General features: G+C 48.0%; 2 protein-coding genes and 2 long non-coding RNA genes across 16 annotated transcripts in view; 3 read left to right on the top strand and 1 right to left on the bottom strand.

Annotated features, from left to right (window-relative positions):
• The window catches only part of LOC149860833 (homeobox protein Hox-C5-like), a 3818-nt gene extending 512 nt beyond the window's left edge, over positions 1-3306 (top strand). Inside the window, exons 1-2 of the mRNA XM_090056002.1 lie at positions 1-2235; positions 2997-3306. The exon at positions 1-2235 is cut by the window's left edge and continues 512 nt beyond it. Coding sequence (XP_089912128.1) covers positions 1785-2235; positions 2997-3211 — 666 coding nt within the window. The 5' untranslated portion in view covers positions 1-1784 and the 3' untranslated portion in view covers positions 3212-3306. The remainder of the gene's footprint in view (positions 2236-2996) is intronic.
• HOXC4 (homeobox C4) overlaps positions 1-26549 on the top strand; it is a 69975-nt gene extending 43426 nt beyond the window's left edge. For 2 of the 9 annotated variants that reach the window (XM_090055989.1, XM_090055987.1), the window contains exons 2-5: positions 13796-13827; positions 13976-14019; positions 23046-24839; positions 25345-26549. In XM_090055989.1, coding sequence (XP_089912115.1) covers positions 24296-24839; positions 25345-25694 — 894 coding nt within the window. In that variant the 5' untranslated portion in view covers positions 13796-13827; positions 13976-14019; positions 23046-24295 and the 3' untranslated portion in view covers positions 25695-26549. Of the gene's footprint in view, positions 1-6589; positions 7069-13795; positions 13828-13975; positions 14020-22401; positions 24840-25344 lie in introns of those variants that run through there. The other 7 variants (XM_090055986.1, XM_090055988.1, XM_090055992.1 and 4 more) reach the window with 7 other exon arrangements.
• Positions 26550-42416: 15867 nt separating this feature from the next.
• Positions 42417-47166, bottom strand: LOC149860831 (uncharacterized). 3 transcript variants are annotated; one of them, XR_016443005.1, is made up of 5 exons: positions 45221-47160; positions 44116-45068; positions 43810-43983; positions 42847-42932; positions 42417-42514 (listed from the first exon to the last, which is right to left on the bottom strand). It is a non-coding gene; the product is annotated as an uncharacterized LOC149860831 (long non-coding RNA). The 3 variants fall into 3 exon arrangements; XR_016443006.1 differs by lacking the exon at positions 42417-42514 and having other exon boundaries at positions 42521-43983; positions 44116-44308; positions 44903-45068; positions 45221-47154; XR_016443004.1 differs by lacking the exon at positions 42417-42514 and having other exon boundaries at positions 42521-43983; positions 45221-47166.
• A 636-nt stretch (positions 47167-47802) lies between these two features.
• LOC149860830 (uncharacterized) lies at positions 47803-69127 on the top strand. Of its 3 annotated transcripts, XR_016443340.1 has the most exons (4): positions 47803-47823; positions 64699-64820; positions 65537-65637; positions 66297-69127. It is a non-coding gene; the product is annotated as an uncharacterized LOC149860830 (long non-coding RNA). The 3 variants fall into 3 exon arrangements; XR_016443341.1 differs by lacking the exon at positions 47803-47823 and having other exon boundaries at positions 51478-65014; XR_016443339.1 differs by lacking the exon at positions 47803-47823 and having other exon boundaries at positions 52457-64820.
• Positions 69128-70600: the final 1473 nt, after the last annotated feature.

The raw sequence follows: 70600 nt of genomic DNA, 5'->3' as shown, positions 1-70600 counted from the left end.
AGCTTTCCTGGACCCCCCCTGCCAACGCTCCTCGACTGGAAACAAACCCCCCCAAACCTCCCCTCTCATTCCCCCAAATAATATTCATAAAAAAAAGAAAAAAAGCAAAAGAGAGAGAGAAGCCCAGGGAAGTCTTCCAGTCCCATCCTTGGCTTATTTCCCCCCTCTCTGTCTCTCGTGCTCGTCGGCGGAGGAAAAAGCGAGCAAAGAGACGGTTAAAAAAAAAAAAATCAACGCCCCAAAGCCGGGAATAATTGTGTCTCAGGGTGCAGATGTGTGCAAAAACCTGGAGGCTTGAGGAAAGCAGAGAGAAAGAAGCAAACTGCTGCTTTGAATTTCAGTAGGGGGGAAAATGGGTTATATATATATATATATATATATATATATGTATATAAGTATACAGGAATAGCCATATATCTGTGTGTATGTATAAGGCGCCTACATAGCCTGTAATCCATGGGTAGGATGGTACAGAGGGACGGAGCCTTTGCACTAGAAGATCCTCTCCGGAGCCCGCAGCAGCGCGCCCCGAAAGAGGTGCTGGGGTGACCACTGCTCTCTCTGCTCCCTCCAGGCTTGCAAAAGGGGGAAAGCGGGGGAGCAAACTCGGCTTCCCCTGCCGGGATTGCACCCAGCTCCCTTTGCAGGGGATCTTGCTCCTCCACCCCGAGGTAGGCATCCTTTTGCAAGCCATAAATTGCAGGCGGCAAAGGTAATAGAGACTGTAAACTGTGGCACATTACTGTAGCTACATGACAGAAACAGCCCGTGCTTAATACTTCAGAGCCCTTGTCGTCCCCGTCCCCCCCCCCCACCTACCCCGCTGATAAAAGCCATGCAATATTTATGGGGAGGTAACTTTATTTGTTTCCCCTCCAGTGATACACGCGCAGGGGAGCAGTGCAAACCAGCACACACGTACACACGCATGCACAGAAGCGGGTGGGTACAGCGTGGGTGTGCTCCACGTCTGCACCCCGGGAAGTTAGGTGATTCCCTAAAAAAAAAGAGGCGCGCCCAGCAAGATCCCACATCCACCCAGAGCCGCGCTCGGATCCGGTGCGTCGGCCAGGCAGGGCACGCATCACACCGCCGCAGCAGGGGATGGAGGCAGCGGGAAAAAACCCAGAAAGTTCCCCAAGTCGGGCATTAAACATTAAAAAACCCCACACGCACAAACCTCAACCCTCTCCCACGTGCAATGACCGGGGCGTGTGTGTGAGTGCACACCCGTGCGCGCACACACACGCGCGGGGGTTGCTGTGCACGCTCCAAGAGGAGAGACGGGCCGGGGGGGGGGTGCCCGGGGCTCCCGAGCCCCCCGTGCCACCCCAAGACGCCCGGGCCCGGCTGCGGGTCTCTGGCATGCCCGAGCCCCGCGGGGCCTGCCTGGGGAGAAGGGGACGGGCGCCTGGCTGTGGCAGGCGCTGCCCCCCCGCCCCCCCCCAGGCCCGGGAGCCGCTGTACCCCGGGCCTGGCACCAGGTGACGCTGCAGCCTCGCCGTCTCGGCGCGCGCTCCGGGGCCTGCCGCCCGCCGCTGCCAACAGATCAGATCCGTTTCGCAGGCTCCCATCAATAACTCCCGGGGTCATCAAGCCAAATTTATGACTGGCCAACCGAGTCACGTGACTCTATTTAAACATCCCATATTTGGGCAGCGCGCAGAGAATAAAGAAAGAAGAATCCCCACCTATAAATTCTGCACTTTCGAGAACAAAAACCCCCCTCAACTTCAAAGTGCCACAAATCAAGGGTAATCAAAAAAGGGTGCAAAGCACCCGCCATGAGTTCTTACGTAGCCAACTCCTTCTATAAGCAAAGCCAAAATGTTCCTGCCTATTCTATGCCAAGTTATGGGAATTATGGATCTGTGTCTGAGATGCAGTCATCCAGGTATTGCTACAGTGGGCTGGATCTAAGCATCACATTCCCATCCTCTGGCTCCTCCAACGGTTTGGACATGTCTTCAACCCCTAGATCTAACCCCGATCGACCTTCCTGCACAGTTATGGGTTCTTCAGGGCACTCTTTAGCCAGAGACGACCAGACTCCACTAAATCCAGGGATCTACAGTCAGAAGGCTGGTAACACGGCGCTGGAAGATAGATCTAAGAGCACTGGCGAAATCAAAATTGAGCCGGTGCAGGGAACACAACAAGAAGGACCACAACGACAGCAGCAACAGCCACCACCACAAATATACCCGTGGATGACCAAACTACACATGAGCCATGGTAAACTTTCACTTCTTGATTTTGTTTCACAGGATTTGCTTTGGTTTTATAGGCCATACGGGGCAAATAATAAAAAAAACCTGAGGTCGTAAATTTTACGACCAAGGCATCAATTGCTCGTAAAACTGTCCACTAAAAGGCTTAGAGGCTATATACGTCCAAATTTATGACAGCATAATTGGACCATAGAAACAAAACGTGTATAAAAGGCAATATTCCTTTTTTTTTTCTTTTTTTTTTTTTTTGGTGGGGGGTTAAAAATAACTCGAGATACACACGTTCTTGTAGGGCTATCTTTAAAAAAAACATGACACACACAGACCAAAAAAAAAAAAAAAAATAGGGAAAATTTCTCCCGCCCATACACAGAGGTATTATATTTCCACCTTCCCAGGAGAAGAAATTCAGCCCCCATAGACACAGATTGCCCTCTTTGGTGCACTTTCTTATTGTTTAACAAGGGACTAGGCTCAGTTCTCACTCATCTCCCTGCGTTTGATGTTTTTGGGGGAAGCCAAAAAAAAAGGGGGCTGGGGGGGGGGAAGCCCTTTAGTCTCAAGGTGTTCATAAACTGAGAATTTTTCCCGATGACCTCTGTCTCCCCTCTCGAGCTGGTTTACAACTACCAGTGCTCTGGGCACAACTTATTTCGAGTCTGTGGTTTTATTATAATTAAGAGAGAAGGAAGGGGGAGAGGGGGGGGAAAAAAAACCCAACGCAGGATTGTTTTGGCTTTTCATGTGGTGTCTTTTATTTTCCAGAAACAGATGGCAAACGGTCCAGGACCAGCTATACTCGCTACCAAACTCTGGAACTAGAGAAAGAATTTCATTTTAACAGATATCTCACACGCCGGAGGCGCATTGAGATTGCCAACAACTTATGCTTAAATGAAAGACAAATCAAAATCTGGTTTCAAAACAGGAGGATGAAGTGGAAGAAAGATTCCAAATTGAAAAGCAAAGAGTCTCTTTAAGTAGGAAGGCGACTCTCCAAATGAAGTGTCAAAAATATCTCCCCTAGTTTGGTTGCATCCTCCCTTAAGAAAACTTTCCTATCCTTTTATTTTGCTTTTTTGGGGGGTGGGTGGGGGTGGGGGGAGGGAGTTTGTTGCTGAATGGACTGTGTTACATACTCCCACAAATCCATCAGACAAAGGAGTTCTCTTATTAGTATGCAAAAAACCTGCTGTTAGCTTCCTGCAGAATTTAGTGTATAGCTCTTTAGATTGTCTCTTCAATGTCCGTTTTGGGGGAATAATAACAATAATAATAATAATAATATTGCTCAAAAAAAAAAAAGATCCGTAGCGTGAATGGGGTCCTATTTTATCCAGTCCGAAATAACCGTGCTCATAGGAATAACATCCATAAGATGTCTGGGATGGGAGAGGAAAAGTCCTCATCGCAAAGTAAGTTGTCTCAAGTCACAGGATCTTTCCATAGTATCGGCTTAACCGTCTGGGATCCGGGATCCGTGTCACTGTGTGTGAGTCCACGTCTGTCTACTTGAGCTCTAGCTACATAAAGGACCTTGTGACATCTTCACTTTTCCTTTCTGAAGTCCAAACAGGAAATGTTTACCTTTATCGTGGACTGACTCTGTCCATGGCTTCCCTCCTCCATGCACTTCTCCTCAGCCAGGGCAAATACTCTGAGAGGAGGTTTTATTTTTGGAAAAAAAAGGGGGGGGGGTTGTTTGTTTTTGCTTGGACTTAAGCTTCCCCCCGCCCAATTATGATTATTTACATATGTAAAGACCTGAATGGACTATGAAATAATCCACCCCGAAACCTCTACGCAGAAGCACGTGGAGGGGGAAGAATAATTCAGAGAAAGAGAATTCTCTGGACCTAATATTATCGTGTATTTATTTGTTGCCGTCATTCATGTCGATTAGCTAAATGCTAAACATATATATATATATATATATATATAAAAAGAAACAACACGTTTGTACATCTTTGTTTAAATGTAGTCCATTTTAGTAACCTTTCTTTTTATGTTGGGTTTTTTTTATTGTTTGGTTGGGTTTTTTTTTTTGCAAGACTGTACTCCGTATATTTATTGGTTGCGGTTTCATATGTGAAAGACCATGGAACTTATATTTTGTCATATTGAATAAACGCGAAATAATGCACAAGGTTGCCGTGCCGAGAGAGAGGCGTCCTTTCCCCCACACCAGTCTGTCCCCCTTGGCCACCCGGAGAGAGGTGGGCAGGCATGGAGGGTGCTCTGGCTGGCTAAGTATCTGAGGAGTTAGGCCTATGAGTGCGGCCAATATACAAAGCATAAGTCATCTCTGTCTTCAGCTGAGCCCTCAGAGAGACTTCAGCTCCCTTGCCCTGAGCCGGCAGGTGACATGAACCAGGGCTGGAGCTCAGAAAAGCCTCCCCAAAGCAGCCACCTTGCAAAGTCCCCATGCTCTTGGACCAACGTGAAGCGCCCTAAGCAAAGCGCAGGTGATCTCCATGGGAGCCCGGGAGTCGGAGTCATTGCAGGGCTCCTGTCCCAGCGACCAAGCTGGTCCCGGCATGGGTAGGCACAAAGTGAAGCCCATATTTGCTGGAAGAGAGGTTCCCAAGGAAATCCTGGGGAAGTAGGACCCACTTCGAGAGGTCAGGATTTCACCCGCAGTGCTAGCGGGGGGAAGCTCTTTGTGGAAGGTGCCTTGAGCTTGCAGAAGGGCACCGCGGGGCTGGGGAGGAAGGGGAGCGTTTGCTGGGGTGGGGTTGGGAGGACGGACTGCCAAAACCCCGATACTTTGCTCCCTGCTCCCCCCCGCCCCACTTTGAGGACAGCCCCCTAAAACCCTCTTGCTTGGAGTGATGGGCCTCACATAGGACAGATGGTACTGCTGGGGGGCTGGTTTGTGTCTGTATGTGTGTGTGTGTCTGTGTGAGGGGGGTGTATATGCAGGTTTTTACATAGGTGTGTGGGGCTATATTTGTCTATGGCACATGCAAAGCGAGAGACACACGCATCCTGGCACACGCTCATTTGCAAACAGAGGCACGCACCCATGCCTACCTGCACCTAAAGGAGACACACACCCATGCCTACCTGCACCTAAAGGAGACACACACCCATGCCTACCTGCACCTAAATGCACGCGTGGCCGCATGTGCGCCTGCACGTCTACCTGCGCGTATAGCCGTCCACCCCCAAACACACACCCTCCGAAGGCCATTCCCTACACGTCTCGAGAGCTATTTACAGTAGAAACAAACGCTTGAAGAAGCCAATGGCTCAATAAAACTTTATAGTATTTCCTTTACACATTTCAAACAATGGATCCATTTCCTGAACCTGGAAACAAAAGTTTCTTTTACTGGCTGCCCTGCAAGTCTTTTAAGGGTACAATTAGCACCGCGTCTTCAAATTTGGTGGCTCTGTATTCAACGTGCTGGTCTGATGTTACCTCTGCTCGTACGCTTTTATTGTGGTGATTGGATTTTTTGGGGGGTGGTGGGGATTAGTTACAAGTATCAAATAATGCTGGCAGAGAGACTCTGGCATTTAATTTTACTGTCAAGACTTGAAAATCCCCCCCTTTTTTTCTGTCTGCACTGTCAGGTTTACATCCAGGGGAGTGAAATACTGCAAAGCAAAGCAAAGCTGGGTGTATACATTGCTGCCTGCCTGGATCAGTTTTTGCTTAACGTTGTGGTCGCGGACTATGTGGGCCTTGGGTAATTTCAAATAGGATAATAGAGACCTATAACCGCTCCAATCATTTCCTTTTTAGGTTTTTATTTTTAACCCATGCTGCGTAAATCCATTGTGTGATTGCTCAAGCACACCAAATAACTTGGCGTATCCTGGTAGCTCGGCTCGATTCCCTTCCACTTTCCCCTTCCGCACTGTATTTTTACTCCTTAGCAATCTCTTGGCTTTTTTTTCCCCCTCCCTTCCTTGAATCCGCAAGCTGTCAAGGCAAAATGAGAGTTGACAGCTAAGAGTTAACAGAATCAGACCCACTGTGCTTTTCTCTGCTGGGGGAGAAGGGAGTGCAAACCCTAATACAGAAAGCTTCAAACTTTTTTTTTTTTCATTACCATAATGCGAAGCAGCAGTGTAGTTACTTATGATTAATTATTCGTTTACTCTGTCTTTCCAGGAGAAAAAAAAAAAAGCCACATGGATCTCTTTCAAACCCCTCACCACTGTCTTTCTTAAAGAGTAATTTTTTTCAGGACCGATTGTCTCTCTCTTTCTCTCTGCCTCCCTCTCTCCTGGGTGATTATGGTTGCTGCCTGGAGAACTTTTTTTGCTACCTATTTCCCTGTTTGCTGTGTCCAGCCCTGCCCAAAGACGTTTGCAAACCCCAAGAAGGAAATAAGAAATTACTTACCTTTCCCTGTCATCCGTGTCAACACAGGGTGAACTTAAAATGGCCCAAAAAAACAAACACACTCAAGTTCCATATTATTTCTTTTAAAAAAAAAAAATCCAGCACATTTTTTGGGGGGGAGGGAGCAAAAGGCTTTTAGTTTCACTGAGAAACATGAGAACATTAGGAGAAATACTCATGGCTTCTATGTGAATTTAGTAGTTTAAAACTTTTGAAGGTTATTTATGTGGATAGCCTTAAGCAAAAGCCCTGAATGGCTCTCGGAGAGCACGTGATGTCATTAAACTAAGTTTTATGGTTTGGGGGAGCTGACAAACCCACAATATATTTACATCATATATAATCTTAACTGTCCACCATCGCAGCTGCTAGAGCTGTTTAATCCTGGGACAGTGGGACAAGGCATTTAGTGTGGATTACGACGTTTCAAGCTGCTGGGAGTGAAGGTACAGCTCCCCAAATGGATCCCAAGCGATCTCAGTAAGTTCGTTTTTTCCCCCACTTCTCGCTCGCTGAGTCTTGAAATCCGGGCCCTGGAGCGGACGGAAAGGGGTGCTTTGGGGCTGCCTTCCCTGGAGGGCTTCGGGTAGTGTTGGGAGGGAGGGGTCTGGTTTTTTTTTGGGGGGGGGGGTTGGGGTTTTTTTTGCTGTGTGGCAGGCAGGGCTGTGTGCAGGTTGGAAGGAGTCCAGAGGGCTAGCAGAGGAGCAGAAGCCTTATCAGGGAGGAATATCAGATCCACCCCCCAGCCCATCCTCAGGGCTTGTGAACGAGAGATAAGGCCGGTGAGGTCTGTACATCACAGCTGAAGCAGAGATCCCCCCCCCCCCAGCTCACTACAGAGACAATAAAGCCCTTAAAGGCAGCTTCCACCCCGAGCTGAAAACTGAGCAGGAAGTTTCGGCTTGGCTTTGAGTCCTTGGGTTGGGTTTTTTGAAGGTCTCCACGGGTAGAGTTTGCTTTTAAAAAAACAGAAAGAAGAGGTGGCCGGGGGGGTGGGGGGAGAGACATGCGCACTGGGGCTGGGGCTGGGGCTGCAGGTGCGTGATGGGGCGGTGTAGTCCGCAGGGTAGCGGGGGCTGGCTGTAGGCCGGCGCCAGGGAGGCAGCAGGAGCAGAGCTAGCGCTGGAGTGGGCCCACAGCCGTGACTCGGGGTCCCCCGGCCCCTTGGCACCCCGGGGGGAAAGCCCCTGCTGCCCCCCACGCGTGTCTGGAGCAAGGCCGCCTTGGGGGCTCCAGGATCAGGCGCTGCCTGGAGCTCTGCTGAGAAGGTGGAGACGTCCCCTGGAGCTGGGTGTGCAAACGTGGGGCAGGCGGGGCCTGTGCACAAATCACGCGTGTCGCCGCCACGGAGCGGGGGTTCAACTGAAAAAAAAGATCGGGGAGGGGGGAAACCATCTGGGAGAGAGGACCCCTCACCATGCTCACCCCAGACTCTGCTGGGGCTGGCTCAGGCTCCCTTCCTCTTGGCTTCCACATCACATCCCCTGTGCCGCCCCCCCCCGCATGCCCGCGCTGCTGCGTGGCTTCTGGTGCACTTGGGTCCCACGAGAGTCTTCCCGCGTCCCCTGCGTGACCCTGCGGAGGGGAAGGGGGGCTCTGATAGCTGGAAGGGGGGGGAGTAGTGGGAGGGGGGGTTTTCTTGGGGTCAGCTGGGAAATACATCGCTAAAGGTGAAACTGTAAGGCCAGATATTCCCTCCCCCCTGCCCCCACCCATCACAAGCAAAGCCCCCCTGCCCCCACCCCCAGTGAGAGCTCTAGGCTCTCAGCACCCAGCCGGTCCCAGCGAGAACAATGGAGACCCCCCCTCCCAGCGAGAACAATGGAGACCCCCTATTGTTCTCCCCGGGAGCCGGGTGGGCGCGCAGGTGCTGGCCCTGCAGATGCTGGGGGGCCCGATTCTGGCAGGGACGGGCCCGATCCGGGTCCCCAAAGGGAGTGCGGGGTGGGGGCGGTAAAGAAGACCCGGTGGGGAGGGGGGCCTTCGGGACGGCAGCCTGTAGGGAGGACGGCAGGGTTGCCCGGGACCCCCCACGCCCTGCCCTGGGCGGGCGGCTGCAGCATCGCTGCCCCCCCCCCGCAGGCCCCAGCCCGTGCAGAGATGTCGGGCGTCTCCACCGAGGTCTCGATGGTGTTGGGGACCCCGCTCGCGAAGCGACTGGTTATGGCTGGGGTCAGGACTGCCAGCGACCCCCCGGGGTCGAGGTCCCTGGAGGCGCTTTGCCCTCTGTTACCGCCTCACCCGGGCAGGGAGCAGGATCGGGCCCGTCCCTGCCCTGGCTGAGACCGACACCGCCCGCGGGCTCCCTCCGGAGTGACTCCGGATTGCCGGGGCGCCGCGGGACGCCTCCCCGCAGGTGAATCCCGGCCTCCCCCCCCCCCCGGGGTGGGCGCACCTTGCAGGTGTGTGCACTCCCATGACGTCACTTGGCCCGTGCTCAGGTGCTTACAGGGATGACGTGTGCGCGCGTGGCCCGGGCGGATTTCGCCGCACGCAGGGCCAGGTGTGAGGCCCCGACGTCACTTGGCTCCGCGTGCGTGCTCGCGTGCGGGAGTGCATGTGCGTGTGCGTGGACCCAGCTGACTTCAGGCAGCGTCCGTAAGTGTACCACGGTGCACGTGGGTGTGTGCGCGCGGGTGCCCACAGATCCTGGCGCTCCGGTTGCGGGTAGACGCGTGTCCCAAGACGATGTCTCGCGTGTGCGTATGTGTACAAGGATGATTTCACCCGGGTGTGTGTGTGTGTGTGTGCAAGGACTGTGCTCAGCATACGCGTGTGCCAAGCTCTCCTCCCACCGAAGTGTCCCCCTTCCCCGCCCTGTGTGCAGTGTTTGTGTAACTCCCCTCTCCTCCTTGAGCCTCTGTACGCCCATGTGCCCCCCCGCCCCCATTCCCTGCGCGTGTGCCCTGCCCACACTGCAGCTGGACATAGGGGCCGGTGGACACTTCCAGCAGCAGGGTGGGCCATCGTGTTCACCCCCTCTTAGGGTCAGTGCTGAGGGGTGGGAAGGGGGAGATAGAAACAGGTTCCTGCTTGCATCTCCTTGGGGGCTCGCGTCTTCCAGCCCTGGGCAGGCTTTGCCTTCATAGCCAGAGCTCCGGCTGGGACCCCCTCATCTCCCTGCACACCCCCCCTTCCCCAGGGCTCTGGGACACGGGGCCAGAGCTGCAGCTCCGCCCTGCTCCCACCCCTGGGCCAACATCCTGCCCCGTCTAGAGCTCCTTGGCGAGGGGGGGCTCCGGGGCTGAGAACAGAGGGCAGGGGCCGAGCGGGTCCCTAACTCCTTGCCATCCACCCCAGCCCCCGGACGGCCCTGGGAGCCTCCCTCCCCCTGGTGCCCAGCACGGGTGCCTGCTCCTCAGCTGCATGAAAGCGGGTTGATGCCCCATGACAGCAAAAGTCCCCCCCCCCCCCGCCGAGAACAAGCCCCAGGGGGGTGGTATGGGCTCCAGCCTGCCCAGAGGCGCTTCCACGCTGCCGGGCCGGTCGCACGGCAGATCCCAGCGCTAAATCTCGATTGCCCCGGGGCCCGTGAGCACGCGTGGGAAGCCCCCGGCACCTCGTGCTGCGCCCCGGGAAGGGAGGAGCACTCCAGGGGCCGGGCTGTTTCTTCCTAAGGGGAGGGTGTTATTGGGCAGAGGGTTGGGGGGGGGGGTTGTTGGGGGTGGGACGGGGATCAGGCTGGCAGGGAAAGAAGGGTTTCTTTGTGCTTCCCCTGTGCTGGAAGGTGCTGGATGGATAGTTGGGGAAACCCAAATAAATCCAGCGATGCGACTGGATGGCAGCAAGTCTGGGCTTTGTTTCTGTTTCCAAGATGGATCTGGGGAAGGTCCAACACTTCATCCCTGCGGGGCCCTTCCTGCCCTCATTTTTTAAACAGAGGTCCCTCCAGACCCAAGGATGCCGGCGGGGCGATGATGAACGCCCGGCTCCTGCTGCCAGCTCTTGGAGGCTTGCCCGGGCCATCCTTTCTCTCCACGCCTCCGTGGCTGGCGGACACTTCCCACCCGCGGAAGATGGAAAGTTTGCCCAGGAGATTTGTGGGCAGCAAGAGAAGTGTCAAAGCTGGCAGGGAGCATGCGTGGGGGAGGCCTCACGTGACCCCCCGTCCAGCCAGTCCGGAGCAAGGACTGCAGCTCTGGTGGCAGTAAAACAAAAGGGGATTAAAGACTTCGGGGGCAGCCGGAGCGCCTGTGGCGTTCACACGAGTTTGCGGCGACATGCGTCACCTTCCCCTCCCCCCACCCCTTCTCCAGGTAACCCAGACACCCTCCGTTAGCATGAGCCTGGTGTGTCACCCGAAGTAGCATTGCCAGAGCTTTTTTATTGAAGCATAAATGCAGCCCAGGCTCTGCCAGAGACAGGGGATACCTCGCGGGACTCGGCCGTGCCCACCCGCGGGCTGGCACCGGGCCGGTCCCGTGCCACGCTGCCTACTGTGGCGAGCGCCTGCGCCGCGGCGGGCACTCGGGCTGCGTGCTCGTCCACGTCGCCTCCGTGAGCTGGGCGACTAAGATGTTGGGAGTACAGCCCCTCCTGGCATTTTGGTTGTTGTCGTTGCTCCTGAAAATCGTGCTTGTCCTCCAGAGAGAGCAGAGGGAGAGCAGAGCAGCTCCAGGGTGGCGCCTGGAAGCACCTGAGGGGCAACCTTGAGTTGGTGGCCTCTCCCCATGTTTTACCCCGTGTGATAGCACACCCGCAGCAGCTGCGCTCGTCTTGGATAAGACCTGCTGTCTTCCCGTCATGTGTTTTAAGACGGACGCGTAACTTCCCCATGCATTTTCTGTCCCCTGCACACCAACAAGGATCGCGGGTCTTATCACACAGCCGAGAGCCGTATGATTCCTTGAAGCCACCATGTGCCATCTGCCTTGAAAGCCGGATGCAATCGGCCTTGCATGCAGAATACAATCCGCCTGGAAGGGATGCAATCCACCTGGAAAGCAGAATGCAATCCACCTTCAATGCAGGGTGCAATCCGGTTGAAAAGCAGGGTGCAATCCACCTTGGTCAGGATGCAATCCAGTTGAAAAGCAGGGTGCAATCCACCTTGAATGCAGGATGCAATCCAGTTGGAAAGCACGGTGCAATCCAGTTGAAAAGCAGGGTGCAATCCACCTTGGTCAGGGTGCAATCCAGTTGAAAAGCAGGGTGCAATCCACCTTGGTCAGGGTGCAATCCAGTTGAAAAGCAGGGTGCAATCCACCTTGAATGCAGGATGCAATCCAGTTTGAAAGCAGGATGCAATCCAGTTTGAAAGCAGGATGCAATCCAACTTGAATGCAGGATGCAATCCAGTTGGAAAGCAGGGTGCAATCCAACTTGAATGCAGAATGCAATCCACTTTGAAAGCAGGATGCAATCCACCTTGATCAGGGTGCAATCCAGTTGGAAAGCAGGGTGCAATCCACCTTGAACACAGGATGCGATCCAGTTGGAAAGCAGGGTGCAATCCAGTTGGAAAGCAGGGTGCAATCCACCTTGAATGCAAGCCAACAGATCGTTTGGGAGGTCTTATAACAGGGGCAGGATTTAAGTATTTCCAAATAACCTTTGGGAAGGCGAGAGTAAGGAAAGAATCTCTTCCAGATTCTCTGCAGTTCCACCCCCCCCCCTTAAAAAACCAGTATCCAGAGGGCAGTATGGCTTTGGGCTCCACTCCTACACCAGCATTAAAAAAAAAAATCCAAGCCATTTAAAGACGTATTTCAGAGCCTGGGTAGTGGATACCCAGGGTAGAGTAGGTAAGGGCACGGAGCAAAGCGCCGGGTGCCCGTTAGCAAGGTTTTGACTAGGAGTTTTTGCAAATCTTTGACAGAAGAAGGAAGTTTTGGTGGGACTTGGACACATGCTCCCAGTGTGAGCCCTCATTGCCTGCCTCCCCCTTCGATTATCGATCCGGAGCCTGCTCCCAGCGTGGGGCTGGCAAGTCGCTGCCATTTCTTGTGCTCCGGGTTCTTTAATTTTTTTTAAAAAAATCTTGAATATCTTGAATTACCTTGAATGTATTTTTCTCTAAAGCTGCTTGTTAGAAAAACTCTGTTCCCCCTTCTATCCGTCTCCTCGGCACCTTCCGAAGGGAGCACGGTTTTTTTCTAAGGGTTCATTTTTTAATAATTTCTCCTTTAAAAAAAAAAAAAAAAAGCCAAAACCCAACCCCAAAAACCCGTTGAAAATAGTTAGGAATCAAAGTCGTTTAAAAGACAACCCGTTCAGCTGGCGACTGAAGGCGAGGCAGGGGGATTGGGAGACGGCGGGAATGATAATATAGCTAAAATAGGTACCCTTCCATGGTCGACTTCACTTAATTTTAGTTTGATGATCTCAGTATTTTGGCTTCCCCCCCCCTTTTTTTTTTCTCCTTGTGGTGGAAAGACGAGTTTTTAAGCATCCCTTTTCCTCCCCTCTTTTATGTAGGAGGCAGACTGCGGGGTCCCTTGTCTATGCAGATTGTATGGGATGGATTGATTTTATTGATTTATGATCTAGTTCTGAAAGAGCATTTCTATCAAATGAGGTTTTGATCTGGGTTTTCCCGGCCACGAGTTGAATTCGGAGGTATCGATTTTTGGAGGTGGGGGGTGGCTGTGGGGGTGGGTGGGATTTACTCGCGATTTCTCTCTTTCGTGGCAGATATGAATGCTGTCACCCTTCCTACCCCGCCAGGGCTGGCAAACATTGATTCTTTCCAATGAGGTGGGGGGTGACACATCCCTTCATTGTTGCACTAATTCAGACCCTGTGTGTGTGTGTGGGGGGGGGTGTTTTAAACCCCATTTGTTTCCCCTGCCCAAAAGAAATGGGGAAGAGGCTGGAGGCAGCAGGGATTTCGATCTAAATGAAGAAATATCTCCCCCCCCCTTCAGAGTTCCTGCTCAATCTTCTCTTGCTTCCTTCCCCCTCCTGCGCCCGTGTGAGCCTGCACACACATGCACACGCACACCCGTGTCACGCGCTGCCCTCCTAGCACTGGGCAGATTTCTCTCCTTCCAGTCTCCACAAAATAATCACATGGGAAGGCAAAGCTGCTCCTGGTGACCTTTGCCTGTGTTTCTGTCCCCGGCAGGATTAGCGTTGGCTTGAGTTCAGGTACCACGAGCGTCCCGTCGCCCCCAGCACGTGCAGCCGGCACTTCGCAAAGCGCGTGGGGAGAGGCGCAGGGCGATCTGTGTCTCCCTTTAAAAAAACGAAACTTTCTTTCCTGTAGGTTTGGCCCTACCAAAATGGAGAGAGGCAGCAGTAAGTAATGCTCTTTTATTTGGATTTGATTTTTTTTAAAGCAAACAAAAGCCAAGCCTCTGCCCCCGTAGTCTCCCGAGAGGTGATTACCCAGATTTTTTGTTTCATCTCTCTACAAAAGGGATGGCTGACTAGACTTTTATTACAGGAGGTTTTTCCTGTCACAAGGAGGGAGGGGAGTCGTAAACGCAGGTAGGTGTCCGTTTTGATCTGTCTCTAATCACAGGAAGTGAAGGGGGGGGCTGCTTTAAGGTCGTAAATTCCACAGAGCTGCTAAATCCCTGCTTTTCCTTGCATCCCCCCAAATGTCTCCCCCCCCCCCCGCCCCCAGGAGACAGACCGCTGGGGCTACGGTCTGGAAATCGTCCAATATGCCCAACATGCCTCTGCCCTGCTGTTTTTATTTCTAAACAGATCACTTGCCCTGCCAGGCTGGGAATGCGTGTAGCTCAGATCTGCTTCCAGCCAGGACCCTGGATCTGCAGATCTCTGGGCTGGGAAGATGAATGCACCCAATCGCTCCCTTTATGAATGACACGCACAGACACAAAACCCAAGACACACACACACACACACACGGAGAGGGTCTAATCGTCCCATTCTTCACTGTATTGGACCTAATAAGGACCGGGCTATGTCGAAAGAGAGCCCAGGTAGAGGCAGAGGACGGGTGTGCTTCGGGGCGCAGGGGGTTTAGGAGCGCCCCTATTACCACCGCTCTGTGCAGAGCTCCGCGCTGGATGTAGGTGGGTGCGCTTCTGTAATTAAGAGCGAGCCAGAGATTATTTTTATTTCTCTTCTCCGCTGTCCTCCCCCCCCTGCGCTGGCTGTGATGCATAATGTGCAGCGGGAGAAAATCATACTTTACCAAAATGACCTAGATTTGTGATCTAACCAGGCTGCGCCGTAATAAAAATAGAAGCGGTGGCAGCACACGCACACGCAGCCCCACGCGCACACACAGTCACACCGGCTGTGCTCGGGAGGCTGAGGCGTTTACAAGCCGGTCGCTAGGCTCCTTCCACACTTTCTTTATTGCCCCAGCGGCTTAAATACATTTTAACTGGGGAACCAACAGATAATGAAAGGGACCCATGTGTGGGGGTTTTTTCACACCCACGTATAGAAACGACCTGAGCTGCTGTGTGTGCACATATACACGGAGCTGAAGAAGAATCCCTTTCAATAATGGAGCAGTCGGTCTCTTATCTATCTATCTATCTATCTATCTATCTATCTATCTATCTATCTATCTATCTATCTATCTATCTAGCTACCTATCTATCTATCTATCTATCTATCCATCCTTCCGTCTGGCAGAGGGCAATATCCTCCCAGAAAACAGGCTCACCCCTTTCAGTAAGATGCTTTTCAGTCCACGGACTTTGTGAAGACCTTGGTATCTAAGAGGCAGTCTCCAATTTGGCTAAATACCCCCCCCCCCAGTCTCTTCTGCTGCTTCTCTTTTTGCACAGCCATTTGAATGTGGAGTGGAGGGAAATATTTACCTGCAGACTCATGCTGACACTTTACATCTGTGTCTGCTCTTCTGGGGGCCCTGTCTCTTGTCGGAATTAATTCCCTATAATACTGCGGAGAAATATAAAGGTCTTTAAAAAAAAGAATAGACCAGGCTCAAAGTTGCTAGGTCATGTGTAAGCGAAGAAGTGGAGTATGAAGGAACCGATATTTTATGTGAGGTCCCCACGCTGCTGATGTGCAGCCCTGCGGCTCCCCCCGATCCTTCCTCCCTTCTTGCACGCGGGGCGATCCGCAGAGGGATGCTCTCGCCGAGGGGGCTCTTAGCGGGGGCCGCGATGCCTTCAGCCCACCTTGCCCTCCTCGCCCGGAGCCTTCCCCGGCTTTCCAACTCGTGCTCCCTTCGGCACTCATCTGGGGGCAGCTCCGGACCCTTCACCTCACCTTTCCGCCTTCCCCTTCCACCCCTGGTCTCCCTCTCCGCGTCCTCCCTCCCAGCTCACCGGGTTAGCAGTGCCTTCCCTTAGCCCGGGGAGAAGTCGAACAATGCCCAATTGAACAAGCCATCCTTTTTTTTTTCTCTTTCTTTCTTTCTTTCTTTCTTTTTTTTTTTGCAAGACTTCTTATCAAGTCGGAATTGATGCTAGAGGCCTGGTTCTGTATATCATGCCTGAGATTTCTCTTGTCCAACTCCGCTGCTCCTTTGGCTTCTGGGGGCTTGACGAATGGATGTGGCAATTGTCAATGCCTCCAGAATTTTAATCCGCACTGGGGGGGGGGAGTTATTTCCCCTTCCCCATTTCACCCTCCAAGTCTGGTGCCCAAGTTGAGGGAAGTTGTACAAGCGGTTGCATCTGCCTGGTGCGGTCCCCTGAATCGCTGAAACTAATAAACGTTTTATTAAAAGGTTTTGATGGATTCACCTCGGGGATTAACTAGGATAATAGTTTATTGCTCTGTGAAAGATTAAACTGAAAATACCCCAGTGGAAAAAAATAAATAAACATTATAGAGAAGAGAAAGCTCCTTTCCAGCCATTAGAGTCCGGGGTCTCAGCGTTATTCATAACCCTCTGAAAGGGATTCTCCCCCCACCCCCCATTCAAGTATGCATTTGATCGCTGCAGCTCTGATAGGGTTTCTGCAGCTTTGGCTGGGTTTTTTTTGGGGGGGGGCTTGGAAGAGCTTCTTGCCCCACAGAGGAGGGGGAGTGGGGCAAACAGTTTAGGGAGGGGTGGGGTGGAAAAGGGAGGAAAATATCTACTAAAATAAAAGTTGTGCTGCTAGTAGTCCCATCTCTCGCACGACTCCCCCTCGCCGCGTTTCCCGCCTGCCTCCACCCTGGCATGCCCCAGCGTATGTACGGATATGCATGGGGCTGAACCCACAGCCGCTTAAAATATCACCTCGACGCACACCACCGTGCCTGTGCATATATCTACATGATGTATAGCTATTAACACGGCCGGGGAGATGCGCACAGGTCTTTGCACATAGCTTTAGCCCTACTTCATACCCCGCTGAGCATAGACATGATCATAATTGCTACAGAATCCGTATCTGCCTTCGTGTGCACTGTATACATCTGTACAGTGCACACGCATGCACGCATACATACATCTCTGTCCAAATACATATATGCATACATGCATTCATACATTTCGTACCTATGTATGACCGTATATGCGTATCTTCACACATGTCTATGTATATATACATATGTGGGGGCGCGTGTATTTACAACACAACAACATACACGCACACCACACGTGTCCACCTATACAAAAGCCTTATAATGAACATATCCACAAGCCCACAGCCTGCAAGGTTGAAGTAGGCTTTCAGGCCATCCTGGAGGGAAAGGATTTAACACGGAAAGATTTAATATCAGTTAACTATTGATTGGAGCACTCACCTATACTGAGGGAGGCTGGCTGTATAAGCAGACCCAGATTGCTAAAAGCAGTTTGCTCCTATGAATGTCCAGGAGCAGAGGGAAATCCCCCCCCCGCCCTTTGCTTTAAAAAAAAAAAAGTGCTGTGATTAGGTTCCCTCCCCAGAGAGAGAAGAACCACAAAACTGATATTTAATTGCAAAGAGGATGAGCTAGCCTGCTTCATTTTGCTTTGGGAGGTTGCTGTACTGAATAATGTTCAGACAACAGGACAACCCGAGTGGCATTTTTGGGGGTACTCCTTACCTAGGAAGAAAAGGCCAGGCAGGAGAAGCTAGTGGGGGACGGAGTTAGCAGGAGATGTCTGCCTCCCTGGCAATGCAAGCACGGGGAAGCTGTCCGAGTTGCTCTGAAGTTACTTGCGGGTCAGGATACAGCTGCTCCCTGCTCTATGGGCCCTTCTCCATGCAATTCGCTGTCGGAGGAGTTCCTAATTCCTACCCCCCTGCCCCGTTTAATGGCACTGAGGTTGCCCTCCCAGCCCTCTTAGGGAATATCCTGCCTGGGAATATCCTGTGAAGCTGGTTCCAGCCCTTCTTAGGGGCTGGGATCAAATGCAATCCCCCCACCCCCGGACACCCAGTTTCCAAGCCCCTTTCCTGGAAAGAGCAAGGTGGTGCCCCAAGTAGAGTCAAGGCATCCCGTATAAACACAAGTGGTGTGTGTGTGTGTGGGGGGGGGTCATTCTTAATATTGTCATCTGGGGAGGCTTTCAAGGGGAGTCCATTCAGGTCCTAAGTACCTCTTAAGCCTCAGCTTTCTGGGACACTACAGAACAAGAGCAGCCTAAAGTTTGTATATGTTTCCATCCCCAGCCCTTTTAATGGGACCCACTGAATCCCTGAGGTCTCTGCAGCTCTTCTTTCCTTCTGGCCGCGTTAAGACCAATGTTTCCTTTGCAACTTGTAGGCTGAATCAATGCAGGTATTCTTTGTCTAAAACAAAGTCCAGGAGATAGTCTATATCTCTGTCACTCAGAAGCCTTCATCAATAAGTCCCCCCACCACCACTTTTTTTTGTCTCCATGCTGAAAAGCAAGAGACAGACTCTCGTCCTCAGCATGTCTTGATTATCGCCCCAAATGCCTGGTTTCTGACTTGCAAATAGAGTAGGAAAGCTAAACGAGGAAAAGGGGCCGAGGAGCAGAAATACTCAGCTTTGATGAAGCGAAGCAGGTAAAGAAACATCTCAAAGCCCAGGAACTAGCAAGGCTCTGCGGCTCGCAGCCTTATTTAGTTCAATTCAAGTTGTAAAACACGGAGCAGTTAGCTGGCTGCCTGGGTGCTAATCCGAATAAAAACACAGGGCAAGGTAGAGAGAAACCAGATAAAATCCGTGCCCTCGTTTGAGCTAGCGCTTGATTAAAAAAAAAAAAAAAGGAAGAAAAAAAGAAAAAGATTTCTTAAAAGTAAAAGTCAAAGTAGGTTTCCCACCCAGCACCAAGTTAATCTGGGGGGCTCCCGCGCTGTGAAGTCTCGAAGAGTGCATGAACTCCAGTGTCAATGCAAAATAAAAGATATTGGGAATACACATTCAAATCCTCTCAGCTAAAGGGGGTCCTTCGCCAAAACCAGCTTTTTCCCCCGCAAAAGGGGGGTGTACGTGGTGTTGGGGTAAGGGGGTGGGGGTTGAGAGAAAGAAAACCAACAATTTCTCCAGCGTAAAAATGAAACATCAAATTAGTTTGCCTCTGGGCTTCATTTTTCCCCTTCTACATTATAACTAGTTATTGAACTAGCTAGAAGATCTAAAGGCCATTTGAGAGGAGACAAATTTCAATGGAGTTCCCCCATCAATAACTCCTTGGCAGTGACCTATTGGATGAAGTCAAACAGTTGAGGTGAAATTCAGGTCACGCTGTCTAACCAATATTAAAATGCACCCACTTTTTAAAAAGCCACTTTCAACGAGATTTGAAGAAAATTGAATTCCTAGGTGGGGTGGGGAGGGGAGGGGGGGAAGTTAGCAAGATGGAGCAAACGCTTTGCATATATATATGTATTTTTTTTTTTTTTACAAACAAATAAGAAAGATTCATCTTTAATATTTTAAGAAGAAGGGATAAATATTTACACTATTCGTTTGCGGAGACTAAAGAGGTTCGAAAGAAAAATGCGAAGGCTAGTACTTCTGGTGACATGCTCGGGTTATTAAAATCGTTTTAGGCCGATTCATTACTTTTACTGACAACAGATTTAAGGAAAAATCAATTAGACATTTGCATATTTCTTTGCATAAATTAGACCTGTCTATTTGCATTATGGAGGAACAAAAAAGAAAAAGAAAAAAAAAAGAAAAAAAAAAGGGAAAAAAGGGTCTCTTTTGCACTTTCTGCTTTCAAGTTGTTAGAAAAATTAAGATTGAATTAATTGCATGCCATTGCCTATGTCGTAGGGAACGCAACTAAATGTATATCTCCCCCCCCCCTTGCAACAAACTGTCCTTGCAGCCTCCCACCCACCCACCTCCCAACCCCAGAACTAATGTAACTATAATAATCACCTTAAAACAAACTCCTCAATGCGTGGACTAAAAACTCCCATCCAAAATGAATTTCCTCCCTATGAATCTCAAGAAGAGGTGGTTCATAGAGCGTGAGGCTATGCTGTTGTTTTATTATTATTATTAAACATTGAGTAACAAAACCCCAGTGGATAGGTACTTCATTTTTCTAGGATGCACAGATTGCTAATGGCTTGAGGTACAGGTTACCAAGCGGTCAGTATGGTAATAGCTAACACAATGAATCCAGAGGGACAATGGACACTTATTTTTCTTCAGTACTGTCAGAAAGGCGCTTTGTACTTAAAAATGTTCCCGAACTGGTAACCAGATATATATTTTGCAACCTGAATCCTGGGTAGAGAAGGGAAATAAAGACCAGAAATTATTTTTTCGAGGTGCTATATTTCTCTTCGATGTTGTCAGTCCAAAACTGTTTGTCGACGTTGTTGTGCTGGTGGGGGGAATTGAAGCGATGGAGGGAGAGAGAAAGAGAGAGGGGGGGGGGTGGGAGGCAGGGTGGTGAGACAAAAGAGCCAGATTCTCGTCCAACTATTCTTCACACGTCCTTGCAGACTTATTTTATGGAGACAAAAAAAAAAAAATGTTCCGAACACCCGAGCAAAAATAAAACCAAAAAACCCCAATCCCCTCAAAACCCTGTGAAAAAGGGGAACAAGCAAAATAAAATGAAAAACCAACAGAGTGAGGGGAAAAATAATTTTAAAATATTAAATTTGGGGTTCTGTCCAGAAAAGACATCCAAGCAGCTAAAGGAATGGGAAGAAATGTCCTGAGATTGGCAAGAAAAGCAGTCATTTTAAAGAAGAAATTACACACATATATACACACAGACACATATATATGCATCTTTATGTGTGTGTGTGTGTATAGATAGATAGATATATGTTTGTGATGAAGCCAGGGAGCTGCAAGAATAGCAGGTCTTTGCATTTCTCCCTCTGCCATCTGGAACAGGGAACCAAAGAGGTTGAAGCCTTCAGCTTGTAGGTCTATAACTGATGGGCAGAAATATGTTTGGGTGACCTTCACGCCTGGATTTTTTGAATGCCTTATTTGTTGGTTTTTACCAGGAGCCACCTAGCATATTCTTAAGAGAACTACCTGTAGATATTTCTTTATTCTTCTTCTCTGAGGCTTGCTGAGATTCAGGCATTGAAAAAAGAAAACAGAGAGAGAGAGAGAGAGAGACGAATAGGTAAAATTACTTTATTAACTTCTCCATCTTTATTCAATATTGCCTCAGCCTTGGAATAAAGTTAGGGCATCAGAATGAACTATAAATGTCAGAGTCCTCTATGAGGCTAAAGTATTCGAGCAGAATGAGGTATAGGTGGTGAAAAGGAATTTATCGGATATATTGAAATCAATGTTTTGGCTACCAGCATACATTTCTATTAATGCCTTGTGCATACCCTTTGGTCCTCCTTGTTCGTTTTCTTTAGAGAGCTAAAATATACAGAGCGAGATCCTGCTTGCTTAAGGTAAAGAGATGCACTATATATGTGTGTGTGTATATATATATATATAGAGAGAGAGAGAGCGAGAGAGAGAGAGAGAGAGAGAGAGAGAAAGGGTGTCTTCTTTATTAAAGTTATATATATATATATATATTCACACACATACACATACATACGTGTATATATATATACACATATATACACATACATATGTATGTGTATGTTTGAATATCTATCTATCTATATAAATATAAAGGAGGGTGTCTTCTTTATTAAAGTTATATATATGTATATATATACACATACATATGTGTATATATATACACAACGTATGTGTGTGTATATATATATAAAGGAGGGTGTTTGCTTTATTAAAGTTATATATATGTATATATATATATACATACATATATACACATACATATGTATGTGTGTGTATATATGTATATAGGAGGGTGTCTTCTTTATTAAAATCATATATATACATACGTGTGTGTACATACATACATACACACACACACACACACGCGCGCATATATATATATCTTTAATAAAGAAGACACCCTCCTTTTATTTTATTTTTTCTTCCATGCCCGGGGTAAGCACTTAGTCAAGTCAGGGAAATGAGATGCCAATAAAAACAATAACTGCTAAGCGAGGATAAAAATAGCAAATGAATTGCACTATGTACCATTGCCAAAATATTGAGGTCTGGGGCTTTGTTGGTGCAGTGATCTCAGTCATACATATGCAACAGCAGACTGGATCTGTAAACACTTAAAGCCACAAGCTAAATTAGTCTCCAACTTTTTTCCTTCCCCCGCTTCCAGCCAGAGAACAGGAATTGCAGTTCATTTCCCTTTGCTCCCCTTCTTACTCAGCATCACAAGTGCCATAGTCCACAGTCGCCTATATGTACCCTGTAGAATCGAATTTGTGTGAACATTTCAGAGTCACAAATTCGTCTCTAGGGGAATATATGGACGATGCCAGAGCCTTGTAAAGTTCTGCTTGCCTTTGATTCCCTTAATTGCAGCGGTTCTAATTAAATTCTCAAATCCTGCTTATGTCATTGTAAAAGGTAGTTATTCAAGTCCAAACCAGGCTGAGTGCAAGGGCTGGAAGGAAAGGCGGGGGGGGGAGGGGAGGGAAGGGACTTGTTAAATGCAGAGCAAATAATAATAACGGTGATGGGGGGGGTGGGGAGATAATAATAAAAATAAAATCCCATTATTACTTTTGCTCTCGAGAAAAAACAGCAGCTACCGCAAACAGAAGTCCCAGCCAAGAGCGCAAGGAACTTCAACCATTTCATGTGACTGATTTATAGCGTTTTACAACCCCATAAAAGCTGTAACAACGAGCCAAAAGCCTCCGACACCGCTGGCACATTTAGTCTAATAAATAAAACATAAACAGTTAACTTTATGTGTCACTTTTATTGTTATCAAGTAAAATATGGCAATGCCCTGCAAGCTATGATTTTCAACTATAATTGTGATCTAGCAGTACAAGGGATTAGCCCGACTCCCTTGCCCCTCTGCTTAGCGCGAGCTAGAGATAAAGACTCCTAATTGCAGCCACTCCAAGAGCGTTTGCAAGGCTGGAGCCTGGTTTCCCCTGACACTTGGCAAGGGGACCCGCTTTTCTAGAGGTTACACAGGGTTCCCCCCAACCCCAAACCCGCCCCTTAGGACAGCAGGGGGGCTTTGAGATGAGCTTTGCCACTGGTAATGGAGCGAGGAACCACGTTGCTGTGTATGTGTAATAAAGCCTGACAAAGTTTGTCTGTCTGTCTCCCAGGATGCCTGTCCAGCTAGCTGGCTGCCTCTTCTCTGGCACGCATGCATGTGCATTTGCACGCAGCTTGGAAGGACTGGGAAGGACAGGATGTGGTATGACAGACACCTGCCAGCGCGATACAGTCCTGGGAGCCCAGGAAGGGATAAAACACACCCCGGAGTAGTTTGGAAAGTAAAGTAATGTTGACATTGGAGGTGGGGGGGGAATGGCAGGGGGGGGTGCTCCTTGTGAGTGGCTGGAAGGTCTGTCTGGCTCTCTTCCTTGCTACACAAAGATGTCCTATCAGATCCCAAGCCCTTAAGCCAAACTTGGCAGCATTTAGAAAACTTTAAATGACTCAGTCGTGATTTGCATATTGTCTTCCCCCCCCTCCCCCAGGTATATACCCCCCTCCCCCATATATGTTATGGATAGATATCTAAACTACAGAGGGGTTGGGGTGAGGGGAGAAATAGCCTGTGACACTAACCTGCTCTGTGTTCTTTCGGGGTGGTTGTGTGTGTGTGTGTGTGGCTGTGTGTGTATGTGTGTGTAAGGGGGTGTTGTCGGTAGCACAGCTTTTCTGGAAGGTGGCACATTCACCAGCTCTTGCTTCTCATTTTCGCTTAGGGTAAGCTGATGGCTGATCTTCTTGCATATATATCTATATAGCTACAATATATATAGATATATATGTGTGTGTGTGTGTGTATGCAGATCAAGAAGCGTATATGTATAGAAATATAAGCTTTTTGATCTGTGTGTGTGTGTGTATACACACACACACACACACACACACTCCCAAAAAGCTTAGATAGATAGATAGATAGATAGATAGATAGATAGATAGATAGATAGATAGATAGGAGCTTTTGGGGGCTGATCTCTGCAAGATCTATCGACGTGGTGGGGGGAAGTTTTAATCTGGGGTGATCTCTAAAATCTGGCAAGGGGGAGTTTTAATGTGGAGATATCTCTAAAATCTAGCGGGGCCGGGGGCGGGGGGGGGGGCGGGAATCATTACAAATAAATCAGTGGGGGTTTATTCTTTTATGTCTCCTTCCTCATTCCTGTCTTCTTTTTTTGGAGGGGGGTGGCAAGGGTTTCCAGCTGCTTCCCCAGCCTGACCCCGTTGCTCCCAGTCCGGAGGCTCACAAACAACAACACACGCACACACACGCACACACACACAAATTGGATACATTTTGAAAAAGCTTTTGGTTCCTTATCCGGGGACTAACCTGGCGGGTGTGATTGGCCCAGGCGGTCACATGGTAAAACTAACTTTACGGGGTCGCCAGCTAGTAGGAGGGCTTTATGGAGCAGAAAAACGACAAAGCGAGAAAAATTATTTTCCACTCCAGAAATTAATGATCATGAGCTCCTATTTGATGGACTCTAACTACATCGATCCGAAATTTCCTCCATGCGAGGAATATTCGCAAAATAATTACATCCCAGACCACAGTCCGGAATATTACAACCGGACCAGGGAGTCCAGCTTCCAGCATCACCATCAAGACTTGTACCCACCAGCACGACCCAGCTACCCCGAGCGCCAGTACAGTTGTGCCAGTATCCAAGCTCCGGGCAATCCTGCTGCTCACCAAAGGGGACATGGGCCAACTCCAGGAGGCCATCACCTCTCAGAGAAACCGCAGCAGCTCTGTGAGCAGGCTGCTCTTTCCACCTCCTCCACCTCTCCTTCCCCAGCCCCACCATCCTGCAACCAGGTAAACCCCGAGCATCCTAGCAGCACAGCTTCTAAGCAGCCCATAGTCTATCCATGGATGAAAAAAATCCACGTCAGTTCTGGTAGGCAACTTTTTTTTCTCTCTCTGTCTCTCCACTCCTGTCTTCCTCTTCTTTTCACACCATGCTCTCCCCCCCCCCACCCCCCTTCTCTCTCTCTCTCTCTCTCCCTCTCTCTTTTTTTATTTCCTTCCCTTCCATGAGAGTCTTTGGGTTAGCACAATTGAACTGGATTTACGACTCCGAATGGGTAATTACACCCACCATAAATTTTATAGCCCAAGCCAGTCTGGGCAGCCTCAACCATGTGCTTCATTCTGTTATGTATGTGTGAAACTCCTAAAGCTTTGTAACGGGTGCATAAATAATTCAGTCTTTTGAGCCAGGGAAACCCCTTCTTATTAGAATAGAAAGTCTTGAGCTGCCAAAAGTTCTTTATAAGCCATTTAGCTGATTACTTTTTCCTGAGCTCCTCAGGCTCCATCTCTCTCCCCCTCTCCCTCCGTCTCCTTCTTTCTCCCTCTCTCTCTCTCTCTCTCTCTATTCATGCTAATCTTTGCTTTTCTAGTGAATCCCAATTACAATGGAGGCGAGCCCAAGCGCTCCAGGACTGCGTATACAAGGCAGCAGGTCTTGGAACTGGAAAAGGAGTTTCACTATAACAGGTACCTGACCCGGCGAAGGCGCATCGAGATCGCCCACTCTTTGTGTCTCTCGGAAAGGCAGATCAAAATCTGGTTTCAGAACAGGCGGATGAAATGGAAAAAGGACCATCGGCTGCCCAATACCAAAGTCCGCTCCTCCGCGCCAGCGAACCCGGCTCCCAGCACCATCGCGGCTGCTAGCACGGCTCCCAGTGAGGACCTCTCCCCCCCCGCAGCCCCGGAGCAGCGAGCAGACGATATCACAAGGTTATAAACCAACCTCACACCCCCCCCTCCAGACTGACTCTTGATTATTTATAGAATCTAATATATATACATATATATATATATTTTGGTTCTCTTCCCCCCTTGTAGCTTCCCTGTGCGTATATATATATATATATATCTATATATCTATATATATATATTTAAAAAAAAAAAAGGAAAAAAAAATTACGATGAAGTCTACAAGACCAAGGCTTTAGATGCATGTGATATAGCATGGAGCCAGGTGGCAATTACCTGCAGGTTTTTTAACGCCGTTTCAGGGTTTTATTTATTTTTTAAGGGGTGGGGCGGGGTGGGGAGGGGGGGGGGAGGTGTCCGTGTTCTGTTCGATGAATTTAATGAGCAAATAATAATAATTACAAAAAAAAAAAAACACAAAAAAAAAAAGAGCAAGCGACAAGAATGTAGGTCTTTTGCCCTCTGCATTACAAATGCACAATGGTCTAAGGAGAATGGGGGAAAAAATGGAGCTTTGAAGTTCTTGGGGGGGGTTGGTTTTTCTGTTTTGCTCTGTGAAGGAGGAAAAGCTAAAATAATCATGATTAAAAATACAAAAGGAGAAGAAAGCAGCACAGAACCAGGGTGAGGGAAGAAGTGACTGGAAAAAAACTGAGAAGGGGGATAATGAAAGGAAGAGATAGTGGCATATTTAAAAGAGAGAGAAAGAGAAAGAGAGAGAGAGAGAGAGAAGGTTTAAAAAGTCAGTAGCTAGTTTTTTGTCGTGGTTATTTGTGTTTTTGGACTGATTTTCCATGATCATTGTAAACTTGCAATAAAGAGTTTTAGTGTGTATGTGAAAAGTCCAAGTGTTCAATAAATCAGTGAGTGTGAATTAGTTTTACTTTAATGTCTGGTGGTTTATTTAAGTCTCCAACATTTCCCTCCTCCCCTCCCCCCCAAAATAAAACCAATATGAAAAAAAAAATAAAATAAAAAGCAACCCAAACCAATCCTGGGATTCTTGGCTGTGAATTCCAGGAGCCCCGAGTAACTGCTTAAGTTCAGTCTAAGCAAACATATAAAGATAACTTTGTCCTCCAGATTTTGTGACATCACAACATGGTCAAAGGTTTCAGGTTCTCCCAAGAAAATTTATACCTAGGAGGAAACAAAATAATCCTCACATTTTAGGAAAGGGAAGTGCTGTGTGTTGGGTCTAGAATAGCAATCCTCTTGTCTTTGATTCCCTTCATTTCATATAGAGAGTGCCTGATTTTTTTTTTCTTACTATTTTTATTTTTATTACATGTCTTGTCTTTTTGTGGTCTTGTGTGTTAATGCATTTTAGCCATAAAAAGCCACGAGCTTTATTCTTTTTCTATTTTTTTTTTAAGACCAGGGAAAAAAAGGTTGGGGAAAAGGAGGAGTGGGGTGGGGGAAAGCTTCTTTGCTCTTCTTTGAATAAATGATGCAGGTTGTGGATAGTTTAGAGAGAAACATTACCCCCATGCTCCTCTCCATAGAAAAAAAACCCCAAGAACTATTTGTTTACTTTCCTGGAAGGCAGAAAGAGCTGCAGGACAAGTTGTACAAGGGGAAAACTTGGGTAGGCCCTGGTTTTGCAACTTCGCCTCTGGTCCCTTTTCAGAACTAGTATCCCAGTGTGAACTAACTTGGTGGGTGGGAGATTTGTAGTTAGGCCTGTTTAAAACATATTGAGTTGCTGCAGCACTTACCATTCTCCCAGTGTCTGCTCTGAGAGAGACAGGGGAAGCCAGCTTCTTTCCACCACTGATTTTGCATGGTTTTATTTTATTTTGTTTTATTTTATGACTGCAGTGAGGGAGCTAGTTCCTCTCTCAAAATCAAAGTGACCGGGGAAAGAAATCTTGGGACCCAAACACACAGTGAGAACTGGGGAAGAGAGAAAGAGATCCTGAGAGGGGAAGAGAGAGGTTCTGCTTATTGTTTGTAATAGAGAGTTGTTGTGCAGAGCTAATGAGCTCTTCACATTCCTGCTCGGTGCTTGGACTCCAAGGGTGGAGAAACACGAATCAGCATAGGGACAGGGGCATTTTCTACATTGCTTTTGAACCTTTCCGGCAAAAAGTGGACCAGGGTGTGAGAGTGGCTGGTCATGGTCCTTTCCCCACTCCGCTCCCTCCCTTGTCCTTTTAACCACCAGCTGGCACAAAAGGCCAAAAAAAATGGAGTTGAAGGTATATATACATACTAACATATGCATATATTTATATAGAGTATATATAATCTATATATACTTATACATATACGTTATATATATATATAGAGAGAGAGAGATACATACACACATACATATCTATCTATCTATGCATAGTGCATTTGAAGTGCCTTGACTATAAATCTATATCTATATCTATATGTAATCAAGGCACTTAGGCCAGATTCTCCTAACAAGGTGTCCTTCTGGGGAAGGCTTGTTGAAGGGGTGGTGGGGAAAGTAAGAGTTTCTTGGAGGTTGTAGTCGCTGTCCTCCCCTATAACACTGGGTATGGATCTAACAAGGAAATGGAGGGTTAAATCATTTTTCTGGGTGGTAGCAACTTCAAGACTAAATGCTGTGGAAATGCTACACAGCTGAATTTACAACCATGGTGGTGCGCACACACATGCACACATTTAATTCCCCCCACTTCTTTAGTGAGCTAAGTGTACCAGCTCTGCAAACTCACAGTGAGCTGGGCAGCATATGGTGTTGCTTAAAGTTGGTTTTCAAGTTGCATCCTCTCTTTCATTTATTTGGGGAAAGGGGGAGGTGAATTCTTAAAGGCCTGTTGAAGAAGGGCTCTGAATATGACCAGACCTTTTTTTTTTGTGTGGTGGTGGTAGTGAATCTGTGTGCTCGGTGGGTGTGAGGAGGAAGGTAGAGAGGAGCATCAATCACATTTTCCACTGTATAGTCTGCATATTCAATTAAAAAAAAAATCATTGCATTTAGGTATAGGGCTGGGTATTCTTCGGGCTATTTTTGCTGTCTCTTTTCTTGCTTCTGAGCTCAACTTTACTCCCCTCCTCCTCCCCCTATATTCTGAAGATGATTATGGAGCATCTTATTTAGCTTTTAGACTTGGCCATGACACAATTCAGGGCATAGAGGGAGATTATGAATGCATGATACAGGCAAGGCAGCAGGGGGAAGGAAAAAAAATGACCCTCTGGAGCTCCAAACAGCCTGCATCAGGGTCTCTTTTTAGCCCCTTGACGCCTCCATGTTGAGAGGCTGAAAGAAACTTTATTGAAGTTCGGGTAAACGGCAAAAATGGGTTCACTGAGAGGACAACTTTTCTATTGCATCAGTTTTATCCTGGCCAGGCCGGCTGACCTTTGACCCGGGTGCTTCTCCCAACGTGTACCTTCTGTGTCTCTCTACACAGATTTAGAGGCACCACAACTGTTGAGGGTCTTTGTAGATTTTCCTATAGGGAGAGATGGGGCACTTTCAATGCGTGTTCTCGCATTGTGCTGTCATCCCAGGAGAAAAGGGAAGCAGGGTGAAGTCGGGGCCAAACTTCTCTTCTCCTGTCCCGCCTTCCCAAGCATTATTTCCCTCCTGGCTGCCCCATGACCAGATCAAAGTGTCCCCCTTCCCTCCCCCCCTTGCAGTTTAAACAAAAAAATAATAATAAAATGAGGCAGATGATTAAAACCAGGGCGTGAATCAAGAAGAGAGAAAGAGCCACATTGCATGTGAGGTAGCGGTGCAAAAAAGGGTCCAGATTCACCCCCCGCCTCCCCCCCTTGTCCAGACAGAGCTGGGAGAAACCCCAGTGAGGAATCAGTGGTTTTCTTTTTGCGGTGCTCACTCCTCCAGCTTCACCTTGGCACAGCTGGTCTGGCATCTGGGGGGCACCTTCTTCCCCCAGGCCTTTCATTGTGTGCTGCTTGGATGTTCCCTCTCCTTCCAATATGGGGCTGTCAAAAAAAATCATCACAACAGCCAAGTGTTTCTTGAAGATCAGATTAACATCTCAGGTCAGTTCCTTTCCTTTTTCTTCTTCTTCTGGTCCAGTTTGTTGGGGGGGTGACCTCCAGCTGATTGCTTTCCCATCGTGGTTCAGATGTGAGTTTGTTATTATGTGTGTGTGGGTTGTTGTTTTTTTTTTTTTTTAAATAGCGGGGCTGAAAACTCCAGTCCTTGAAGGGCTGGGGAGACAGCAGTTTATGAGGGGGGTTAACTTGCTTTTAAGTTAAGCGGTGAAAAGCTCTGGTAGTGCCAAGGAGAGCCTGTGTGCCCTGAAGTTGCAGGGGGCTGTGAAAGTTAGTGTCCTCCTGGATTGCTTGCTTGAAAAGAGCAGTTGGAGAGATGCTGTGGGGCGAGAACACAAGCCAGCAATTAAAACTAAGTTTCTTCTGCTTTAGGAGAACAACCCCCCCACCAGTATGTATCCTCAGTCCTTTCCACCCCCCCCCCCAAACCCCTTATTTTTTTGTCCTAGGCAATAGCAAGAATAAGCTCCCAAGCTCTTCAGTCACAGATCAGCCCAGGGACTTGCTTTCTCCCCCCCCCCCCCAACCTAGTTGGAAAATATTCCTCTCCGGCCTTAATTGTAATTAAAAGACAAACAGGCAGGCAGGGTTAAGTGAGTGAGTTACGGGTTCGCAACCGGCACTGACAACACCTCCGACGTGTAACTTATATTTATTGTGGTCTCGTATATCATTATCCAGAGATATAGTTTTATGTACTTCCTAATCTGTCGCTATGATTTATTTTGATAGGCAAGGAACCAAGCCAAACATTTGGGGACTTTATTGAAAGACTAGTGTTTCCTTGCGAACAGCTAGCAGCCCGAGCTGTTCATGATGGTAATAATTTCTGGCAGATAATAGCTTTTTCGGTGTGTTTGGGGGCACTGGATGCAGACCCTAGTCCAACGTGGGGGGTGGGGAGTATTTTTTCGAGCACCCTCCTGCTTGCAAAGGAAATCCTTTGCTGCTCTGGGCTCTCTTCTTTCGACCTAGGGGAGGAAATATTTTGTCCCTTCTTCACTTCGGCCTCCTTCCTAAATTCAGGTGTCCCTGGTTAACTACCCCAGCCCAGGCGCGGTATAATCTACAGCAGACCCAAGGAGGGATCGAGCTCTTCCGAGCCGTTAAACCCGAGGACGAAAACCTGGTTTTTATTCTTGTTCAAGATGCTTTCTTGAGCAACTTTTCTCCAACACCCGAGTTTGTGGCAGGGAGATATGGAGCCACTTCCTGGCACGTCTTTCCCGAAGGCTTGCCCTCTTTTTCTGCTGCCAAATCCTATCCCCTCTTACCCTTTTCTCCAACTCTTTCTTAGGGTAAACTGCAACCTGATTCATTTAGGGGGATGGAGGGAGGGGGATAAGTGGGGTTTTGCCAGAAGGCAGCAGGGAATGTGAAGCATCCATAGGCTTCAGGGTATGCAAGTGGTTATTTCCAAGTTGAGGGGATTTTTTATGAGCTCTTGCTGACAGCTGTCGCTCAATCAACCCGGTTTGCCTCTGTTTATTCACTCATCTGTATGTGCGTTATAACGGGCTCGGTTAACCAGTTTCATTTCGCTGGGGCATAGATGCTAATGTCTGCCTATCCCCTCCAGTCCTCTCCGAGTGGTTATTTATGCTTCATAGCTATTGCTTCTCAGGAAGAGTGAAATTATGGAGGACAAATAAAAATTAACCTCTGTCACAAAGACCTCCAACTTTCCTGGGAAGCGGGGCAGGCTGCAACAAAAGCGGAGGAGAGGAAGGGAGCTGGAATTCAGAAATACGGTCCTCAAGCGCCCGTTGTGAGGCTGAGCCAAAGGGTCAGGAGAACTGAGTTTATTGCGGGCTATCACAAATATTGTCGAGGTAAATCTGTCCCGACCCTGTCCCTTAAGGAGTGCGTTGTTCTCCTCACCGCCTCTGCTTAATGCCCACCCCCGCCCCCCGCTTTTTTTTTTTTTTTTTTTTTGTTAAATCTCCTTGCAGAAGGCATTTGCTTTCAATTACCAGGATTATTATGAAAGCAGAAACTTAAACAAGTTTCAAGTGCTTTGCACATTTAGCACACGAGTTTCCCCCGAAGCAATGGGCTCGCAAATAGCAAGTGCACACGCATCCGGAATTCAATGTACAAGGGGTGCAGGGGCATTGCGGGCACGTGGAGATCTTCCTGCGTGTGTCCAGATCCTTCCTCGTGCCGCGGGTGTAGGGGGGTGTTGTGCACGTTGACTTTTTATAGGTCAGCTTTTGAATTTACCTACGCATGCTGTAGCTCTGTACTATGTCTTTATTTGTGTACGTGTGTGCTTTCCTTTCTCCTTATGTCTGAGTTTATTCGTGTGTACAAACACACACAAATATACACATGTACACACATATAGACACATATACATACGTGCACACCAATATGTATGCACACACACACATATATACATACATATATACGTATACACACACACAGATACATATTAGAAGTATCCAAATATATTACACGCATAAATCATATGTATGTAACTCAGCGTACACCCGTGTGTATCTCCAAAGACACACGCACCTACCTGAATGTGAGCACATCCAAAGAGACCCATATAAACTTGAAAATGCATACCCACTCTCCTACACACACATAGGGAGAATTAAAAGATGCATGCACGTAAATACGCAAGCAGTCCCTTTTATAAAGTGTATAGCTTAAACGGGCAGATTATATATATATGTGTGTGTGTGTGTGTGTGATTATATATATATATGATTATATATAGAGATATATATGATTATATATAGAGATATATAAAATTAAAAGTAGATTCTCACACGCACACCCTAGTATAAGCGCATTGCATTTTCGATAAGCAAAGGCAGAATGAAAAAGCCTATCGCTCTACCCCGCACTTCTAACTTCCAAGTTAGCTAACCTCCCGAAGACCCACATCCAGGCTGCTGTTCCCAAAGTGTGCAATTCGTCCCCTCTCTGTGGTTGTCCGTGCTGATTAAAGGCAATTTTATTTCCAATGACTAGATCCTTCGCTGGGTTGCTCTGAAACTCTTCCACCCCTCCAAAAAAACCAAAAAACCGAAAACCAAACCCCCCACCCAAAGAAAACCAGTTTTCCTGCAGCCGCTATCAATATTTAAAGACGACCCCATAAAGTGTTTACTTGCAGGTTTGCTTTGCTTTTGGCCAGGTCACGACCCCAACTTTGGACAGGAGGACAAAGGAGGTTTGACTGGGGGACCTGAATTCCGTGTTAGGGAACGACAGCATCTCAGGGCAATTGTTTGCTTCACCAGGTTAATTTACTTGGTTGGCAACAGCCCTAAGGTCTGGATGTATAACTTCATCTAGCCCAGGTCTTCTAGCCTAAGCCAGAGCTGCTGACAGTGCTGAGCCTTCTTTCCTACGGAGGTCTCCAGATGCGAGCAGGTTTTGCTTAAAAGCAGGGTCAAAAGATCCCCCCATCAAATAAATATGAGTTTTGACTGCACTGTAATAAATGCACCCTCAAAAAATCTATGCACAGGGACACAGTGTATAAGTCCTGGCAGATTAAATATAAATAAGGTAGATAGATAGATAGATAGATCATCTCTCTGTATCTATAAATATACATACACACACACAAGCACACACTCGCTCCCTTGCGTAGTTCCGTGCCTACGTCTGGTTTGGTGGAGGATTTGCAGACAAGGAGTGCAAAAGGCAAGTCAGTGGCTGGCAAACTCTCCCTGGCGCCAGTGATTCAAACTCAGATCCTCGAGGTCTTGGTAGGACAGTGGAGGTAGGAGTAAATCATTAGAAATGAGCATTTGAAAGGAGCGGGGGGGGGGGAAGGATCTGGCCAGGGTGATTCTTCAAACCCTTCTCCCAAACTCCCGGCACACAAACCCTTGCTCTGGGGAGCTCTCGGGAGAGCTGAGCTGCAGCCAGGGACGGATTTGCTGAGCTCTCTCTTGGAAAAAGGTTCGCCTTCTTTTTTTGTAAGCCCTGTCCTGTCCCTTCCACACCCTCCCTTGGGCATCTTGAGACTTATCTGGCAGAGGGACAGGTGATGAATCGGTGCTGAGAGTTGTATACACTTTGGCTAGTCCCCCCCCGCAAAACCCCAGCGCCTTTTGCCTTGGCCTCTCTTGCTCCTGAACCTGCAAAGTTTGCTCTTGATAACAATATTTAGATGTTGGGTTACAGAGCTGCCTCTGCGGGTGTGTAGAGGGAGACAGCTTTCTAAGGGTCCCTGGGGCCGAGAGGGACTAAGCCGGCTAGGAGCTGAGTGTGAAAGAGCCCTGACCGCCCCATGGACCTGTTTAATGACGGGAAATGATTCCTGCCTACGTTACCTATCGATAGGTGTCAAACGGCAGTGTGCGCGCATGTAGTATGCGTGTTATATTTAAATAATCGCGCACACACGCGGGGATTATAGTTATATAATCAGTGTGTGTATGTATGTACACACACACACACACATAAAGGATATATATATGTGTCTCTCTGTGTGTATAAACACACCCACACACCAGCATATGTGTGTATATTTATATGACCAGCATATATTTGTGTGTGTATATGTATATGTGTGGATACACAGACACACATATACGTCCTCAAATTTATATACACATAAATATAAGATGGTCATGTAAATATACACACATCTGCTGGCGTGTGTCTGTTTATACACACACACACACATACATATATATGTATCTATATACATGCACACATATATATGAATGCACGCACACACACTATATATACACACAAACGCGTATGTATGTGTGTGCACAGTCTGTGCACACTATATATAACATGTGTGTATATATACACATATATGTATATATGTATCCCTATGTGTGTATATATATATACACATATATGTATATATGTATGCTTATGTGTGTATATATATGTATGCACATGCATATTTTATTTATGCACATACATACACACGTGTCAGTATATAAACACATACAGTCTGCGTTTATATACACACAGATATCTATGGCACCTATGGATCAATTGATATGCACAGATATAAAGGTCTGTATCTTAGTACTGATGGCTGGAAGCGGGCGGCGGGGAGGGTGGGGGAGACAGATTTAACAGGACAATCTTGTCAAGGTTTTTATTCTTTCTTTGTTTGTTTGTTGGGGGGGGGGTTGCTCTCACTTTCTGTGCCCGGAACCGAAGAGGATTTTCAGACAGGGGTGAAAAAAGGCCAACCCTCACAAGGACAAGAAAACAGAAATGAAAATGACTGTTAGAAATAAAAGGGGGAGGACATTTCTCAGCGGTGTGTGAATGCTTGATCTGAGGCTCCCGAGCCTTGGCTTCCCTCGACTTGCTCTGTCCCCCTCCCTTTCCACACTGGAAGGTTTAGTCGTGTCTCCAGGGGTGAGCTCCGTGGGTTCACGCGAGGGTGAGGCCACGGGGACCCCTGTCCGCAGCTCCCGGCTGAGCGGCTGCGATCCGCGTCCCGCGGAAAGCAGTGCGGTCTCGGGAAGTGTTTATGTTCCCAGGCACAAAACACCGAGGCCTTTTCCCTTCAAGTATAAACACTTCCCTCTATCTGGAAACCATCTTTCTGGGTACGAAGAAACTTTTTTCCCCCCCTAATATGGGTAGAAAAGTTTGGGAACCCGCAGCATAAAGATGAAGGCTGGCCATTATCTGTTTGTGTGTTCCTCTGTGTGTGTGGGTGTGTGTGTGCTTGTGTGTGTAGGGGTGCGTGCGCTGAGTGGACGCGTTTCTGTGCTCCTTGGGCGTGCTTGTGTTTGTGCTGGTGGCTGTTGTGTATTGGTGGGTATTTGTATTCTCTAAGAGTCCGTGTGTGGGGGGTCGAGTATTGCGTGTGTGTGTGTGTGTGTTGGTGATTCTGGCTGTGCTGGCATCTTGCGGGTGTGAGCGTGTTTAGGTCTGTGCCCGTGTTTTCATGGGCTTGCTGGAGGGTCTGTCGGTGTCTGGGTGAGTGTTTCTGAGGGTGCTCGTGTGTCTGGTTCCCTAGGGATGTGCACATCTGTGTGTGACTACCTGCAGGTGTGCACTGGTGTTGGTATGTGTGTCAGTCTGTGTCTAGGACGGGGAGCCGGGTCTGTGTGTATTCGTGCATATGCTTGTGTGCGTTTGTAAGGACCTGTTTGGGATTCTCTTAGTGTGTCTGTGTGTGTCGGGGCGTGCGCGCGGCTGTCCCGGGGTTCATCTGTAAGTGTGTATACGTGTGTGTCTACTTGTGTGAGTCTGGAGCGGTGCGCTTGGGCTTCTTTGTGCTTGGGTTTCGTCATATGGGTCCGCCTGCTTGTGTGGGCGCCTGTATTTGCACGCCCGTGTGTGTGTGTCTGTCATCCAGCACACGCAGCGCAGCCCAGACTCGGCCTGGCCTTTGTGAAGGAGCCAGAGGTGGATGCCTTCGTGGTTTCCAACCCTGGCGGCAGCTATTTTAAAGCCCCCCCCCCCCCCCCAAATGCTTCAGATTCCAGCTCGACCTGCGACCCGGCCACCCTCCAGCCTCTGTCCCCCCCCCCCCCCCGCCCCCTTCCGCGGGACCGGGCACCAGGGCCGGCGCGGGGGCTCCAGGCGACCCCAGCTGACGGGGGCATGGGTGGGGGGGAGCCAAGGGTAGAGGTACCTAAACTCCCGTTAGTCTCCATCGGGCGAGCCCTGCGGGCTGCCATTGGCTGTGCAACAGTTTGGGCATGTTCCCCCCCCCCCCCCCCGGCCCATCCACCCATTGCTGGAGCCTGAGCAGGGAGCCGAGGGCACGGGCCAGACTCCAGGCGGCGGAGAGGACAGGAGCCTGGTTCCCCCTTCGGGTTCAAGTAGGGAGAGGGACGTGAATGCCCCCCCACCTCCCCCAACACACACACACACACCTTTCCTCCACTGCCCCCTCTTTTCCCTGCATGGCTGCAGGGGAAGTCTGGAGGCAAGTAGCTGAAAGTGTCCGGGAGAAGAGGGTGGGACGGTGTCAACTCCCGGCCCATTGTGTCCCCTTAATAGCTGCAAAGATACTACAGGAAAGCCCCCCCTCAGCCAGCACAATCCTGCCTCTCCGTGTTTGCTCCCCCATCCCCTCCAGGCTGCACGCCTCTGTCCCTAGGATGTCTCGGGCCTCAGCTCCCCTCCCTCGCCCCCATCTCTGGGTACTTGCCCCGTCCCATCGCTCCAGCCCTTAATATCTCCGGCCTCACACAAGTGTGTGCTGATGCTGAACCAGAGACCCCCAGTCTCCCCAGCAGCCCACCCCGGGTGAATCCGGCGGGGAAAAGGCCGGGAATCTATAGCCCCTATAGCTCTATAGACTCTATAGGTATTAAGTTTCACCGCTCAGCTCATGTCGACCCACATCTCCAGCCCATACCGAGTCAAAATCTAGGTGGGATCATCTGGGGATGAAAATAAAGCCCCCCAGCCCTCCCACTCCCAGCCAGCCGGTGCAGATCGATTTAAAAGCCAACGGAGATGATCCTATGCCCGCAAGGACTTAGCGCTGATAAAGAAGACACGGGATATTTCACTTTCTCCCGTGAGAAAGTGACCTTCAGGGAAGCTGGGTTGGGACCGCTGGAGATCGACAGTCTTTTTTGGCAGAGGAAGTGCAATCCCTGGACATCTCTATCAGCTAAAATAGACCCCCGGGAGCTCACAAAGGAGCAGAAGAGACAATTGTTTTCCTATTAAAACCTGCTGACTTCTTTAAAAAAAGGTCCAGCCATTTAAGTCGGGCTAATAAAAATATCAGATTCACCCAAAGAACCTTGTCTGCCTGGAAAAAAAACGGCATCCCTTGATATGATGCATCGGCATTTAAATAATACCGCGGTCTTGCAACAACAACCAAAAAATGGATCTTCTTGCCCATTCTCGCTTCTCAGCCGACCCGGCGAGATGATACCATCTCTTTACTTACACTTCAATGGCTTGAATGTTTCATTTAGGCCCTTTTTTATTTTTTTTCCCGGAGCACCCCGCGTCCACATAAATCTGCAAGGCTTGTGCGGTTACAATGCCAGCGCATAAAGAGGACATTGACTTCCAAAGCAGCTACAGTTCAAATTGCTCACAGAGATCATCTATAAACTGATTTGGAAGGGGAGAGATGGGATGAGTTCCTGAGGTCTAATCACCCCGGCAAATGGCGAACCCTTGGAAATTAAGTTTGCTTTAATAACCTTTCATAAACAGACTTCTGTCTTGGTAGCTTGGAGGAATCGTTCAGAGTGGGTAGGATGGAGCAGCAGGCCACGGGAGGCCGGGCCACGCGGGGAAGGGAGGGGGGGACTGAGGGAGGGAGGCGCTGGGGTTTGCTTCTGCTTCTTGGGCTACTCAGGAGAGTAAGGCCGTGGACTCCAGTGCACCGAGGGCTCTCCGACGTCGTGAAGAGAGGGACGGAGGGAAGGAGAAAAAGCAAGAGAGAGACAAAGGAAGGGCGCATGAGGGTGGATGGATAGCTAGCAAGAATGCATAGGGGAAGAAAAGGAAGAGAGTGCGTGGGGTGGCTGGGTGGCTGGATGGACAGGAAGAGAGGAAGACAGCAGAGGGATCAGGGAGAAAGGAAGAGAGTGCGTGGGGTGGATAGGAAGAAAGGAAGAGTGCACAGGATTAAGGAGAGGAAGGAAGAGTGCGTGGGGTGGGCGGATAGGAAGAAAGGAAGAGTGCACAGGGACAGGGAGGAAGGAAGAGTGCGCGCGGTGGATGGGTGGATGGGGAGTAGGGGTCCATCACTGCGTACCTTCAAGTATACAGACATCTGAGGAAGGGAATGAAGGGTGAGCTATGGGCAGGCAGACATAGACCGTAGCGGGGTGGGGGAGGGTGGCCCAGCCCACGCGCGAGACGCCCGGGGGTTCAGTGAGAGACGCTATTGCACCAGCTGCACACCAAGCGGGGAAGTCTTCATGTCCAGGTTCAGAAGCAAGGCATTATGGGGAAGAGGCCGGTGCCTAATTCCTTTAACTCCTGACGACCTAGGGGCCAGCAAGGGAATAAATCTCCTCTCCCCCACCCCCGAGTCTGCAGGACTGAGCTCCAAGGAGCCGGGGTTTTCCCCACAGGGCAGAGGAAGGAGCTAGGATTTCACAGGCAAGAGCGAACCCAGGGGTCACCCAGGGGGGTTGGCTTGCTCGTGTGCACACGTGCGTGTGTGCGTGTGTGTGCGTGTGCGGGGGGTTCTGGCCCTTCCAAAGCCTGCATCTCCCCTCAAGCTCCGCTAACTCAGCCAAAGCCCATTTCTCCAGCCTCGCGGGTTTCGACAAGGCCGACCCCCCGCCCAACCCTGCCTTGGGCCTGGGACATGGTGCGGGGGTGGGGGGGAGCAGGGGGGCTCTGCTCTGCACTGAGCCCGGGATGGGCCGGGGGCTGGTGCGTGTTAGCGCTGCCGCGAGGTTTCCCGAGTCTGCGGCTTTGTCTGCCTGAATATATTAAGGAAGGGCACTCAGAGGTCACTCCTTGTGGGAGCCAGCCCCAATGTCATCAGCCAGGCATCCCCCCCGCACTGGGGTAGCACCCCCCGCCTCCCACCCCCAGGGCTGGAGGCGGGGGTGGAAGGAGGGGAGGGAGGCAGAGGGCAACCTGAGCTCCCAGGTTGGCACTTGGGGGGACGGGGGGCAGATGTTGCAAAGGGAGCATCTCCTGGGTGGGCAGGGGGGCATCTCCTGGGTGGGCAAGGTCTCCTTGATCTCGGGAGGGGGGTCCAGGATCTGGCCCGTGGGGTGGGTGGGTAGAACTGGATCAAAAGGCTGGAAAGTTGCAGAGAGAAGGGGCCCGGGGGCTTCTCGTGGTGCCTGGTGTGTGTGTGCGTGTGTGTGAGAAAGGAGGGCCGACCCGGTGTGCGTGTGCAGGCCCGCGCGTGGAAGGGATGTCTGTGCCCCCACTTGCTGCTGAGCGGGGCTGTACGTGTGCGCTTGCTATATGGGCCGTGTGTGCATGGGGTGCGTGTGTCCCTGTGCGTGTGTGTATGGGGGGAGGAGCGTGTAAGGAGTACGTGTATCTGCTTGTTTGTGCATGCGGCGTGCGTGTCCGTGGGGTTGTGTATCTGATCGTTGAATGGAGTGCGTGTGTGTGCGTGTGTGTCTCCATGGGGAGGGCGGGGTGTGTATCTACTTGTTGCCTATGGAACACGTGTTTGTGTGCAGGATGTGGGGTCCTGTACACTTCTACGGGGCGTGTGAGCAGCCGTGTACCGGAGGCGTGTGCCTGAGGCCATACGTGGTTGAAACGCCGCGTGCGATGCAGCTCTTGCTGTGTCCGTGGGACGTCCACTCTTGGGCTGTGCTGGGGGAAGGGGTCCTGTGTAGCTGTAAGTGTGTGCTCTGGAGGCGGGGCTTACACTTGTGCACAGGCAGAGGGGCTGTCCGAAAGGGTGTACACACGGTAGACACGCGTTTGTGTACCGTGTGCGTGCGCTTTGGCGCGCATAGGGCCTCCTGCAGTTGTGTGTGCATGGCTGCGCGGGCGTTTGGGTGGGGCATGGACACTAGTGGATGTGTGTATATGTAAGTGTGGGCATCGGTGTGCCCGGGGACCGAGCGTGTGCTGATGTGTGGGTCAGGGGGAACCCCCCCCCCTTTATCCCACAAGCCACGCTCCCCCTCCCCACCCCCACCTCTCCCTTCCCCGCTGAAAGTCCCCCGGGCTTCCCGGGAGCTTTGCCTTTGATTTCCAAGGGGCCTGGCTTCCCCCCCGGGCTCTTTTGCCGGGCTCCGGGGCAAGAGCAGGGATGCACCGAGGCTGGGGAGAGAAATAGAAAAAGCCGGATCCTTTCAGCCCATGCAAATCAATACGAGTCCATTGTGCTGGGGGCGGCCGTGGGGGGACACGCGGATTCACAGAAGCTGAGGTTCTCGCTCTGGGGGTTTCCCAATGGAAAGGAAAAACTCCCATTAAAATCTATATCTAAGTACATGGCCATACACATGCACATTCATATGAATATGCACATGCATAGGTATACCTATATGCACATGCACGTGTGTGTATGTATATTTATGTCTATGTGTATGTACAGGTATAGGTACATGTATATGTATATGTAGAAAAATGCCCTTCTCTTGACTCCCCCACCTCCAGAAATCTGCTCCTGACAAGGTACAAGGTGCCAAAAGTCCTCCATGGCTTGCAAGCCTGATGGGGTGGATTTGCCTGGAGCTGATGCTGATTTCTGATGGCATTTGGGAATCCAGGCTGATGAGGCAGTAGAAGGACGGTGTGTATCCTGCTGAGGCCCAGTCACTTATTGTCACCGGCCCTGTGTCTGTGCTCGGTGCTGTTCACAAAGCTCCCAGTCTAAATGGGGGAGATGGAGGAAGCGGCCCTCCGTGGGGAAGGGGTATTTTTGCTACAGGAGGAGACCAGAGGGCTCTGCCCCTGGGCCCTGATTCAGCAAGCCATCCGTGCCCACTCTTGTGTCTTCAGTGGCCTGGGCAAACCTGAACTGAGCCAGGAGGTGCAGATGTGTGTCCAGCTAAGCCCAAACCTCAGTGCTTTGATTGGCAGTGACCTGAGACGCCCGGCAGCTGAAAGCTCTGGCATCAGGCACATCCAGACAGTCCATTCAGTGTCAGGAAACATCCAAGGGCATTTAGGGGATGGGTGGAGAAGGAGAGGGCTGGATATCATCTACCTGGAAAGCAGATTTCTTCTCCAGACATGACGGGACAACGGCCAGAAGGAAATGCCATTGCCCCATAGCGTGCTTCCCTTCTGGGACCCTGCCACGGACAGGCTGGGTCTAAATGAACTTACTTTTAAACTGGTCTAAATGAACATACTTGGTCCCCCTACAGCTCAGGACCTGGTGTGCAGAGATTTCCCTCGCACTACCTCTCCTCTCCCCGCCACAGAAAAAATCTGACTCCGATTAGAAAATCCTCTTGCTTTCATTAGCCACAAGAAACAGCTTTATGCCAGGAAGAATTGGCAGGGCTCAGATGCTACGGACTCAGACTGGCTGCACCCTGGTACAGGAGACAGCAGGGGTTTTAGATGAAGGCCTGCCTGTATTTTCCCAGTGGCTTTTTGAAATGCCTCCATACAACACACCGCTCGGACTTCCCAGCCCCCAGTGGGGTCATCCAAGTCTTTCTCCACTTTAATTCAAAGTCACTTCCTTGTAACAGACTCCGGTGGCATTTCTCAAACCTGGGTGGACAGGACTGGGCGTCGGGGCCTCCCTTTTGCTTCCTGGCCTATCTTATGACATCATAAGTGTAGGGATCAGGACATCTTAGACCCTATAGGTAGGTGTGCAAGAGAGGCCTCCACCGGTGAGGATGAGGGTGATTCTCTTTGGAAGGCAAAGTCAGAGGAGACATCAAAGGTGACCGTGGTGTGCAGGTAGAAGCCCATTGTGATGAGTGTGCATTTCCCCCTGCCCTTCAGTGCCAGACCTGGTAACTCCTTTACCCTTTCCAGGATTCCCTGCTTGGCTCCAACCCAGCCCTGATGGAGGCATTTATCATTGGAGATGGTCTGTCCAGACCCAGCTCCCTGGAGAGCCCTTTGGACTCGGGGAGGTGGAAGGCGGGTGGGTGCTGGGGGAGGGGAACTGCTCCCTTCCTGGTGTATTTGCTATCTTGCATGTTAAAAAAACAAATCTCTCCACCCTCCCCTTTCAACCCACTAACCCTTTTATTCCCCTCTCCAAACAACTGCCCTTGGACACCCGAGGCGGGAAATAAAAACCCAGGCGAGGCATCCAGAGCAGCTCCCGGCACGGACCTAAAAGAAGTCGGGCCCTTGCCCAAAGCCGGCTGCTCTGCTCACAAATGCAACAGAACCACTGTTTTTTCCAAGTCTATTTTTGCCTTTAATGAATACAAACAAATGCCGGGGGGGCGGGGGGGCACAGAGCAGAACAGCAGGTTCCCATCAGGTGCACGACTTGGATCAGGGAAGCAAGCAAAAAATAATGGGGGGGGGGGCGGTGACTCTTATTGCACCTATTACCTATGTCAAAGCCTTCAGGACTTTATGTCCCGTGCAAGGAGCATAGCTAGGGGTGCCAGCCCGGATTTGGGGGGCTTTGATGGGGGTGGGTGTGAAATGAAGCAGGCTCCCTGCCTCATGTGAAAGCCCCCCAGGCCGCCTTGCAGCCAGTACCTTGGGGCACACCCCCCCCCGCCTCCTGAGAGCCCCCATCCTCTCCCGGAGGAGCCCTGCAGGGCTTCCAAAGCCCCCCCCGGCCCCGCTGCTCCCGAGCCGGAGCCTCCTACCTCTAAGTGTCCGAAGTGCGGAAAAGCCTTGTGAGAGGTATTTAAGGCACTCGAGGCGATTGCTCATTCTGCAGTGAGTTATGACTCTGCTGAGCCAAAGGTCATTAGAAAGGAGAAGGGCAGTCATAAAACCAGCACAACTAGCATGCTTTTCCTATAGAGATTATCATTATTGGCTTATTAATACACGATAATTTTGAATTATACACTGCAATAAATAGGGGAAGAGTTGACTTGTGGCTTTAAATATTTTATGAATCTCAAAGCGAACGTTTTTAAACAGCACCATGTGCCTCCGACTCATTAACAGGGCTCAACTTTCTTCCCCGGTCCAAGTGATTATTATTATTTTTTTAAATACTCCTAATAAAATGTTGAAAGCGGGGGTTTAAAGAGCGATCAAATGCAAATTGGCAGCCTCTGAATGGGAGGGAGGGGGATTCTGCAGTTCCAAAAATAACAGCTTTGGTCCTAAGTGGTTATAAAAATAATTGGAAAACGGGGAAGAAGGGGGGGGGGGGGGCTGAATTGCTGGCATCAAATAACGTGCAAAAGAAGAAAGCCGGGGGAAATGTTTGCATTTAAAGAGAGCTTGCCCCTGTCCTGTCTCAGCTGCAAAAATCTGGAGCATTCGGAGCTCCTGAACGCCTCGAAATCAAGACTCGAGGTCATCTTTAAATGCAATGAGTAAATACAAGGAGATGCTTTGTAGGGCTTAAAAAACCCATTAGAAACAAACACCCCCAGTTGGCACATTTGGGGGAGTTTTCCAGGCAGTGAGAGCAGCCATCAGATTCTTCATATCGCTCCTGATTGGGGGGGGGGTCGTGTTTAAGCAGCTCGCTGATGAAAGGCTAGCTCAAGCGCCTGCCAAAAGCTAAATTCTTCGGATGATATTAAAAAAAAAAGAGGGGGGGGGGCGGGGGGGGGAAGACAACCAGGACAAAGTCAGCAAAAACTTACGGGAAGTTTCCCATCCAGCCTTGCAGACGCGGGCGGTCTGACCCACCTTTCCCTGCCCTGCATGCCCAGGGCCTCGCGGAATGGGAAAGAGGGTCCGGGCTGAGCCCCGGAGGGCAGGAGCAGACCCGACGCCTCCAGCAAACCTGGCCCCGTGCCTTCCAGCTTCCGAGTGGCCTGCAGAGATTTAAAAAAAAGAGCGAGACAAATAACAGTGTTTTTTGGGTGGGGTGCACGAATTGTCTCCACGACTTGCTTCATTAGAAATAAACCATATGCAGCAAAAATGATCTTAAATCCAGTCCTTACCCCGACTTGAAGCATACAACACAGGTCTTTCCCCTCCCTTTCCGAGTCCGGGGCATCGGCTGCAAAAGAATCCGGCTCCCAATTCAGCTTCTCGCCTAGATGAAGTGTCACCGCCGTGCACCGGAGCAGACAGACACGGGCGTTTCGTTCAGGTGAATCCCGCGTTATCCGCCGCCCTGCCCGGCTCGGGGGACTCCCAGCAAGAGATGAGAGAGAGAGATAGCAAGCTATCATGTCCTGGGGGGGGGGGGTGTAATATACACTCACACACGTGTGTGTATATATGTGTGTGTGTGTATGTATCAAGGTATCCTTCTCAAGCGATAGATATGTATGTGTATGTCTACATGTATACATATGCATAGATATATGTGTATACACATACACACACATCTAGACATGCATACACAGACGCACACAGACACAGATATATTTGCAAGATCTCACACCCACTCACACACATATATACTCTGTGTGTGTGTATGTGTATATATATAAATAGATATATAGAGAGAGATGCACTGTGTGTGTATATATGTTTATATATATGTATATATATAATATGTGTGTGTATATATAATATATATGTGTGTGTGTATATATATTATGTATATATATAATATATATGTGTGTGTATATATATCTTATGTATATATAATATATATGTGTGTGTATATATATGTATATGTATGTATGTACATATTTGCAAGATCACATACATTCACACGAAAAATCCCCCCCCCCACCCAATGCCTGGCCTGCCAGGAGAGCAATCAGAGACAGCTACCTTCACACAGCAACCATATTTCTCTCTCTCTCTTTCTCTCCTTTTCCAAGAAGCAAAGCGTTTCCCTTCTTATTTACCACTCTCTTCTCAGGCACAATTCTTCTCCTCTCTGCCACGGGAAGGATTTGATCCCAGGAAGCTCCACTGGAACAAAGCGGGAAGGAACCTAGGGGGAGAAAAGGGGGAAAAAAGAGGAAAAAAAAAGACACGGAAAGCGAAGTTCGCTTCGTAGATGTAGCCGGGGGACGCGGCATCTTCATTGTTCCTTTGTTACAATTTGCATCAAGGCGAGAAGGGGGGAAAAAAATCTCTTCCCACCTCAATGGAAACTTTTTTTCCCCTCCTGCCCTTGTGCCGGGAGTCTGAATCCGAGCCGGCTCCTCTCTGTGCCTGGAGGAATACAAGTTCTGCTGCTATGAAGTCCCCCCCGCAAAAAAAAAGCAGGGGGAGGGGGTGAGTTTCAGCTGTTGTCCTCTGGTTCGAGGCATGAGCAAAGAAATACCACACGCACACGGACACACACACACACCCCTCCAGGGCGAGGGTTTTTAGGAGAAAAGTGGCACACACACACACTCAAGGGCGAGGGATTTTTAGGAGAAAAGTGGCACACACACACTCAAGGGCGAGGGATTTTTAGGAGAAAAGTGGCACACACACACACACTCAAGGGCGAGGGATTTTTAGGAGAAAAGTGGCGGACACACACACTCAAGGGCGAGGGATTTTTAGGAGAAAAGTGGCACACACACACACCCAAGGGCGAGGGATTTTTAGGAGAAAAGTGGCACACACACACTCAAGGGCGAGGGATTTTTAGGAGAAAAGTGGCACACACACACACACTCAAGGGCGAGGGATTTTTAGGAGAAAAGTGGCGCACACACACACTCAAGGGCGAGGGATTTTTAGGAGAAAAGTGGCACACACACACACACTCAAGGGCGAGGGATTTTTAGGAGAAAAGTGGCACACACACACACTCAAGGGCGAGGGATTTTTAGGAGAAAAGTGGCACACACACACACACTCAAGGGCAAGAGTTTTTTAGGAGAAAAGTGGCACACACACACACTCAAGGGCAAGAGTTTTTTAGGAGAAAAGTGGCACACACACACACACTCAAGGGCAAGAGTTTTTTAGGAGAAAAGTGGCACACACACACACACACACACACACACTGAAGGGCAAGAGTTTCTAAGGAGAAAAGTGGCGCACACACACTCAAGGGCGAGGGTTTTTTAGGAGAAAAGTGGCACACGCGCACACGCACACACACACTGGAGGGCAAAAGTTTTTAAGGAGAAAAGTGGCACACACACACTCAAGGGCAAGGGTTTTTTAGGAGAAGAGTGGCACGCACACGCACCCTCCCCCCTCCCCGGGTCGAGGGTTTTTGCTAGAAAAGTAGCAGGCTTGGCTGAAATCTCCTTTCTTTTCTTTTTTCTTTTTTTTTTCCCCTCTTTTTTTTGCAACGTGGGTTGTATTTTTTTAAAGGCTCCTGCAGGTAATAAGTGGTGCATAGACTGGATTTTTTGTTCTTCCCCTCCTTGTTTACAGCTCGGGAAAGCAAAAGAGCCATAAATCTTTGGGCAGCCTACAGAGACACGAACATTTGTATGCATCGTTAGAACCGGCTAATACCTCGGCCTATTAGCAGAGCATGTAGACGCGGAGTTTCCGGTGTACATTACCTTACAGTTAAATTCTGCAGGAAAGGGCATCGCGAATTAACATAAACTATATCCATCATATTGTTTGTCATATTAGATTAGTCAAGCGTGGATGTGTGTGTGCGCCTGTGTGTGTGCGTGTGCGTGTGCGCGCGTGCCTTAAACTTTTTTTGAAGCCTTCCAGGGCCCTGCTCGTTTCAGACGTTTGTGCATAAATGCCATAAATCACAGGCTGGGGTTTGTGTGTCTGTGGGTCTGTGCGTGTGCGAGGGGGAGATAAGTCCAATTATGGAGCAGAAGCAGCGCGGAACTTGCGAGGGGGACGGTGGAAATAAGGGCCTTGGAAGGAAAGAGAAGAAAAGGCAATTAAAACAACAACCACAAAAAACACCGCCCATTAAGAAAGAGAAGTCCTTAATTAACAAGAGAAAGGGCAGGAGAGAAAGTAATGAGCTCCATTACACTGGCACCCAGGGGGAGGGGGAAATTAGGTAGCGAAAAATGTGTATTGTCTTTTAATACACGCGCACACACACACATATTATAATCTACATTTCAGAAGAATTTTGCTATTTGAGTTGGTCTAATAAAAGATGTCAGATTTACCCAAAACAACTTGTCTACATATATTATATTATATTATATTATATTATATTATATTAATCTCACACACATCTATAATAATACATTATATTATGTTATGTTATGTTAATCTCACACACACGCGTATGCGTGTGTTATATATGTTATCTATATGCCACGTGTATACGTGTTATATATAATAGCAACATCCCCCCCGGCCCTTGGCCTCATGCATTTGCCTCTCCCCACCCCGGCTGGTAAAGACTCGTCCTTGCCCGCTTGCTTGCCCCCCCCCGCTACCTCACTTTTTATCCCCCGAGTGCATCCATCCCCTGGTACAAGGGGGCGGGGGGGGGTCCTTTACCCTCAGATCCAGGCTGGTGCCTACTTCGTGACACTCATCCCACTCCCTCCCTTCTCCCCAGCTTTGCCTACGGCCACGACTGATGCCCACGTGCCCCCCCTTGCACCCGTGCCCCTTCCGCGCGGGGCTTCATTCACACGCAGCCCCCCCGCGAGTGTCTCCTACTCAGCCAGTCCTGCTCGGCCAGTCTGCCCAGTTCTCCACCCCCCTACGCCCCCTCCCCATCCCTGTGCTTGCACACAGCTTATCTGAACTTTTCTTGCTCGTTTTTCTCCCCTCCTTCGCCCGTGAAAGCGTTAAAGGTAAGGGACTAGCGCCCGCGTCCAACAGCAGGCTTTTGTAGCAATGATTTATTACCTCAATCTTGGTTCACCCAGAGTTCACATGGATTTGCTGCTGCTGAGGGGTAAAAGATGGTCTCACTTGACAAGTGTGACTATTGGAAATGCCTCTCTCTCTCTCTCTCTCTCTCCCCCTCTCTCTCTCAAACCTCTGGGTTTCTAAAGTGCAAAATGGTTTCTAATGGAGAAAGCAACCGGAGTGGGTTGCTTTAAAGGGGGTCTTTTTTTTTTCTTTTTTTTTTTTAATAGGGAGCTTTGCCTTATCACAGGTAGCAGAGCAAGCTCCTAAAGCAGATGCGGAGGGGGGTGTATACAAAAGAGTCTGGGGTTTGGAGATAGGCACAAAAAGCATCGCAGGAGCTGCTGCCAAGGGGAAGGGGGGATGGGGGGTTGACCTCCAAGCATCTTATTTGGGGGACTGAAGGGGGGGGATGGGTAATCTGGACTGTGTAGGGGCGGGGATTGGTTAATCTGGGCATGCGAGTACAGCCCTGGGTTAATAACAGAGCCATTGCTCCGTTCACATAATACTACTACTACTAATACCAACGATAACCTTGACAATAATCATGATCACAGTAACCACAACAGCGGTAATAATGCTAGCGATAACAGTAACACTACCAGCAGTAATAATAGTGCAATAGTAATAATGGTATTAGTAATGATAGTAATAATATCAGCAATACCCCCCACCCTCCTTTGGCCTCATGCAAAACCTGGGTTTTCAAGAAGTAAACTAGTTTATTGAATGCATCGGAGTCCTTCTCCATCCACCGTGGATGACGTGACCTGCCTACCAATGCTTCACCCCCCCCGCCCTTCCCTCCCCTGTAGAAGGGGCCAGAGAGACCCCCCCAACCCATTTTTCAGCCCCCCTTTCCCTCCTCCTCCTCCCCCCCCTTTGCATTTTGCAGAAGAAATGTTTCTCTGCCTGGAAAATCTGTTTGTGCTTTGAACAGCCGCATGCATTTCCCTGTAAAATAACCCTTGTGGGAATGTTAATCAGATGCAAATTTTATCGAGATCTAATCGCTCCCCCCCACCCTAATATATGCTGCAAGGAAACGAGGGGCCTTATCTAAAAACGTTTTAAAATAGAGCCAGCCAGGTGCGTGGGCTGTGCGGTGCTTCCAACTCTCCCTTTTATGTCTCCGAGCCGCGAGATGGATGAGGAGTGCGGGCTGCTGGCGCCCAGCCCCTGCGACCGAGCGAGAGTAGCATCAAGGGCATGTCTAGGGGTTCAGGGGGAGCCTATAGAGATCACCCGCCTATAGACTAGGCTGCCTACAGACATGCATGTGGATGAGCTTCCCTGTGCATGTGGGTATGCTGCACGGAGAAATTGGAGACTACAGATATCTAGCTATATCCATATGTATGTGTACACACACACAGACACACACACACAGACACACACATATTATGTGTATATGTACACAGTATATACGAATTCAAAGGGGTAGATGCACACACACACACATATATCTGCGTATATACATTATTCATGTCTGCGGAGGTAGATGCACACACACACATATATGTATGTATGTATATATACAGTCTATATGTAGGCAGAAAGGTAGATGTGCACACACACATCTGTACATCTGTGCATATATATATCTATATCTATATAGATATATATATGCAAAGAGGTAGATGCTCCTACACACATGTCTGTAAGTGTATATATATAGTATATATGTGTGCAAAGAGGTAGAGGCACATACACTTATGTACATGTGTATATATATACAGTATATGTGTATGTGTGTGTGTGTGTATATGCAAATAGGTCGATACATGTACATACACATATGTGTGTGCGTCTGTGTGCATCTACCGTTTTGCATGCATATATACTATATATATACACCCATACAGACACACATATACATACATATAAGTCTACCTATACAGGGAGATAGACACACACACACACACACATAGGTGTGCATGTATACATATACACAAATAAGCCCACAGACACATATATACACGCACATAAACCTACATGTATATATGTATATACACATACGTATCAGTATGTGTGCGAGCACTTGTGCGTGCATGCCAGTGGCTATGTTCTTCCTCTATGATCCATTTACAGAGATTGCGATTATATACATGCAAGATCATCTCTGCACACATCTAAATGAGTGGTTCTCAATCTTTTTAGCCCCTCATTAGATTCAAGACCCCCCTCAGCAAATGCCAGCTCTTAGTTTTCACTCCTTTTTTGACTACAGAAAAAAATATAGCATTTTTTTTCTGTTGCAAGGAACTCAGAAAGATCACAGCAGGTCAGAATATAGTTAGTTCACACCGTGGATTCCTGCTTGAAATCTCTGGGTTTTCCCCCTGAAACATGCTTGCACCATTAACAGTAGTGACACTGCAGCACCCTTGAAAGGATCTCCGTACACCCTGCTTGAGAACTGCTGACCTGGCTATACAGTCTGTTCTATACGTCCCCATGTCTATGAGTGAGGTTGAATGCCTCTCATAGACTAGAGAGAGTCTACAGCCAGTATAACTATAAATTGCTTTGTCTTTACATAGCGAGATGGATGTAAATGATATGTGTGAGCATTTGTGTGCCTCTACAGTATTCGACTAACTTTACAAGGCTCATACGTATAGGGATACCTCCATGTATATGTATACACACCCCCTTAAACACGTACATAATATACTCTATATATAATCTAGATTTATATATATATATCTATATACCGGTATGTGTATACATAATTTGGTACGTATATAATGCATATATAGACGGAGACAACTAACTGAGATACTAGATGTGTGGTAGTGATTATATTTTAGAAGTGTATATGGGATCGTGTGCAGATCTACAGACATAGAGAGACTGTGCCACTCTGCCCTGTATATTTAATTTTACTCCAAAGCACTTGGAAGCTGTTTTATATTGCTGATGCCTTTCTAAAACACCTCCAGTCGCTCGCGTTTGAACAGCATCCCCAAGGCTGCAACAGAAAACCCAGAAAGGCGATAGAAATATCTGCCAAAAAAAAAAAAAAAGACTAATTTAGACGTAAGCTGTCTCTTCCTGCTTGTTGATAAGAGGCATATTCACATGGAGTTTTGTTACTGGGGAAAATAATCGTGGAGCTCTGACTTGATTGCAGTGGTTTTATGACATCTCTGCTGATTTTTTTTTTAAAGAGATTGAAGCTACATTTTTAGAGGAATGAATTTCCTTTTTTTTTTTTTTATCTTTACAGCTGTTTGATTGCATTTTCCTTTTTTTTTCTCTCCCCCCAAAAAACAACCCATAGTTGATTCCCCATCCTCATTATACTCGCTTCTAAAATCAAATCGCGTGTGCCTATATTGCACGTTGGGCTATGCTCCTTTCCCAACTCTTTCCACGTATGCTACACGAATCATGACTGGCTGGTTACTCTCCAAGAGAATATATATATATATATATATATACACACACACACACACACACACACACACACACACACACACACACATATATATATATATATTTTTTAAACAGGAGATGAAGAAGAAAGTGGGGGAGGAATGGGGTTTATTTCTTTAACATCTGACCTGGGTCAATGTATTTCAACAGAGCGCACTGCAAGCGCCAAAGAAATGCAAATATTTCTCATGGTGAATTGGGAAGAGATCCATACATTGATCCATTTGGGGAGGGAATAGATCACTGACTAAGCAGATCACAATTGCATGCCTGGCTCTGATGTATTTCAGGGACACAGTTCCAAGACTGGATGTATTTTAGGTGGGACATGGGAGGGTTTCCACCAGGCCGGGATGGACTTAGCCCTCCCCAGGATGGGGTTGTGCCTCAAAGTCCTCTCCTAAAAGCAGCTGAAAGATGGTAGGAATAGGTGAGGCTCACGATCCACATAGGATCTGCTTAGATCCGGGATCCTTGGCTGGCCGGCCCTTAGGATCTGGGGATCTGAAGGCTGCAGGGATGCCCTCATAACGGGACAGGAGCCTTTTAATTGTACCCCGGGTTAGATTGGCTTGCCAAGCCCCGGCCCCTTGCCATTGCAAAGCACCGCTGCAATGGGGAATTGCTCCTTTGTCCTGTGCTTGGCCCAGAAATCTAGAAGCTCCATCCGAGCCCATTCAGGATGCAGCTCCAAGTCCGTATCAGCACCTGGGGGGATGAGCCTTCCCGGCAGTGAAGGCAGCAGGGCTTTTTTTCCCAGGGGTTGCAGGTTCAAATTCCCCACCCCTGTTGCATCCCTAAAAACCCAGGGTTTAATTCAGCCTAGGTCCTAGGGTGTAGAATTTGGCCCAAACTCAGTCACTCCTTTGTCTTGGCATTTTTCCCTCCCTTCTCTTATAGATTTCTCTTCCAGCCTCCAACTTGTATAGAGGCAAAAGCCTCCTGAGCATGTGAGTGATCCTGGGGGGCAAAACAAAGGGGCTACCACCCCAGAGTGGGTGAAGCCTGGGGTGGACTGCCTGGATATCTCTCTAGGAGGGTATTACAACCATGGAGAGGGGGAGATTTCTGATCAGGAAGAGGGGGAAAAAAGTGGGGGGAGGGGGTATTTAAACTAAAAATCTTTTGGATATTTCTGGCATGTGAGGGGCACCCTGGAAAGTTTGCAAGGCAGGAGAAGTTAAGGCCAACGTAGTTCTCAAACAGCCTCCAGCCAGGCGCTAAGATCCCATTTTCCCTTCCCCCTTCATGGAGACATCGGACGGGAAATGTCTGATCAGCAAGGACGCTGGGGGGTTTCCAGTGCAATAAATAATCCAGCATCTTCCTTCGCTGACCTCAGCGTCCGAGCTGCCTTCTTCCCCCTTAGATCAGGGATGAAGCAAACAGACATGGGGCCTCATGAAATCAAACGCAAAACTCCCTTTGCTCTCCCCCCACCCACCCTCCAACACATGCAGGAGGGTTATTTTCCCCAGGATCGGGGTCCCCAGGTGCTGTTAGACTGGCAAAAGCCCTGGATGGAGCTAGGAGACAAATGGCTCTGATGGCACAGGACTACAATCAGTCCCGACTATGGCTGCTTTCGATCTCGCCTTCCAAGCTGTTTTGTAGGGCTGTCATTATTGTCTAGGCAGGCTAATGATTTTGCTGATCATCTTGGCTTGGCTCTCCCCAAAGAGAATCATTTCATTTTTAAATAAGATCTCCCAGCTGCAAAGATCCCCCATCTGTTTCTGGGGGGGTAGGGTAGGAAGAAGCTGGACCAGGCCACAGCACCTCAAGGATGATTTTCCTTAAAAAAAAAAAAAAGTCCTGGCAATATATAATATATATTGCTATCAGTCAGAGGCAGGGATTGTATTGAGCAGGGACCCAACATTTATTCAGCAAGTGTTATTATGTTTACATGAAACAAGCCATTACACCTCGCCCATGCATCAATAGCTTATTGCAAATAAAGACCTACATTGCTACATTAAGGCTTCTATCACACGGCCCAAGCAGCCAGTGTGTTAAACAGGGTTTAGGCAGCTGGAATAAGCAAGGCATGTTATTGTGAGCTACAGAGAAGCACACACAGGGCCCAGAATCTAGGCTGACATTGCACACACACGCACACGCGCATGGCATCTGGAATCCAATTGGATGGTACACATGCACACACATACCGCATCCTGCATACACACCATCCACAGTCCAGTCTGACATTCCCCACACACGTACATCCGCACAGACACTTCAGCTAGGATTTAGTCTGACACTAGACACGCAAACGCATTTCATTCCGAATCCAATCTTGTACATTTACATCCAGACACACACTTTATCCGGAATCCGGGCGGGTGCTATATACACAGACATCACTCAGAATCCAATATTAAATTACACCACACACATCCACACATGCCTTTCCTCTGCTCTGATATTACATAGACACACACATCTCATTCCGAATCCAGTCTGCCATTACATGCACATACGCTTCATCCAGAATCTGATATTACATTACACCACACACACACACTCACCCCCCCCCATGCACACACGCTTCATCCAGAATCTGGTATTACATTACACCACAGACACACACACACACACACTCACACACACACACACACCCCTCAGCCAGAATCCGCCCTGACATTAAAAGTAACAAGGGGTTGTCAAAACTTCTCCACAAATGGCTCTGATGTCTAGCATTTAGTCTGGTTTTGACACGTCTCTGGTCCCTAGCATGTAGGTCAGTAGTTCTTGGTGGTTTTAGACTCAAGACACCCCTCAGAAGGCTCGATGCACCCTTTGATAGACTCAAGACAGCCTTCAAAGAACGACAGCTCTTAGGTTTCCTTCCTTTTTTGACTCCAGAAAAGTCACAGAGCGATTTTTCGGTTGCAAAGATCTCATAAGGACTACAGCAGGTCAGATTGTTTTTAGCATTATGGATTCCTACCTGAAATCTCTGGGTGTAGCTTATGAATGATGTTTGCACACTAATTGCACTACCATTGCTGCAGCACCCTGGCTGAGAATCGCTGGGGCAGGTGATCAAAAAAGGCACAGATCCAGGGGACATTGAAGACGGGCTCTCCAGCCACATTTTTAAAAATAATTCTGCCTCACTATTATTTTTGATATCAGCAGGTTTGGGATTTTTGGCTGAGGTGGCTAATGGCAAGTGTTGTTAGATGGCCTAGGTCTGTGGGCTTAGCACGTTTGCCCTCAAGTGTTAACTCAGGGGGGAATTTCCCTTAGAAGAAACCTGTGGAGATCAGTTCACCACCTCATCTGCCTCCCTGCTGCAGTGCCTCCTCCATCCATGAGAAGAATCCAGAGAGAGGTAGAAGGCTGTCCAAATTAGCAGCCAAAGGACTTTTAGAGGGTTTATACCATGGGTCATGTCTGCAGTGTATCACAAGTGACACCAGCCTGACTTCTGCTCTCAAACCACTAGCTTCCACAGTATCTTCGCCTGCCATAGGGCTGTTCTGCAGGGCTTCAAGAAAGCTCTGGGGAGCAAGAGAGGTCCAGATCTCAGAACCAGGCCTCATGCGTAACCTCACCCATTCCCCAGGAGACCTCCTGGGACGTACAATGAGTCCTCCTGGATGTGTCCAAGAAGAGTGGCATTCTAGGAGACCATCTGGATGAGTCCAGCAGGAATTTCTGGCTAGCAAAGTAGGACCAGGCCAGCCCCCAGCCCCTTGCAAGTGGCAATAGTAAAAACAGTTAGCTCCTTAAATAAATATATCGTTGTATATAAGTTTCTGTATGTAATAAATAGTTGTTTGCACACCACAAGACTCAGTGAGGTATCACGCCTCCCACCAAAGCTCTCCAGATCCTCCTAGACCTGTGACCAACCCTAGTACCAGTGGAACCAGCAAGGCAGGTATTTCCAGGAAGCAAGAAATATGATAAAAAGCCAACTGAAAAACCCGACCTGCTCCCTGCAGGTACATTCCATCAGCTACCAGCAACATTTCCATTATAATGTGTATAGACAATGGGTTTCTTAGCAACCCCAAATGAGTGTTTGTGTGATGCTACTTTCAACGAATTTTAAACGACTGTGAAAAAAACAAGGGAAAGAAAAAAGAGAAACAAAACTCTGTACTCCAGAGAGTTTTGCCTCACTCAATTAATATTTATTTTCAGAGGGTTATTAAAACAATGTACCTTTTTGAGAAATGAGTTGGAATCCAATTAATGTACGTTGCACTCATGCTCTAATCCGAATGTCTTGTGTGACTGCTACTGAGTTTTGTCACAACGCTGTGTATACAGTGAGGAGCAGGTATGTAGATAGATAGATAGATAGATAGAATATGGGGTTCGACTTCTTTGGCTTTTCAACTTTTATTATAAAACCATTTAAACAAAAGATGTAAGTGCGAAGTGCAAAGTCCTCCCAGGTGCCAGGAATAGAAGCATTGATCAGTAAAATACTACCATTATAATTGGAGCTTGAAACTCCTTCCCCATGCCTTACACATGGTCACACATTTTGGACTATCCAGCCATCTTCCACTGTACAGAGCACCCCCTCAATGGCTCAGTTCAACATAAACTGGGTCACAATCTGTTGTAGGGTGAAATGTTCAAACTTGAAGGAGCCCTGAGTCTAGAGCAGGTACCAAAAGAGGCAGAGGGTGTTGCCTGAGCCAGCTCCCACAAGCCAGAACCTGTAGTCCTTCAGCGTTGCCATCTTGGCCTGGCCCTGCAGGAAGTTGGGTAGGTAGATCACGCTCCTCTTAGCAGCTCAGGACAGGACAGAGAAGATGGACATCATCTCATAGGAGTCCAAGTCCAGTGTGCCAAAGAGGGAGCTGAGGGTAGCAAAAAGGGGCACAGCCAGAGACAATCCAGAAAAGTATAGGGGAGAGTGAGAAGGAGAAGGCTGTTAATGTCCCTGGGTCCAAGTGGCAGACAGAGAAAGAAATGGATGGATGGATGGATGAAAAATGGCCTAGGCATAGAGAGCAAAAGAAAGGGTATTCAGCATATATGAACAATCCAATGAATACAGCAAAGACCCTTGAAATCCATGGAACATGTTCTTTCAGAGCTATTTAAAAATCCAGAGTTTCAATTGAATGAGAGTATTGGGGTTTTTTTCCCACCAGGCATCCTCTTGAAACCACTGGCACCAGTTTATTGTTACTGTTAATGGCTTTATAGCTCAGACTGGCACTGGGCACTTGCTACAAGGGAGGTGGGCAACTGAGATGTCACCACATCTTCTTTTTCAGGTCTGCAGGCTTCTCACCCCCTTCCAGCTGGAGCAAAATAATGCTACTGTAGCAGGTATCTCTGCTGGCTGTGAGTGGGAGATAGGCTAAGTCCCTCAGCTTCTCTAAGGGGCCATCTACACGGAAGGCTTAGGCCAAGTTCTTCAGACAGGTCTAGCTCCAGCTCCAAACTGGAAGATGAAGGACAAGAAAGGACAGCAGGTAGAAGAGGGTTGGGGACCAATATCCTAGGGAAGGCCTCCATTGGAAGGATGGACCTCCAGTGTGAAAGGAGTGTGAGACAAAGAGAAAAGTACCTGGAAAACATGCCAGGTGCCTGCTATTCTTCTTGGAAACCTGGACTACATCTGTGCTGAGCAAATCTCCAGCAAACCCTGCCTCGGGCCTTGAGACACCGCCCCCCCCCCCCACTCCCTCGCTCACACAGACTTAACCATGCATCCTGTGCCTCAGGGAAGTTCTCAGGGCCCTGCACTTATGCATCTGGAAAGGCCTCTGCTTTTGAAACCAGGCTGGGAAAATTGCTGCCGTCCTATTATGTCATTAAAAAAGTATCTCTAAGTGTAACCAACAGCATCCTTGGATTCCCTCCCCCTCTGTTACTTCTTATGCATTAAGCTGGGGGCAGAGGGGGATGGGAGTAGGGGGTATAACACCATCAATCCCAGAACAAGTTCAGTTTCCTATGATAGCTCCCTCCACTAGTGTACTGGAGGCAACTCCTTCCAGCTTCTTCCAAGGCTCTGAAGGTATTGAGACTGACCCTTTGAAAACTTTTCTGTCCCAGTGAAACAGCTTTCAATGGACAGCCAAGCTTGCTTTCGTTTCCTTTTCCATCTCAGGTTTTTGGAGGGGAGGACCCCAAGGTGCCTTGAAAGGGGTCTGGTGTTGGGGAACCTGGACCCTTTTGGAAAGGTTTCGCTTGCATTTAAGACCTTCCTCTTAAAGGGGGGATGTGTGAATTTCCCTTCACCTCTCCCATCCCCTGGAAATCCCTTCTCTGCAGCCATCCTGCCAGCCACAGTCATTATCATCTCAGTGGGTTATTGTTTTATAAGCAAACATCGATGTAAACACGTTTGATCCCACTTGCAACGTTGACCCTGCCATGAATTACATTTCCCCTGTAATATAGACATCCTTTTTTAAAAAACAACAACAACAACCCCCCCCCACCCCCCACCAGGCCCTTGGAGTATTTGAGGGCAATGCTTGGCTCTTCAAAAGAAAGGGGCTTTGAAAACAGCGCGGGGAGGGTTTTCGGCTGCGCTGGCTTGGGGTTCTCCAGGAACACTGATCTGTTGTTCTTCGAATCACTTTGCCATCCTGTAGTTTACTAGGAGGTGGGGCTTCACCCTTCCTTCACCCCCCATTAATCATCCAGACAGCTCTTATTTCAGAAGGCTCCTAACCCTTTTCATCTCCCAGTTACTATGCAGCTATGGAGCCAGCTTGTGCACTTTTTTTTTTCCACAACGGCCACAGCCTGCCATTTAAGCTCACCCCGGCTCCTGGACTACAGGTTTGCCCCTCAACTTTGCAGGCATTTGTAGGAAGGTACCAGTTAAGCTGGAATTTCCAGTTGGACACTGACCAGGGACCTTGTCTTTTCTATCTCCAGCGTTCATGGCAGCTGCTGGACAAGTCCTGGATAATTTTACAAGCTGCCGAGTTAAGTCACGTTGGAAATGTTTGGAAACGCTGTGATGATAAGGGCTCTGCAGAGGCAAAACAAGGGTTGCAAACCAGACAGGGTAATAGCTGAGCCTGTAAGATGTTCAATCACCTAAAAATAACCAGAGGGAGCTTTGTAGCCCAAGCGAAAAGGCAACGGCGCAGATAAATGTAAAATCCCTGTCGTTCCCATGGCATCGGGCAATTATGATAACGCAACTTTCAAATATATTTTATTGTATCCCCCCAAAGATGAATTACCCGGCAACTACATCTACATATTGTAATTAACTGATAAATATTTAATACGGGTGAGAACTTTATTCATTTGGCCTTCTTTCCGGCAAGAAAACTTTCAAGAAGGTAGCAGGCAAATTGAAGAGATGTTGTCTGGATTGAGAAGTTTCAAAGCTTGAATCTTTGAAAAAAAATAGGAAGAGATCTTGTTAGTCAAGGAAAAGGCTCATTTAGAAAGAACCTGTGTTGAGAAAAGAAAAGAAAACTGCTGATGGGGTGGGGGGAATCTAGCTATGAAGTAGTAAAATCTTTATTGGTTGTAAAACAGACTTAGGAAAGGAGTATATCTACCTTCTTAATTCTGTGTGTATCATTGTATGTATGTGCATGTGTATGCTCCTGCATGTAGTTGGGTCTGAGAAGTTATAGATGCTTATGTGTATACTCATGTCTGCATGGGTTTATACATGCTTGCTTGCCTGCATGTACATGTGTGGCTTTGCCCCTGATTGTCTCCAAATGTATGTATGCATGAGTGTCTGTGAGTGTGGGGGTGTGTGGCTGGTTGTGTGCGAGCAGGTTTGTGTGGGCACATATGGATGAATTCACAGATACAGTTGGATATGTATATTTGTGTGTTTATGTCTATGAGCATGAACTCATGGGTGTTGGAGAGCATGTCTGTGCATGTATTTTAGTATGTGAGGGTATGTGCATGCACATGCATCTGTTAGCATATGAATACACGTGTGTGTGTGTGTGTGTGTGCGCGGTGGTGTGCATGTGTGGGATGGGTTGAGCAGTTGATGGGTGGTGGCTGCTTGTCTGTGAGCTCCATGTGGCTTCTGCTGATGGCAGGACTCCCATGGACTCTAATGGAAGCAAGAGCAACGCTTGCTCTTTTAAGCCATAAACGAGATTAGCCAGAGTTGGCCCATGCATGGACCTAAAAGAGTTTTCAAAATGCTTCACTGGTGGTGTCTCTAAGGAAATAAACATACCAAGGCCCTTCTGGAAGCATTTATGGCTAAGGCCACTAGCCTTGCCCTACTGCCAGGCTCCAGGAAAATGGCTACTATAAGCAAATTACAACTCCATTCCTGGAATTAAATCAAAACTCAGTGCTAACTCAATTATGCCTCGTACAGCAGAAAGGTCAAAAGGGAGTCTTGTTCTAACCCGAGCTCAGCACGAAGATAATGAACACTTCTAGGCAACCACTTTCCTCACCCACCGGCTAACGAGCAAAACAACACCCACAGATTGGGAGCGGGTTCAGACAAGAAGGAATGCCACATCCCTTCTCCGCATTGTCAGCTCTTCATCCACTGAACTGGCCTGGCTGAGCCTCGTTAGGTGTTTCATCTTCAGGCATGCCATGAAGCAGCCTGTTGGCAGTGTGAAGGGCGTGTCGGGAAGAGGGAAAGCCTGTCTGTGTGGATCTGACGTATATGGGTGTGTGTATGGGTGTGTGTATGCATGTGTAAAGGAGAAAGAGACAGAGGCAGAGACCATTCAGAGACACTGGGATTATTTATTTGTGCATCTGAGTGCGCGTGTGTGTATGATAACTACTAAAAGACTCTGGGTGTGTTTCTGTGTGTGCATGTATACGATAAAAGCCATCAAGGGATTTTAGATGTGATGTGTGTATGTATAAGTGTGATGTGGCATGTATCTATAGGTGTGATGAAGGTCATTAAGAGATTCTGGGGATGTGTGTGTGTGTGTGTGTGTGTGTGTGTGTGTGTGTGTGACAGTGTGCAGGATTCTTTTAGTGTGCCTATGCATATAAGATAAAGCCCTTATATGAAAGGCTAGAAGCTGGTCTCCACTCAATTTTTCACCGATTTAACTCACCTGGTCATTTGCCAATGCAAGCTCCCGTGACAAAAATGCATTTAGAGCAATAGAAATGAGTCAACACAATGAAGTCATTCCAATTTAGCTAAAATCATAGGGTTTAAATAGTGAAAAATCTGTATGTAGAAAAGAGCTCAGTGTGTGTGTGCGTGTGTGTGTGTGTGTGTGTGTCTGGGGTGATGCTTCTATGGGTGGTGGTTGTCTCAAAAGGTGCATTTCTTTCATTTCTTCATGTTGTTTTAGTATTGCTGTAGATCCTAAGAGCCCATTCACAACCTGGGCTCCATTGAACTGGGCATGGGATGAGCACAGACCAAAAAGAGAATGAATTTATCATTATATTATGCAAAGACATCTCCGTTCACGCTTCCAAAATCTCCACGGCCTTTCTCTCTCACACACAAACACATACCCAGAGTCTCACAATGGCCTCATAATGAATCTGGAGTGATGTTTGCCTTCATATAGGATATCCAGAGTAGGGAGATCACAGGATCTTAGGTGATATCATAGCCAAGCAGGGCTGGAAGGGACCTCACAAGGTCATCTAGCCTAGCTCCCTGCTAAGGGCAGGATCATCCCTGACCAAACCATCCCAGACAAGTGTCTGTCTAACTTGCCCTTGAACATTTGCAAGGATGGAGATCCCACAGCTTCTCTAGGTAGCCTGCTCCAGTGCTGGACTACCTTTAGAGTCAGACATCTAACCTCCAACCTAAATTTCCTCTGCTGCAGTGTGAGGCCATTGCCCCTATTTCTGTCCTCTACAGCCATGGAAAAAATGTGTCTCCATCCTCTTGATAATCATGCTTCCGGTATTGGAAAACTGTTATCAAAATCCTCTTCTCTTCTCTGCCCCAGACTAAACAGTCCTAGTCCTTTCAGCCTTTCCCCATAAGTCATGTTTCCCTGGCCTCCAAAACATTTTTGTCGCTCTCCACCGGACTCTTTCCAAACTGTCCACAGCCGTCCTGAAGTCCAGGGCCCAGGCCTGGGCACAATACTCTAGGTTAGGCCTCACCAATGACAAATAGAGCAGAAAAGTTGCTTCCCTTGCAGTATCTACACAAGTGCACATTATCTCAGTAGCAGTAAGAAGATCTCCGTTTTATCACCATGTAGCCCAGTATCCCTTGCCCCCCCCTACGCTTTTGGCGTCGCACTCTGCCTGTAATAACACTGATGCTATAGCCCTGTTTTGCCTTGATTTCATCTCTACTTGCATCTGCAGTTAAGCACTTGCTTAAGCACGAGACTTCCTCACAGCCCGTGGACTTCAGCACGGCAACTCTTAACTGTGACCATGCCGACAGCAAGTTTTGGCTTGGCGTGGGCAATTCAGCAGCATCAGGCAATAAGACCGCGTGGGAGACTGGCTGAATCGTTCCTGCACAAATGCTTCCAGGCTACAAACCCACCAAAATGATACGGTCGTCCAAGAACAAGCATCACTTAGGATAATATGTGATGCAATAGAAGACCCATTTAGCATGGCGTAAAACTTCCTAGCTTTGTGTGGGGAAGCCGCATCTCAGTTCTGGGCAATGGGAGCTGAGCGTAGAGCGATAAGAGCAATACGAAATAAATAAAGAGACAGCCAAGCGTTTTATAAATCCCGGTTATTTATTAGCTCGCCGGCTCCGGTTTCCAGTGAAAGAAACCATTCGGCAGCCGTCGCTGCTGCATCTGCATCTCCGCTCCGTGGAGCAGCCACGTACGTCCGGTCGGCTGCTTTGCAAACGTAGCGCTGCGGCCCCCTGCGCGGATTTCAATGTAGCATTCTAATTCGGTGATTACTGTCATAAACCCATTTGTCAAATGCCCTAGGAGACTCCGCAGACGTCAGCCTAGTAATACTTTTTATTGCCGGCCTAATCTTTACAGATCGAATTAAGACTGGGGGACTTTATCAGCGGATTGAGCTAGGTGAAGGGTTATGTGTGTATTTCATTTGTTCTGCTATCAAAGGTGCACAGGCCTTTACCCCTTGCCTGCTGCCACGAAGGCCGAAAGAAAAAAAGAAAAAAGAAAGGGCGATTACACTGTAATCAAATAGTCTTTAAGAGGCTCGCGGAGTGGGCTGATGTTCGAAATAAAGCAAGATGAATGTTGCATCCTTCTGCCAGTCTTCAGAGCAGAGGCGACCGACATCCATCCCGATATTAATTCTCCTATTAAATTAAATAACACTAAGGGTTGTGCTGCTTTCATTAAACATCGTGGGCGAAGATGCTCCCTACAGTCTCTCTTGCCAGCATCTTTGGAACATCGCACTAATTAGCAACAGGCAGGCAAAATGGGCTGCAGCCTCCCCCTCCATCTTATTAATTGCTCTGAGTAATAAATAGACTTCCCAGGGCTTGAGGCAAGGATGATGGGTGCCATCTGGGGAGGGAAGGTTGGATGGAAGAAAGCAAGTGATGGCCTTGGGACCGTGGGTCACCTGCAGGACCATCACTGGCTCCAATAAAGAGCTCCATCCAGCTCATGGACTTCAAGATGAGGATGCCTGAAACCAGGCTGAGCCAAGGAGCAAAGGAGTTGGGATTGGATCCAAAGTCCACGTAGCTGGGAATCTTGTGTCAGAAAGGGGGGAAGAACCAGATGCCTAGGAGATAGATATTTTAACCTCACATAGATCTTGTCCTGGTTAGTAGCAAGCAGAAATCAACTTAAACCCTGGAGCACAAGGCTAGCTACCCCTTCCATAGGCTTGCTTTCATTAATCAGATCTCAGGATAATCTCGTCCTCCACAGAAACTTCCGATCCCTTCTTGATGCTTGTTAATCTTGGCTTAGTGACTCCCTCTGGCAACGCAATCCGTTCTGAGAGAGAGCTGTGGGTTGTGTGTCAAGAGTATTTCCTTTTTTTATTATTTTTTACTTTCTCACCTTCTACTTTTCTGGGGCCCGCTTTTGGTCTTGGGTTATCAGCAGACATTCTCCAAACCAGTCACTCACTCATAATTATTGATTGCACCCTCTCTTTTCCTTTTCTTTTCGATTCCAGTCTTTCCAGTTTGTTTTCATGTGCAATTTTTTCCCAGTCCCTGTTGTTCCTGCCTGAAATGCATCCTATTCCACAAGATTAAAAATCCTCCTTCAAGACACCAATCTGAGATAGCACCCTCAGTCAAGAAGGTTGTTCAGCCACAAGCTTAACTGTAAGCATGCACTGAAGTCTAGGGCTTAGTGATTATTTCCCACCATTCTTAATGGGAAAATTAGCTTTTCAATGATATTTTCATGGAAAGTGTCTCATTTTACATGATTTTTTCATTTTTCCTTCAGAAAAAACAATTATCCTATATGTGTGTGCATGAACCTACAAGAATTTTTCAGGTTTCTATGGAATATTTTTGCTTTTTGTTTGCTACAAATGAAGACATTTTTGGTTCTTCAATCTCAGGTCAATATTTTCCATGCCAAATGTCAATATCTATCTATCTACTGCATATCTAAGTATCTATCTCATGCATATATATTTATGTAGCTGACTATCTATCTATCTATCTATCTATCTATCTACTGCATATCTAAGTATATATTTATTGAGTATATTAAAATATTTATTGAGTATATTTATGTACCCATCTGTTTGTCTATTTATTGCCTGCCTATCTATCTATCTATCTATCTATCTATCTATCTATCTATCTGTCTGTCTATCTATCTATCTATCTATCTATCTATCTTTAAGCCCAGATTTTCCACGAGGAAAAAAAATCCAACTGGTTTTACACGAATTCTTTGGATTTCAATGGAAGTTGTGTGGGCTGAACACTAAAAAAAAATATATCCCCCTTTTGAAGGGGTAGCATTGAGGTGATGTTGAAGCCTATAGTATTTTGCCTCTCATATATCACTTATACATGTTTAAACATGGAGGATTTGCTGAGATACCCAGGACTGAAAAATGTAAGCTTCAGGATTCTGCCCAGTGGCCTGATTTTTGGTGGAGGGAGGTGAGTTGGTTTTGACACCTAATGTTGCAACATGCAGTTTAAGGGCTTGGACTGAAATTCTCAGAGCTGCTTTATCGGGTGCTCATTTCCACTGTTGATTCGTGGGGCCTATAAAGATCCCACATGCCCTTTCTCCATGGGGCAATTGCACATCATCATGGAGGAAGAGTGGGGAGGGGAAAGTGTGTGTTGGGGAGCTGGGATGTGCTGATCTTTTTCCTGAACCAGTGATGTATCTGAAATTTTGCCCATGTTTATAGTCTTTTGCTGGAAATAAGCGGCCGCCGTTGACAGAAGTGCGGTGTCGGGAGCTGCGATTATCTCTTCATCTCTTGCAAGCTGATCTCTCAGCAAGTTGTCACCAACACTTCTTTCTTCACAGTATGGGTGTGTAGGTGAGGAAAGATGGAGCCGGCATTCCTCAAGGGGCTGTGCAGGGGGACGCTTCCCCCCGCCGCCCCAGAGCTCACATGCTGGGAAGCTGAGGGCGGTGAAGGCTGCCAGGTGAGCGTACACTTCACCGACTGTCTGTGCAGAAAAGGCCTCCTCAGGACATGCTCAGACTGACACCGGGCTGGAGCCGGGAACACTGCAGCTGTGCGGCACCATGCTCTGTAACGTGTGCCTTCTCTCCTGAGACAAGCTGCATATCCACGTGGCTGCATCTGTGCACAGAAGTAGCACACAGACACATCCAGGTGAAACAGAATCTGGCCCCGAATGGGCGTAGCTGCCTAAAAGTCCCTGAAAATCCATTTATGCCCCTATTTTTGGAACGTGCCATCGCGTGATCTGTAAGATTGAGTCTCAAAAAAAAAAAAAAAAAAAAAGCAGCAAAGAGGAGAAGACCCTCCTGACCATTTTTATTAATACTTCTTCAGGGTGCAGAAGAATTACGGTTAGGCACCTATGTTCAGCTGTGCACCTAATGGGTGGAATAAACTGCCCCTTAACCACTCAGATTGGTGAAATAAAACCCAGGTTGCTTGAGTCCAGCTTATTCCACTTTCACACCGGTGATCACTGCACTGGAGGGAATCTCAGCTAGGGGGGGTTCAAGCTCCCGGTCTCAACCAGGCTTATGGTGATGTGACAGAGGGGAGAAATTGCACCTTCCACCTCCAATGCTGGCCATCACCACTGAGCCACACGCTGAAAGGGGGAAATGGTTTCCACAGACGTATCATGGAAGTTGATTTTCTTCTCTTTATTAATCACAGAAGGGAAGGCAGCTTGCTTCCCCTCCAGTAAATCTAACTGAGGCATCGGCCCTGTTTTCCTGATCCCCGGCTCACTCTGCTTGAAACGGAAAATGGACAAGGTAACGTTTTCAGTCACCATGTCTCCCTTCGCCAGTGCATGCCTGATCAGCAAAGCACAGCACCTGAGTAGGACTAGAGGCACGAGCTTACAACAGATACTTCAGCGCTTTGCTACGTGGCTGCCTGCCCAACTCCAAGCATGCAACATCATGCACTTGACTTAAAAATTATGAGATCCGTGCAGGAAGAAAGCAGAGGGTGAGTTTATCTTCTGATGGGTGAGGGTGTAGGAGGCAGGTTTCCAAGCTGTTCTCTGCAGCCAGGAAGGTGAGAGACTTTTGCGTTTTGATTTTTGTGAACGTTTTGACTCTGAATCCCCTGACTCCGGGAGCTGGGACTGTAAAAACAGAACACCAAGCCTCATCATACAAAGACAATTGCAAGACTGGGATGGACATAAGCACAGGATCTACTGAATCCAGTGTCTCTCTGAATTTTGATGGGAGCAGAGTTAAACAACTCCCCTGGAAAGCCAACAACTTTCATAGAGTTAGAGAAGATGAGGGTTGGAAGGGACCTCAGGGGGTCACATCTAGTCTAACCTCCTGCTCAAAGCAGGACCATTGGCTTTGCATTGCCTCTGTTTCCACGTATGTGTATATGATTTCCCTCTCTGAATTCACATGCCGTCTCTGACCGTTCCTCTCCTATTTTGCAGACGCGACCGACCCCAGCCCATCAGAAAAGGCAAGGATGGGGCTTCTGAATGAGATGCGACAGGCTCTTGGCTTTGTATATTCCCGAGGTTTCTCCCAAACAAGACCAAAGTACCCGTGTCTTCTCTCATTCGAAATGTCTCGCTTCCATTAGGTGATGGACAGTTATTGAAGTAACTCAGCAGTGGGATTTTAAATGGTTATAATATGAACCACTCTCAAGGTAACCATTACTATCTCTCAAAAACATTTTATTACTAAGGCAAATGTATGTTTTAGCAATGCTCAGATGGCTACTTAATGTCATGTTTATCCCAGGCCAGACTCTCCTCAAAATAAATGAGGGTTTAAGATCCAGTTTCCTCTTTTGTTTAATGGAGCTAAAGTTGTTTAAATCATCGGCTTCCTTATAAACGTTTCACTTAAAACAAGGCGGCCTATTCTTCTCCATTAAAAGTTCATTCATCACAAAGAGGAAAGTCTTTCGGGAAAGCCTGATGGAAATCGAAAGCATCCGCCTTAAATTACGGGCTTGAGCACGGCTTTTGCCGCTAGGCGGAGGGGACGAGAGGGCGCGTTGGCAAGAAACCTAAGAAGCAGATCAAGAAACCCACTGGAAGTCACCACCTCTTCCCACCTGCTCTATTTGAGACACATCCTGCCCTGTACCTTGAGCACCATTCACTGGCACAGCCAGGCTGCCTGGCACAGTGGGGGGAGAAGGGAGCTTTTTGTTGCCCCCACCCACATACACAGGGAGGCAGATTAGCTACTGCTTAGAGATGCTTTCTCCCACCCTGAGCTCTACCATAGGACCAGAACGGGGCAGCAAAGAGAAGACATGCACCCCTTCGTGTTCAGAAAGTGAATGTTGGAAGGGGCTATATGTTGGGGGAAAAAAGATCATTTTTTTCTCTTTCAAATTTGTAAAATTAAAGATCAGTTATAGCGTGCGCCATGAAAGCCGACATGTCCTACCATATTTTCTTGTGTACAACAAGTACGTGTTTCCTGAAATTCAGCTGTGGGAAATGAGGGTGTGCATGATAAGTGAGAAAATACAGTACAAGCAGTTTCTGTGACTTAAACTCCATCAGGGGACAGTAAAATCAAGCTGCAGGTGCTGCAAGAAGGTATCCCTAGGTGCTGGCTGTGGACCCATTCCCTTTTTTCTGTGGAGGACACTTTCAAGGAAAGATCTTTTTTTTCATTCTGCCTTTCAAAACCTCTTTGAGGTTTTCTTTCCAAAGTTTATTTTTTTTGGAGGCACATCATATGCAAGAAAACACACGGTTTATCACAGGTTCCTAAATGATTCCTATGCATTGGAATCAATTGTCAAACAGCCCCGTTCACTTGAAGTCGTAGCAAGCGTTGAGATTGGGAATCAAATTTGGGTCAACATTTCCAGGAGAAATATTTTGCCTCCCTAAAAAAAGAAAGAAAAGAAAGATCTGGGCTCGCCAAAACATTATGTGAATTTCCATAGATTTGGGTGAATTGTTTTAGTCAGGAAAAGAATCTCCCCCCCTTTTTTTTTTTTGCATCTAAATATAATGGTTTCCTTCCCCCTCCTTTTTTTGAAACTATGTTACAATTGGCAACGTATTTCAATTTTATTTAAAAACCTTTTTTTAAAAAACCTCCAAACAAAATGTTTCATTTGACCCAAAATAAAGTCTTCCAAACTTTATGGATTGCCAAATTCTTCTGGATTGACCCAAAACTAATGTTCAACGTGGTTGGAAACTGGCAGTGAACAGAGAAGTCAGTTCTCTGGATATCTCTAGACTATAATAACTTCTGCTGATGTTATGATATACTTAAAATGCAGATCATTATTACTGTTGTACAACCGGCAGGCCAGAAGACAGAGGCTCCCATGTAGCTGTGACCACTTAGATCAAATAAGCGTTGCCCCTCTTGGGCACGTAGACCTCCCCTGAAGACCAGGAGGGCTTTTAATTCCTAATTCCAGTTCAGTCCAAATATTCTAGTCCCATTTTCAGAACTGACAGTCGATGGGAATTAGACCTTTAATGGCTTGATTTCCAAAGTTGCTTGGATACTTTTCAAAAGGTTATAAATGGGAAGGGAATCCAAGAAGAGCCCCCAGAACGATGAAAGGAAGACGTATCTTGGAGTGGGACCTGGTGTGTTTACTTCTTCCAAGAGGTGGTGACGTGATCATCGCCACCTTCATGGAGAAATTCCTTACTAGAGCAGTGGCTTTCCGACTGTGGTCCACGGACCCCTGGAGGTCCCCAGATTATGTCTAAAAGATCAGCAAAAGATGACTACGTTCAAAGAAAAGTATGTGAATGCTCCTACTTACAATTCAAAGGGGACTGCACCTCCACTCGACATTTCCAAAGGGGTCCGCATCTCCATTCGAGTTTTTTTAGGGGCCCGCAGATGAAATCCACTGTACTAGAAGGTTCATTGCTCCAGGACACCAAGGTATAGCAGGATCCTGGAAACTGAAACCAGATGAATTCAGATGAGAAATAAGGCCAAAAAAAAAAATACTGAAAAGGGAGGGTGATGATGAACCATTGGACTGACTTGCTGAGGGCGGTGATGGACTCTTCTCCACTTGCGCACACACAATCCCACTTTTGCAAAGGTCCCTCCTTTGCCCACCCCTCCATTTTATTTCTTCCTTTGCCCTATAGCTATTTTTAAATTGTTTTCCTCACCACCACCCCCCCCCAGTCTCTCCATGTGTGTTTACAGGACATGAATAGACTGTAAATGCACTCCCGTTGTTCTCTTATATCTCATGTGTTTGTATCAATTCACCCGTGCTTCCCTATACACAATAAACTTCTGCATAATAGCTCCTTGTAAGATTTGTGCATGTGCGTGTCGTAAAGGAAAGCAAAACAGTAGCCTCTCTATAACTGAGGTTTTGATTGCCTTACTATTTAACTATTCCCGCCGCCTAACTGCTCCCAAATCCATGCATTAACTCAGGGCCTCTTGCATAAGAACATGGGAAATTAGCAGAGTGGATAAGAATTAAGGTCCATGGATAAGAATTAAGGTCCATCTAGTCCCAGATCCACTAGGACTTTGAAAAGGGCAGTGTGGCAGATACGACGGGTGCAACAGGTGTGGTTGTAACCCCTGCCTCCTAACTCCCTGCCCTCTTCCCTACCTTGATTCATGCCACAGCTGCCTCCAGCTTGAGCTCCTCAGCTTGGACCTGAAGGCGAAGGACATGCTGGTTGTCCTACCTCCCTGCTGCCCCGGGTGCCTGGGTCCCCTGCGGAGTTCAGGCAGCAGGAGCTAAGCTCAGACCATGGGTGGGAATGGGGGCTGAGGGATGGCTGGAGCCCCCAGACCTGTGGGAGACACCCAGCAGGGCCAGGCAGGAAGCATGCGCAAGTACAGGGACCTGCTTGCTACCACCACTATCCCCTCTGCCCCTGGGTCTTGGCTGGCATGTCTTCTGTGGAGCTCACCGCTCTACGTGGTGGAAGTGGGTTGCAACTGTATCCCTGGGATCTGCCCTTGCCCATATCCCAACCCCTATTGCATCCATCTCTGGATGCTTCAGGGGCAGGTGAAATGACCTTTCAGTGGGCCAGTATGGAAGGATATCTCCCCCACTCAGTCTCATCCTGATCTTGAAGAGTTGTACAGTGGCTTAGACCCTGAAGCTGAAGCCTCAACATCCCTTACAACACCTGTCCTAATTAACGGCATTAACGCTAAGCAAGGATTTCACAAGATAGGCTTTGTCCTTATTTTTTCCTAACAGCCCACAAAATACGCAACGGTGTATAAGCATTCGTCACCAGCCCTGATCACAAAGAAAAGAAATAAAACAGACATGCTCTTTACATGAGAGCGGGAGAGAGGAATTACAGACTCCTGATTGAAAGCTTTCCACAGCTTTTCTTTGCATCGGTAAAATTAAAACACACAAGAGCCGACATATAAAATTCTCCAGCTAATAACAGAAGTAAAAAGTTGTTAATTAGGCACATGACCCTATAAAATAAAGGGAATAATTGAAAAGATATCTAATTTATCTATTGAATGCCTCCAACACGCTCTTTATCACTTAGATGGACAGAATATAATTGGTACGGTGAAAGCCATCAATCTTAGGAAGTGGGCTTCCTGTACAAGATACAACTATTACTGTCATATTATGACACCATAATATCAAGATCAATGACATTTTAAATGCACTCCAGTTATGGGCAATTGGTGACAATAAAAACAGTGACAAATTGATGAAACAAGCACCAAATGATCTGGTGTCTAAAATAAACCATAAATAATCTTCTTAAAA

This window comes from Crocodylus siamensis, chromosome 6, assembly GCF_052110815.1.
Source record: "Crocodylus siamensis isolate JL-2025a chromosome 6, ASM5211081v1, whole genome shotgun sequence".
Lineage (NCBI taxonomy): Eukaryota > Metazoa > Chordata > Crocodylia > Crocodylidae > Crocodylus > Crocodylus siamensis.
This window is presented reverse-complemented; position numbering and strand designations above follow the sequence as displayed.